This window comes from Paramormyrops kingsleyae, chromosome 7, assembly GCF_048594095.1.
Source record: "Paramormyrops kingsleyae isolate MSU_618 chromosome 7, PKINGS_0.4, whole genome shotgun sequence".
NCBI classification, from domain to species: domain Eukaryota; kingdom Metazoa; phylum Chordata; class Actinopteri; order Osteoglossiformes; family Mormyridae; genus Paramormyrops; species Paramormyrops kingsleyae.
The window spans coordinates 9,761,213-9,833,301 of NC_132803.1; the positions used below are offsets into that span (position 1 = coordinate 9,761,213).

The 72,089-nt window shown below is 46.1% G+C and overlaps 2 protein-coding genes across 5 annotated transcripts; one reads left to right on the forward strand and one right to left on the reverse strand.

Annotated features, from left to right (window-relative positions):
- The first annotated feature begins 2,903 nt into the window (after positions 1–2,903).
- LOC111842136 (sialate:O-sulfotransferase 2-like) lies at positions 2,904–50,108 on the forward strand. The gene is made up of 9 exons (XM_023808458.2): positions 2,904–3,449; positions 27,247–28,148; positions 34,806–34,920; positions 35,653–35,837; positions 38,851–38,972; positions 41,134–41,308; positions 42,260–42,424; positions 43,205–43,405; positions 45,229–50,108. The coding sequence occupies exons 2-9, from the start codon at positions 27,785–27,787 to the stop codon at positions 45,579–45,581; spliced, it is 1,680 nt and encodes a 559-aa protein (XP_023664226.1). The 5' UTR covers positions 2,904–3,449; positions 27,247–27,784; the 3' UTR covers positions 45,582–50,108.
- On the reverse strand, positions 42,564–53,744 carry LOC111842137 (chemerin-like receptor 1). Of its 4 annotated transcripts, none has more exons than XR_002837835.2 (6): positions 53,612–53,744; positions 51,850–53,303; positions 50,254–50,530; positions 44,736–44,786; positions 44,054–44,292; positions 42,564–43,391 (listed from the first exon to the last, which is right to left on the reverse strand). XR_002837835.2 is itself a non-coding variant. In XM_023808460.2 (2 exons), exon 2 carries the CDS (start codon positions 53,265–53,267, stop codon positions 52,236–52,238), a length of 1,032 nt encoding a protein of 343 aa, XP_023664228.2. In that variant the 5' UTR covers positions 53,268–53,303; positions 53,612–53,744; the 3' UTR covers positions 51,758–52,235. The 4 variants fall into 4 exon arrangements, 1 of the variants encoding a protein (XP_023664228.2); XR_002837837.2 differs by having other exon boundaries at positions 51,850–53,229; positions 53,612–53,698; XR_002837836.2 differs by lacking the exon at positions 44,054–44,292.
- Between the last annotated feature and the right edge of the window lie 18,345 nt (positions 53,745–72,089).

Here is a 72,089-nt window from a genome sequence, read left to right on the forward strand (position 1 = left end):
CCCATGCCTCGTGCTCTGGGAAAGGCTGCAGGCCATCCACGACCGGTTGGAGGCGGTTGGAAGGCGTTTTTTTGTCAGCATTTCGGAATCGGGATTCAGTAGCAGTGCAGTGCTGCGACTACCCACAGAGCCCCAAAGGCAGGGCTTGACAGTCAGAGAAAACGACTTCAGAGAGCAGCCGTAACGTCCGTGACTGAAGCTGGAGTCCGCCGCTGGAGCAGCGGCGCGTGAAGGATCTTTTCCGGCGTTGGTGAAAAAACAAGCGACAGCCTCGGGACTAAGGGAGGAAGCAAAATGACTTCGGTGCGGGAAATAAAGACACTGCGGAGCTCCCGCGCAGAATTAAAAACCTGTCCCGTGCCACAGGAGCACTGCATGGAGATCCCCGCTGTGAAGTAAACAGGAGCGAGGCAGCCTCTGCTTAGGGGAGACTCAGGCATCCTGGCATTCAGATTTGCACATCCCACCTACATCACTGAACGCCCTCATTGTCCGGTACCCGGCTTCCCTGCAATCTGATATTTTCTCTATTAATTTAGCAGCAAGAGTAACTGAGATGGGAGACGTGGTTTTTGAGAGGCTGGAGATGCATGTATTCTGCGTCCGCAGAAGGAAAGCCTTAGTTTGTTCACTACTCCAGATGCTGCAAAAAAAAAAAGAAAATGAAATGAGAGAACAGCAGCACAGCCAATAAGCATATAAAGTACACAAATCCACCATAGGTACAGATATAAAAAATAAGTCAAGCCGAGAACTTTGAACGAACATCAAACGCCAAAACAAAACAGCACACATAAAACCCAAACCGTCACCTATACCATCTGTACATATCTGCTTGTAAGGTACAGGGTCACCATGACATTGGAGCCCATCCCAGGGACCTCAGGTCAGGAGGTAGTAGACACCCCCCCCCCCCCCATCTCATTAACCTTTCCTGGAATCCATTAAGTCTTCAGGCTCGTCCACCTGTTTGTTAAACCCAAAAACCGAAGTACACATCCCATCCGCTGGAGATGTGCCGTCTTAAGGTGGTTTGCACTTTGTAGCTGGGCTGCTAATGCTGTCGAGCTGTTATTGCTGCCCCATCCCTCACGTGGGTCCATTCCCACCGAAGACGGATTCGCGACGAGGAAGGAACACGAGCTTCGTATGAACAGAAAGATATCTGGGTGACACCCAAAGCTCAGGCGAAGCCGACGGGAGAGATAAGTGAACTACAGCATTCTCGGCACAAACATGCAGGGCGCCTCCACGCCGTAAACCTGTCCCGGCAGCGGGAGAGAGAGACGGAATGATGATTAAAGGGATAGATGAAACCCTCTGGGGGCAGAGGTGGGGGGGCTTTGCTGATGGAGCTGGCACCTGGATCCTTATCGCTGGCCCTGCTTGCCATCGGCCCCCGTAGCCGGCGTCAGGAGCCGAGGCCGATAGCGTTCCCTGGAGATTGGGGCTAGATAACGGGCAGAGAGGCCCGGATGGCAAGGTGGGAATCAGAGACACAGGGCCACACAGAGGTTCTGCACGATCAATGTCTGTCGGGTCCTGCTGGTGTCAGACAGGGGGGCGGGAATCTTCCAGGATGAAAATAAAGGTCTTTTTCAAAAAGATCTCCCTCCTGCTGCTCTGGTGACACGGAAAGTGTTCGGTGTGGTGCTCACAATCAGGGCTGCAGCAGGTGCATTGGTGAAGGCTGCAGCCTTGAAGGCTGTGAGCTCATATCCCGAGAATGCCCCCTCAGCGGCATAATCAATCCACTTAACGTGACTCCCTTCTGTGAGTGAAGCATAACTGAAATGTGCTGGTGAGTGATATTTGTAATGAGCTGAGACCTTCGGCCACTGGACTGTTCCCTGTGGTCACAACAATTCCCTCACAGAGATTTCTGAGCAGGTAGCTGTTCTTTCATACACACGTATCTCTGCATTATTGACCTTGTGTTATATGTTGAATCCCTCTGTGTAAAACCCAAAGTGCTGGACAGTATCCCTGCCTTGTCACTTTAGCAGAGTGTTTGCCTCTCACCGGCTACATATACATAGGTTTGTCTGAGGTGGCTGAGGCTGTTTTTAGAAAGGAAATACACAATGGCTCAGTGGGTACAGCAGAGGCCTCTCACCTATGAGCTTGTGGGTTTGATTCCCACCACTAGGTGTCTGTCTGTCTGTCTATTTTGCTGATTCTCCTGCGCAGGTTTACAGTTATATGAATTGGCTTCGCTAAACTGCCCATAGTGTGTGATTGTGAGCTTGTGAGCCCCATACTTGGCTTAGCCTGCCTTGTACTGTCAGGTTTCTGCTACAGGCTTCACCCTGTAATGGATAAGCAATACGGCGGATGTACGGAAATGTTCCGGTCTTATTACTTGACGGATATTACGACAGGAACATGTTTCTTCAGCATCTGCCCAAAACTGAGAACAAGCCAGCAGTAGGTACCATATCCAGCCTCCGATGGTAACGCTTCATGCTGACAGTTCCGATATTTATTTTTTAAGCAACAAAGCTGGAAACATCAACGGGCCGAAATACTGTACGGTACTTCTGGTGTTCAAAACACCAGGCAGCTGCGAACAGACACCAAGCAGAAACACAACAGAAGTCAGACACACTTATGGGTGCGTTGTTATAAAACGGCACACTATATTGTAATCACATTAATTCATGGTCAGATGTGTGGCCATTCATTCATATGAGATAATATATGAACATGCAAAGATAAATATGAATATATAACTGTATCATATGTGTATGTTTATATACAGTTCTGTATTTTAATTAATAATGACCAATAATTAATGGAATTTTTGGAATGAACAGGCATGGCGCCGATTCCCACGCTGTCTCTTTAAATACTGTAGGCAGCGGTGTAGGCAAACGTGTAGCTCACCGTGCGCCAATTTCCCCCGTCTCCGCGGTCACGGCGCTCCGTGCCGAACGCGGGGCTCTGTGACAGGCGGTGCGAGCGCGGACGGGAGGGATCGCCCTGCGCCGCGGCCAGCTACATCACCGCTGACAGCTGCATTTGACCCGCCTCGGATAGTGGGCGCACCAGATCCTCTGCGTACTAAGATCGCAGCCGCCAGCCCTCCTGAAATGATTTCGCCTACTGTGGCTTTTTGATGGACGCGCTTGGCCCATGCTGATGTAGCCTGCGGGGTTTCTGCAGTATCCCGTTGGTCCACGGAGCCGGACCGGGAAGAAAGTACCGAGTGGAAATATTCGGCTGGATCGCGCCTCGGCGACGGGGATCGCAAAGTCTTAACGCCAGTCTGTGGCAGCAACGTGATGCGGACAATTAATAGTGATGCGTCTCGTTCGCAAACCACGAGTAAATTGCACTAGCCGTGTTTGATGGCTGCCGCTGACATTAGTTAAAATTCCCTAGATTGGAGGAGCTGATGTTTAACAGATACGGTCCGTCCTGGAGGAACCCCCCCACTCTTGCGAAAGGTAGGAGTTCGGCAATCACCACTCATCGCGCATTATTGAGTGCTGCGATAAAGCGTGATGTCCCGTGTCGGGAAGAAGATCCAGCAGCCGCTAAGAAAGTGTCGATCCCGCATACTAGCCTTTGGGAAACGATTGGATCGGAGCCATAACGTGTTACGTGTTACGATCATGTGAAATAAAAATGATAAGTGAGCAGCTGTATGACTGAGACAGCCCACCAAAGCGGCGGTGGCATCTTTATTGAACGGCTTGAATTTAAATACGTCATGCATTAATCGATTATATGATAACCGATAATCGATAACTGAGAATTGCTTTGCAATGCAATGTGACAAAAGGTGCCAATCTTCTGGTAACTCCTGAGAAGAGGTGACAGCATTCAAATGACCGAACGATTCATACGTGCTTGTATAACATTTATGCAAATATGCCTTTTTAGGCAACTTTGTCAGGTGCAAATGCGATGCGAAGTGCATATATTATGAATGTAATTGATCATCCCAAATTTTGAGCAGTTGTGATTATTTTGTACAGTCCCATGCATTTGAGCACACACATTGCGCTAGGCCTATTTGTATATATTTACTAACACTGACATTTGAATCGGCAAATTGTAGATATTGTAGATAAAAGCGCTCTGTAGTTTAAATTGGCGAATTTGCCCGCATTATTTTTTAGCTTTAACAAACTGGAAATGTATAGCAATGTCCGAGTTACACCTTTGCTGCCAGTTGGGTTGCATAACTTTGTTTCATTTGAGGCATGAACTATTTGTTTTCACCCTAAGACGTAGCATTAAACCTGCAGTATTTAAGTCGTAATTAACACACGCCTAATAGAAAGCAGGCATATATATATATGCATATATATATATGTGTGTGTGTGTGTGTGTGTGTATATATATATATAGTCTTTAAAACGTGCGCACAATTAATGAGACAACTTAGAAGATTTTAATGAGCATGCTTTCAATTACGCTAAATTTCTTACATTTCAAAGCTATGATAAGGGTAATATAATAACATTATAATAACGTGAAATATCTGCAGATAATTTTGTCGGGATCTTATTCCTGGGTCTCGTATTTTCTGGAATCATATGTTAATACATTCAGTTCTGTGATTCCAGTGCTGCAGGCCACATTGCTACGTTTCTAGAAGAATCTCAAAATGTCAGAATATCAATCTAATCAGCACTTCCTCTTAATGTCAATGGGCTTTTATCGGAAATGGCACTCCTCCACAACACCATAATCTAACATAATTTGTATTTTTTAAAACTGCTTAAAGTTAAAGTCTGAACTTTTAATTCATCTTGTGTTTTGCTCTGTTTGGTTTTTCATACTGTGACCATTTGGTTTTCCGAATTTCCATACTGTGAATGAGTTGTGTCTCATGCAAACCCTGAGCGCACGGCATGTTTCTGATGGGCGGTTCATTCCAAAGGAATATGTAGGTAGATTATCTGAGATGGCCATGTGACCTTTTTCTGAGCCCGATCCTCCACAAAACTCCCCATAACAGGGTCCCCTTTGTTCTCATCTGCAGAATAATGTGTAACTGAAAACAAACCCCCCCCCCACCCCCTGACCCAGCGGAGTGCTGTTGTGATTTCCATGCCCGCTCAGTGCCCCTTTAATGGAAGCAATCTTGTAAATTAGTCTCCGGCAGGCAGGCCAAGGAAAGGTGTTCTGGGAGATGAAACCCCCAAGTAACCCAGCTTTGAATTCAGGAAGGGGGGGGGGGGTGTGTTCTTTACAGCCAGGGGTGTCACCCAACATGGCACTCGGATGTGGAGAGGATAGCATGTGTAGCTTAAAGATATAATGCCTCCCAATGGACGGAGGGGCACCCGTGCTTTGCAGAATGTCACCCCGTGCAACACCGTCGTGGCATGTTTTCAGAATGTCAGTCTGGCAAGAAGCTGCACGATCAGCCCAGAGAGCTGAAACTGGCCTGCAGGCTCACTCTAATCTACAGTTACCCAGAATTCCCGGAGACGGGAACATGCTGGGACTTCGAGTGCATGCACACAGGTCGATTTTGCATATTCCTCAAATTCCCCAATTTCCCCCACACCCTTTGAAAAAAAGAAGTGAAATCAAACTGTAAAACAACATAACACACTGTCTAGCACCCATTGCACATGCCACCAGTATCCTGAACTGGCTAGGGCTGGGTCACATGATCGCCCAGTGACGGCATGCAAAGGGAATAATGCGGTCAGTCGCAGGTTAATGTTTGCTTCATTGAATCACGGAGGGGGGAGCTGAGGACAGGCGGCTCGCACTAACTGTCACTGGCTTTGATGAATCGCACCATTACACCGCCGATGACTGTCGTGTGTGATATTCCCCCCCCCCCCCCCCATAATGCAGGGGCTGATTCTCCTTTCAAGAACTGGGAGGGAGGCACTCCTAGGTGACTATGTATTTCAAAACCTCAGTGCTGGCCCATAATCTGCATTATCAGTCATGTGGGGGTAAAATGTATCTGTTTGACCCAGCACAGATAAAGGCAGACCTCTGAACAGACTCAGGACCATGGGGCACGAGGAAACACGAAACATTTTTTGACTAAATCAGTGCTCTGCAGATGCCCCCCCCCCAAGTGTTTCCTGGGTAACTGATCTCAGATCTTTGGTGATTGGTGTCCCAAGTCTGATTCAGCTTTCTGGTTGCTTGGGATGCTTGCCCTGATAGGTAACCCACCACCCCCCTCCCCCCATTAAGACATTTGTGAATATTAAGCTGACCAAGGACCAGATGTGGTTTCCCAAGAAACATACAGGGTTTACAGAGAATTCTGGAATCCCAGACCGTTGACCTTTTAATTTGCCTGTCAGAAGACCTGGATTTATATCTAGATTGGAACCAGCCTTGTATTGACCCCATACCAGGAAAGGCACATTCTTGTCATGGTTCTTATGGTACATTTGAAGCACACAGGTCGGCTGCTTAATTTAACCTAACATTTGGCCCCATTTTGTAAATTGGGAATGAGTCCAATGTTTCAGGATCCAGCGTTTCCCTCCCTCTGAGCTGTCAGTGCAGCACATGGCCCTTGGAATTACTTTGCCGATTTTCTGCAAGTCATTACGCTAAGAGTGTTATGTGGGGGGTGCCCTTTTCATAGACTCCGAGTCTGAACACTTCTGAGGTATGATGGGGGGTAATGGACGACAGGGAAATCTGGTCCAACAGGCTGATTGAATTTTGCTTTCTGTGGAGCAGCCATGAGGGAACCTGCAGGTAATTTTGACAATTTTCTTCACATAAGGAGCAGGACTGTCATGACAACAAGCCCACTGAAGGCCTTCACTGTGAGGTGAAGATGAACATCCACATAGACGGGGAGCATATGTTTAATCAGTTCTATTCTTCCAGTTGGTGGCTCACCACCAACTCGTTGACTAAGAGGGGCTCAAACACAATAGAACAATATTTTCCTGTACAGGCTCGTTGGTAGTAGACTATGTGTGTGGAAGCTGCTTGTTGGCATGGTGTTAGTCAGGGGCCTGTTGGCTGGCAGAGTGCTGGTCAGCGGCCTGCTGGTGGGCAAGGTGTTGGTCAGTGGCCAATTAGTTTTCAGCATTTTGGTCAGTGGTATGTTGATTGGCAAAGTAATGTTCAGTGACCTGTTAGCTGAAAAAGTGTTAGACAGTGGCCTGTTAGCTGGCAGGGTGTTGGTCAGTGGCCTGTTACTTGTAAGGGTGTTGGTCAGTTGCCTGTTATTTATAAGGGTGTTAGTGGCCTGTTACTTGTAAGGGTGTTAGTCAGTGGCCTGTTACTTGTAAGGGTGTTAGTCAGTGGCCTGTTATTTATAAGGGTGTTAGTCAGTGGCCTGTTACTTGTAAGGGTGTTGGTCAGTGGCCTGTTACTTGTAAGGGTGTTGGTCAGTGGCCTGTTACTTGTAAGGGTGTTGGTCAGTGGCCTGTTACTTGTAAGGGTGTTGGTCAGTGGCCTGTTACTTGTAAGGGTGTTGGTCAGTGGCCTGTTACTTGTAAGGGTGTTGGTCAGTGGCCTGTTACTTGTAAGGGTGTTGGTCAGTGGCCTGCTGGTTGGTCAGCTTGATACTGAAAATGCAAAAAACGGCTTCTACATAACACCTGCCATTTTGTTCAGATCCACTCAGATCTGATGTTGTTCGACTTGTCTGTTACCCATCAGAAGCTGTTTAAATTAGCCAGTGTGTGCGGTTTGCCTACTTCCAAGAATTAATGACTGTGACATTTGCGTACGATGGTACATTTCCATATTTGATATCCTAGGAAGGCTCTGCCCAGCAAACCAAATGCCAGTGATGCTTGTTTTTGTGAGGTTAGCCATAGATAACTATAAGCTCTATACCCTTACAGTAGCCCTTACATTTTTGGTGCCACAATGGTTAGTACTGTCGCCACACACTGCAGTCGTGTGTGTGGAGTTTGCATGTTCTCCTTGTGTGTGTGTGTGTGTGTGTGTGTGTGTGTGTGTGCATATTTATGCTGGATCCTCCTGTTTCCTCCCACAGTCCAAAAACATGCAACTTAACTGAACTGGAGTGCCCGAAATTGACTGCATACAGACACCCCACCTCTCCCAGAAGTTCTGGGAGTCTCCCGCAAATTGACAGCAGCTCCCTGACACCTGCAAATGATGCGCAATGTCTTGGAAATCTGTCGTTCCACTATTCAGCAGTGCTAAAATTAGCTAGCAAGAAGTCTTACTGCTACAACCGTGCCCCAAATTTTGCTTGCCCACCCACACCCATATATATATACGGTATTGTTGTAGTACCAGCCAAGCACTGGCCAGCACCCCTGCCCTCCAAGATGTCTCTCATCTGCCTCCCTGAAATCAATATCTCTAAGGTGGGATGTCTGTGTGTATGTGAGTGTGAGTGTGAGTGTGAGTGTGCACCCTGCAATTTGCTTGCGCCCCATCCGAGGTTAGTTCCTGCCTTGCGCCAATTGCAATATATAATGTATAAATTTTATATATGTATATATATAGTTTATACAGGATTACTCAATTCATCATCAAATTTATCAGTAGATTACTTGATTATGAATATAATAGTTGGAATAGTTATCTGTTATTTATGACAGTCCTCTTGCACTGGACTCAAGGAAAACTACCAAGCGAAGACCTTAAACAGAATCAAATCGAAGTGTGATTAAAAACAGTATAATAGTGGCCAGCTCCTTTCATGCTTTCATTTTTGAGGACCAGGAGTTGTGGTCGAAGTGAAGCACTTGGTGGGTCATTTACCAAAGAATATGAGTAACTGGATTGGATGTGAAAATAGCTATTTCACCTCCAGGAGACATACAGTCCTTTCATCCTCCACCCTGGGTTGATCCTGGGGTTTAGTATTTGCAATAGGTGCGCATGAGCAACTTTGTCGTCTCTTAATTTGCTTTTCCTGCATGCTGCCACTGGATGTTTGAATGTGTGAAGATCACAGGCTTCATCTGCTCCATGCAGGTATTAGAAGAGCCAAAAGCCAAGCCTTGAATTGCCTCGTGTAGACGAGTCAAAGATCAAAGCATCCGGGTAGCCTGTAACTATCAACAGTTATTTTCAACAGCTACCCAAGAACTTGCTTGGTACATTGGCTAATATTGCAGAAGGGAAACCTTAACCTCAAAAAAAGCAACTGATAATTCTGCCGATTTATATAGCGGGATATTTTATTTGGGCAAACCCAGCTAAGCATCTTTCTCAGAGGTAAAACAGCTGGGATCTTTTGGGAACTTTCCAGCATTTCCTTCAGTGATGGGTGATGTTATTACCTGCTGTGCAATGTGCCGCAAAGCTAGACAGCAGCATCCTCGTGGCTGGTAGCGGAAAACGGTGGCTGCAAGTGTGAAGGTGGTTCCCGTCCACAGTGGTGGTGAAGCCAGAGTCACCAGGGAGCACTTGGGTGCTAATGCACCATGAGCAACATGATGCTAATCGGCTGTGTGAACTCACCTTGCTTATATAACCATTGTGAAGCAGGTGCATCATGCCATGTAGCTGCAGTTTGTGGGAGAACCATTGGCTCTGGATAAGAAATGGTGTTGATTGCCTAAGTGAGGATTAAGCATTTTGTTTTAACGAACCTGTAATGTCTTCAGCCTGCCGTGCAGAAGGATGCATACCCTCTCTATGTTCCCCGAAGGTGGTTTCCGGAAAGCATCTCCTGTACGAAACTTTAGAGGCTTGCTAAGAAAAGTAGGGCCTGGTGTTTTGCCACACAGGCAGCTAGAGCAGCAAGACACAGGACCTTGGCTTGGCCGTTTGCCGTGCTGAAGCTAGCAGAAGGTGTGGGATAGGATTCTCGCTTCACCCCTGTAATCAGGATTAGCTTCAGGGGCAAGCTGACTCTGAGGAGGAATTCTGTTTATCTTAAAAGGGCTTCTGACACTGTCTTTAGGGTACTGAAGGAGAAAAAAAAACACTTTCTGCAGTATGTTTTGGAGATACAGCACATGGGTCCTCCTACAAATTCAAAGGGCTTCTGTGTAAAAAAGCAGCATATGTTATCAAAGCGTTTTGGAACCTATTTAAGATTCCACAGCACATTGCTTTAATGTGCTGCTCTAGTTCCACACCCTTTGCATTTGAATGTTTCTCATAATGCTTCTTTAAATTTCTTTGAATTTTTCAATGTCAAAATGAAATTAGAGGCCAGTCGACTCTAATCCGTTCTATGAGACTGTCACTAGTGGCAATGCATCCGCATGCTAGACTTCAGCTGTCTTAAAATAGCACTATGCAGTCATGTCTCGTTAATGTTGAAGGACCAAGCTTCCAATGCGTAGGACGTTATCAGATTAATGCGTAGGACGTTATCAGGTTCTTACGTCAGGGCAAATGTCATTGCGGCCACATTGTGTAATCTGAGTAGCCTGTGTATTTGCAGTAACCATACATTATACGCATGTATTTGGTGACTTAACCAGTTGTGTACCATATCTGGCTAATCGATACCTCGCTGACTTATTTAACTAATTAAATAATTAATGAAATGAGCTGGTGGTGACATTTGACATATATGTGGAAGGGCTGTGGTGCCCGTGAGGAGGGGTTTGGGACCCAAAGCGATGTTCCTCTAGACATACATCAAAATATCAGTAACTATTTTAGAGAACAGAAGTAGTTCTGTTAGCTAGTTTGTGTTACTGTTAATTTGCATTTGTTCCAATATTAAACTGTGTTTTTTTTCTAAGAAAATATACACTTATTCCCCAAATAAATAGCTTTAAGCACTTTCTTGGACTGTTTAGAGTACTTCCACGCTGTACTATACATTCGCCAAGTGGTTCAGCCTTAGACTGAGCAGGCTGAACAATAGTACACGATGAATGAGAACGGGGTATTTTTATCATTGTGGGCTTCTTTAATGGGACATAGTATCTAATTATTGTGTAACGCATTCATCAATGCATTCTCTTACATAGCCATGCCATACGTATGCTATATAAACTGAAATCAGAGACTTGTTGCAGGTGGAACTCCCAAATAATAAAACCCAAACAGAAGCATCATCTATAGCCAATTTCTGGTCAAAAAGGAAAAGCATCTTGTTATATATACACACAGACAAACGTACCACATGTTTTTTTCTTGCAGCCTAAATACATACTTTATATACAACCATGTCTCAGCAGTGCAATTAAATCACTGCAAAACACTAGCCATGGAAAACACAGAGAATATTTTATTACAGTTGTCCGCCAGATCCTGCAGTTTCACGGATCAGCAGAGGAGGGGGTGCCTGTAAGGGAGGCTTTCGTGTAAAACTAAGCGCAGAGCAACAGAATTACGAAACTGGCATAATATCTTTCACTTTGTGAAGGATGTGCAATCAGTCCGAGTATGCTGGCTGTCTCGGGACGTGACAGTTAATCTATACTGTCTGCAGTGTTGGAGAAGTTACTCACAAAAGTAATCCATCACAAACAGCTCAGGTCCATGAAGTTCAAATCCAGACCAAGGATTTGTTTCAACCGACCAGATGAGTACTCTGTGACTGTGACTCTGTATATTCAACTGGTAGGTTGAAACAAAACCTTGGTCTGGATTTGTACTTTCTGGACCTGAACTGTGTGTAATACATTACTTTTGTGAGTAACTTCCCCTTCACTGCAGACTGTCACTGGCCAATTTGCATGCATGCTGCTTCTTAGGAAGGTACCTTGGTGTCTGATGGGAGGAAAATGGAGCCAACTGTAGCTCAGAATAAAAAGTGTCTGGGGTTGCCCCATCCCTGAAAGGCCGGCCACCTCAGCTGCACTGGGTGGGTCCAATGGCGACACTGATGGCTCTTAGCCAGGGGGACCAGCTTTTACTGCTGCCAGTCCCCCCACTATCCCCCGAACAGGCACCCTCTTTAGATTGAGCGGAAACAAGAGCTATGTCTGCACTTCATATTTTATTCATTCGGTGAGCTCCCAGTACATCCCTGTCTCAGGCTTTCAATTTGGTGCAGTCACAACAGCTGTCAGGTAGAATTATTTACACATATGTCTGTATGTGTGAGCATGTGCACACATCAGAAACCTCAAACATACCTGCCAAATATCATGGAGGTTCCTCTCGTTCCACCAAATCAGCTCTGACCCATTGAGGCATGGGCGCCACAAGACCTCTGAAGGTCTCCTGTGGTATCTGGCACCAAGATGTTAGCAGCAGATACTTTAAGTCCTGTAAGCTGCAAGGTGGGGCCTCTGTGGATTGAACCTGGTGCCATTTCTTCCGCAGCCATCGGCACCATGTAACAGAAAACGTGACTCATCAGACCAAGCAACCTTCTTCCTTTGCTCCACGGTTCAGTTCTTAAACTCATGTGCCCATTGTAAGGGCTTTAATCGATGGCCGAGAGTCGGCATAGGCACTATGCACTGTGTGTTCTGACATCATAGCCAACATAACCTTTTTCAGCAATTCGTGATAAAGTAGCTCACCTGCTGTTTGGGAGATGCACTGATCCAGTCGTCTAGCCATCACAATTTGGCCCTTGTCAAATTCACTTAGATTCTTACGCTTGCCCATTTTTCCTGCTTCCAACACATCAACTTCAGCAACTTACTATTCACATCCCTAATATATACTGGCAGACGGCATTGAAACAAGATGGTTGATACTGTCCACTTCACCTGTCAGTGGTTTCAATGTTATGGCTGATCAGTGTATATATGCTAACAACAACATCTCAGCCCCTTTCTGAGTTTCCTCAAGAATGACTTTGTTCTCTGTAGCCCCTTCTCCTTTCATCATGTTGTGGAAATTTTTAGATTTTTTTTTTGGTGTTGGGGGAGGGGGGAGGTCCACGAACTTTAGCTGATCAGACATTCTCAGTGACACCAGGGGGCTCCGGGGGATGAACCGCCATGCACGTTTCACCGTCATCGAAAAAGAAAACTTACCCAAGTCTCCATTCCTGATGCTGTCGCAGAGCTTGAGGAAGACACTTGCTTTCATTATTTGCTCTGCTCTTAGGCTGGCTGCTTAATAAGACTCGGGGAATAACTGCAGTCTGTCTAGATTCCATAATGAATCTTTTTTTACAATGTGTTAAAAGTATAAGTCAAACTCAGCCTCAATCCACACTGAAATCCTCAGAAGGTATGTAGGAGTTTCAAATGCTAATCAGCATCAGGAGGCTGACATAGTACGTGAGGGTGCAGGAACAACTGACCTGCAGCTGCAACATTCACGGTGACACTTGTTCATTACCATATTTTCTGGAATAGTGGGTATACATGTGATTATGCGCTGGCTGGGTGGTTCGGTGGGAAGCACTGCAGGCTCACGCTTTAGGGTTCCGAGTTAGAGCCCTGCCCTTGACTCTTCATGTGTGCATTTTGCGTGCTCTATCCAGGTCCACCAGGATTTCCCCTTAAAGCAAAAAAAAAAACAAAAAACGAGAACTTAAGGTGACCTGGAAAACGAGAACTTAAGGTGGCCTGGCTTCTCCGAATCACCTGCAGGGCACGATTGTGCTTCCTCCACTTCCTGGGCTGGGCTCCAGGCTCACGCTGGATAAGCAGTTATGAAAAAAAATGGATGGATAGATGGAGGGGTATGCAGACTTATCTCTTAATATTTTAGGAAAATAAATCCTCTTAAAATCCTTTAGGTTATGCGTAACTTGGCAAAGCCTCGTCCTGTTGGATTTTACCTTAGGAGCAGCTGGTGTTGGTGACAAGGGCGGGCATTGTTCAGGCCTTAGTGCTCAAGACCGCAGACAGTCGTTGGGAGTGAGGGGCACTTCGCACACTTCTGACAAGGCAGTTGTGTTCTCAGATAACTAAGATCAGGCCATTTTACTTTACTGTTGCAAGAATGAAAATATAAGACTTTGGGGCAGGATGGTCGAAGAGGGGCTTTATCTGGATTTTGGGGGGATATAAAAATGGTGGGAAGAGAAATAAACATGAAGGACAGTTATTTCAGCTTTAGAAATGGGGAATAACATGCAGGCAAAACAGAGGGGGCCTGTAGCTGGGACAGGCAGCCGCGTGTGTGGTCCGCTCCGTCTGAAAAGAGAAGGTGACAGGTGAATGAAAGGCCGTGTCACCTGGCTCCCTCGCACCATATGATGCGCATACCTTCCCCCCAAGTAATGCAGCATTAGCACATGGAGGAAGATGAGTAACTCATGGAAAACCGTCCTCGCCAAACTGCTCACTGACAACGCACTCCGTCTACACCAGGACACGGTGAATCCAGGTGGGGACGCCTCACGGAGAACGCAGATTATAGCTCAATCTCTCCATTTACTCTGCATTTTAATGGAGTCCCCTAGAGCCCCCTGCAGCTGCCAGAAGGGGGGGGGGGTCTCTCACCTCGCATATGGCTGCTCTTTGGGGGAAAACAGGTGACAAAGGATCTCGCGCTGTCTCTCGACCCTGCATCCCATCCCTCTGCACCTCTCTGTTCTTCATCCCACAAAGTACCGCTGACAGGCGTTTCAAGTTGCTTGCGTGCGGGAACCCAGGCGAGCAATATGAGCATGGTGTCTTCAATAATTCATTTACTCATCACATTTTCTGGGGCTGAGAGCTCAGTCTTAAACGAGGTAAGACGGCACAGGTGAAGTAAATGGACGGGCCCATCATCTGTCTGCACCTGGACCCGGGGCATACGACCCCCCTCCGTCTTTAAAAAAACATTTTCAAGACCCCCTACATTCCTTCTCTAGGCTTTTGTTTTATTCCCACCTTGGAAAGAAAACTGAAGAAGTAGGTTAAGCCTCCAGCAACGTGGAACGGACTGTCTGTACCTACAGAAGCCGGCGAAACTGGGTTACACGACTCAGAAACAACCGCGTGGGTCTGTTGACTGAAAGGAAATTGACAGGCTGAGAAAGAAAAAGAGCCAATTTCATCATATCCCAGAGAAAGTGAACAGAGGCCGCTCCCCAGCGGGTGTTGTGGCACACCTGGGTTTGCAGAATGCTGGATGTGTGGCCTTTTGTGAGACCTGCGTGAGAGACAGGAAACCATTTCAGCACCCAGCTGGGTGGAAAGATGAGGCGACTGAAAGTGCAGAACAAACATGGACTCAACCCAGTGCTACTGATTATTGCGAGTGGCGGCAACTTAGGAAAGTAACCTTGGGGTGTCTTAGGCGTGTATGACTCCGTCCGTGGAACAGGGTACAGAACGTTACTCTCTCCATGACAATAGTGACCAGCAGGGAAGATTCAGGCCTTCACAGGCCCCTTCTGCCAGGCGCCTGGTGTTCTGCCAGAACAGGGTACACTACATGTAAGGCCCCAAGTCTCCCACTACTTGCAGAACAATACAGAGATACATCCAGAAGATCCCAGGATCACAATGGTTAGGCTTGAGGTATGTTCAAGTGAGCAAAGTCCAGGAGGTCAGAAAGCAACATCACACAGAAAGTGTGGAATAACGGTTAAGTAGCCAGTCTGAGAAAACTCTTGAGCCAAGTGTAAGTAGATGCTAGATGTAGTAAACTGCTTTGTTTCACCTCACAGGCCTTGATCTTATGCCTTATGCAGAGTATTTGCTTCTGTCTACTGTTGCTCTTTAATACTGAGAACTTCACCTATTCCTCCCCTGGGCTGACGTTACCTTGGAAACGCCTCCTTGTGCCACATTAGCACATATTGATATTGGCAGAGAAGCTTAGCAAATGTGCTAAAACAATGCAAATATATCATTATATATTTCATTATCATTTATAGTTCCATTTTCATACTCAGTTTTACTGGCAACTGTAAATTTGGCATGTATTTCATTTCGTCTGAAATCTTATGACACTGCTAGCTAATTAGTATATTAATATGTACTTCTTGCTTACTGTCGTTTTGGGACTGTGTTTGAAACCAAGTGGCATTTGTCCTCCTGATTTTTTGATCGATCTGTGAGGTCATTCTAACCTCCTGGGTGCACGCAATCTGTATCTCCACAACTGCCTCGCTGTCAGAGATTGGGGGGGGGGGGGGATGGGGGACGGACGTCTGCTCCATGCAGGATCTTAGTGCTAACACATAATCCCTTCTTCTTTCAGCACTCCGGCTCTGAAACCCAGGGGATTTATGGAGGAGTTCTTGGCAGAAATAGGAAATTATATTTCATTGGCAGCCGACCGCTGGAGCTGAAAGCCAGGATGAACAACATATTGATTTTGCACAGAGCACTAGGTAGTGTCCTGGTTAAAGACCTGCATTGTGGAACTCTCTATTGGTACCCTGTAATTATATACGTATCGTAGGTAGTTAACCCAAAGGGCTTCAGTAATATTAAGTTGCAGAATAGAGCTTGATGCTGCTTACTGTGAGGCTTGGTGAACAGCAGTACATTGTTCTTTCCTGACGGTTTGGGTTTGAACCCGACTCTCTGTCTGTAGTTTGCAGGTTTACACCTTATCGCATGTGCTTCATTTTGAAAGCATCCAGTTGGGCGATACGTCTCTATACAGCTTCCCAGGATCGGCGTACTGGTAGCCAGTACTGGTAAAAGGGTTAGAAATGGGTGGGTTAGGTGCCGCGACTTCTTTCAGTCCAAGGTGTTTCGTGAGAAACAATTTCATGAAACTGAGAAAGACACACTTTACTGGGTTACCAGGGGACATCACTGTGACAAACTCTGACCAATGTTTTGATCAAAATGCAATTTTTCCACAGATATGATGTTTAAAAACAACCTGCATAGTAGTGGTGGGCGATTATTTCTAGACTTCAAAGCTCCGGTTTTATTTAAAGTTCCCTCACCTTTACGCAAAATGAAATCTAATTTTAATAAATAAATCATATAAAAATGAACCTTTTGTCGTACAGCGTAAGAAAATGCGGGCAGTACGGTTTTTTGCAGGGTTTTTTCTCTGACTGCCTCACTGTTCGTTCAATGGGACGGGTTTGACATGACGTTTTGCTGGTCGTCCCCCGTCCCATAATGAAAAAAAAAAATGCTGTGTCCTGTTTTTAACTAATATTGGAAGTGATTTGTTGAAAGTGGAAACCCAAATTGCTGATGTTTGTGACTGTAGACAATTGCATTCTGTTCGTTGTATTGGATGGCAATGCTTGGCGTAGTGTAATAAGTTCGCATTATTTCCATTTTCAGTTGGCACGAGCTTTCAGCTGTTTACAACACAGCACCAGTCTGTTGCATGTCGGATATTAAACTGCAAAATGTACCACCACGCCATGCAATGATGCCTTTTTACCTTGTTTTGCTGTGTTCCATTTACCTCATAAGTCAGAGTTTGGAATGACTTCACACCCCAATTAACTTCATTCTATTAGAACAAGTCAGAAAGCTATTTAGCAATGCCGACTCTAGCCAGGTTCATTGTTAGCCATTGTTAACAGTACCAGTTCATGACAATGCATTATGCAGTGTTTTGCGCATACAAACACCGTAGCAACAAGTACACAGATAGCGGCTGCACAGTACTGTGTCTACGACCGATTTAATGTGACATAAATAAGACACAAGTGCTAATAAACAGTATATGAGTACAGCTTTCACTTGTGTTGATGAAGAGCGCAGCCAACTTGAATTCTGAGGTTGGGGTTCCGAGTCGGAATGCTGACTTCAGTGAGCATTCCAGTTGAAATTTCCGACCCTCCCGTTGGAATGCACCATTTATCAACAATATATCTTTTTTAATAAGATATTGCGGCTGCTGAGTCATCGTTCACTTCACCGATGCTTGAGCTTTCTTTTGAGGGCTCACTTATCTCTTCCACGATATTACGATATAACAGTAGCATGTGGCGCACGCCGCTAACTCAATTAACCCTGCTCTGTGTTTGTTGGGCACAGAGCGTCCCTACTGAAAAGACTGCCATGTGATTGGTTGGTATTGTGTTCGATTCTGAGAGGTGATAGGCTGATATGTGCTGTCAAGCAATATTCCTTATCAACAGTTTATGAAACTTTCTCATTTTCATATTGGTTAAATTTTGCATGATGATAAATCGATATATCATTTATATGGTCCAGTCCTACTAGAAAAATTTTTCTCAGTGAAAACATTTTGCCATGGACATAGATGAGTCTTGGCGTGGGCATGTTTGTCCATGTATGGAGAAACTGATGATCCCTGCCAATTACATTAAAAATAACAGTACTTTGAAAAATGGTAAGAAAGTGCAACTTTAAAAGTGTAAAAAAATAGATGAAAATAATAACTGCTGATAAAAGTGATTAGATGAGTCTTGCTTCCCCAGTGTTTCTAAAGTTGGCTGCTGCAAAAGATAATATTCTCACATCCAAATGGTGTATTAGTTGAAATAAGCTGACTCTTGACTCGCCGTCTTGCAAGGGGCTACAATATGAACCACCATGTTAAAACCAGAACGGGATCAGAATTTAATTAGTGTGAAGCTTTAGCAGCAAATGGCATCAGACTCAGATACATTTCTCTTTTTAGAATGTCAACAGTTTGCACAGAGGACGTGTGATAAGATTCAAGGGCTGTCATGCCAAGCAAAGTGAGTTTTCAGAACCCCAGTTGTACTCATCATGCAATGGGAGCGTTGTTCTCTTTGTCCAATGGGAGCGTTGTTCTCTTTGTCCAATGGGAGCGTTGTTCTCTTTGTCCAATGGGAGCGTTCTTCTCTTTGTCTAGTGGGAGCATTGTTGCCTTTGTCCAATGGGAACATTGTCCTTTTTGGTCAATGGCAGCAGTCTTCTGATGATGTAAACAACTGACATTGAGGGATGACAGCAGTTCAGTACAGGCTGAATGAACAACCAAACCCTATTTTTAAACTGCCTTTTATTTTGTATATGGCAAAGGGGGAACATGAATTCATTACAAATTGATAGCGTGTGGAATTGTGTATTTGACCATGAATCAAAGACTGGGAAAATACACAGTGACATAACCTATGTTCCGTAATGATTTTAGTGTTGATGCTAATAAGGATTTAAGCAGAACAGCATGAGATATGAAAAGCTCCTCATTTAGGGTTCATTAATACATATGTGTAATAAACTTGACTGCCTCTGCTTTGGGCAGTTAAATTGCAAATTTCACCCGGTTAAGCCCATATATCAGCATATTTGAGTTTGGTTTAACTTGTTAGTCTTGATACCCTTGACATATTTCTTACATAATATGGGAAATCCATCCATCAGGTTTCCATAGTGACTTACCTACCCAGGAAGCACAGGCTATAGTGGCTTATGTAGCACAGGGTCGCGGTGAGCACAGGCCATGAGGCAAAACTGAAAAATATGCCATCCGCAGAAATGAAATGCACAGTCACTACCCTACAAATGAATCTATCCACTTGGCCATCCTGATGTGGGAAATATAGAGAGTAGGTGAAATGAACTCTTTCAAGTGATTGTGCACCTTAATACATTAGTGAAGTCCTGTCGATACTTAGAAATATGTTAGAAATGCAGTGAGAGGCAGGGAGCAGGTGGCCGTCATTCAGAGACTCGCGTCTCCTCCTTTGAACTGATCCGATCCTTTCAAAATGGCCACCTGTAACCTTTCTGCTTTGCCTTGTAATGAAAAGGAGTCTCTCCCTCTGTCTTCTTCTTGGCTGTGTTTATCCGAGCGGTGTTAGGCAGGCTACCAAACGCCGAAACTGACTGCTGGAGACTTTAATTGGTTTTCTCTTTAAACGAGGGAGCCTTTGAGATGCTTTTCACAGCTAATATCGAGTGGGTGAGGAACAAAGAGGGGTGGCGGAGTCAGGCTTTATTTCGAAAGGGAAGCGATGGCAGATCCCTTGTAAGCACGGGGTTTTAGGACTGTGTGCTGGAGACAGGAGAATCCATCAGACTTTCTATCCCAGGCTTGTTTTGATTTATATTTTATATCCCTGCCTCATGCCCTAAAAACACTGGGATGTTGCCGATAACCTTAATGGAATCTGAAATGCCCTGTAATATTTTTATGAAATATTTTAAACAGTAAGAAGGTTAATCTGCCTCACAGATTACGGAAGGGTTTAATTTTGTAATCTCACATTTCTGGGATTGTGCAATTCAATATTTCCAATGAATTTTGAACTTGGCTGTCAGTGATTGGACGACAATGGGCCATCAGACTTTGGCCTTCAGATTCCTGGGAGATACAGGAGACTGCCCGCATGTGTTCTTCCCATTCTATACAGTTTTTGTCGTTCATTTCAACCAGTTTTTTTTTCCGAGATCGATCCAGGAAGATGACCCCTGAACTCACTGTAGGTCTGTCTCATGCATGCCCATCCATCACCATGCTGATCTGTGTTAGAGAGCTTGGCAGCACTCCAGGGATACTTTATGTCACGGATTCGGGAGGTTCTGGCACGAAGGCGGAGCACGGTGCAGGCAGGAACAGAATATGACCGACCTTCTGGCAGCTCACAGGAACACGGGGGTTTATTAAGCAAAACTGAACACACCAAGAACACTACAAAGTAAATAGACCGCAAAGGGTCAAAACAAAAAGGGGAAAGACAAAGACTAATTTCAAAAGGTTGGGGCAACAAGGAGCAACAAGGGCAGGCAGGCAGGCAAATAACAAAACATTCAACATCAATGACTCCAGGGGGGTATTCCATGAAAGTAGCTAAAAAAAGGCAGACTTTCCCAAAAAAGTCAGACTCAACCTACCTCCATCTCTAAACTTAGCCTCACGTCGTTCCACGAATGCAGTTCAGTGTTAATCAATCAAGGTTCATTCAAGACAGACTTGCATAGTCTCACTTAGTGCGCACACCCGCGATATTTAAGAAGCCCAAATGAATGGATGAACGATAGATCGACCAAATGAGTCGGAAAGCCCGTAAGAGAGATCGGTGTTTCTTTCTGCTGCAGAATAAATGCTGCTGATGGAGCTGTATGAAAAATACAAAGCTGTAATCGTTAAAAAAGGCAATACTGTGGTCATAAACACAGCTAGGGAGTTGGCTTGGCAATGAATTGCAGACAGACTAAATGCATGTTACGTAAATGTTACAAGCGCTTAGTACGGTGGCATGGTAGTACAGTGGTTTATGCTGTCGCCTTATAATGCGAAAATTGCTGGTTCGATCCCCATAGCCAACGGGAAACCGTCTGGGTTGATTTCACCTGTCTTTATTACTGTATAATGTTATTTAATCTCCGTAAAATACTTTAAATCACATCCATGTGAAATGTTCTGCACAAATAACTGTACAGTATGTTGTCTTTGCTATTTTAGTAGTAAACAGTGACTAAAACAAAGTAGACGGTGACTAAAAATATAAAGATACAGTATCTTCCTGTTCATATTATTTTAACGGATTTTTTTTTCCAATTACAGTTATTGCATTTCATGTTTCACCTTTGTAATATGCGTACACTTTCATTTTACTGTAAAATACCATTACAGACCTGGCACAACAGTCCGTTACATCCAGAGTTGCTGTATGCCCAGAACACAACTACAGGACACCATTTACTCATGCCACACCTCAGCAGACACACTTGTGGTATAGATTATTATATTGTACATGTAGTAATCCAACTTTACCTGACCAGAGATGCGTTAATAATCCCGACTACGTACGTATCTGCGCTGGATATCACCGGCACGCCACACGCCTTGTAGGCGGAGCCTGTATGTCCGTTATAGCCGAACAAAACTACAGCTAAAAGCGGCCCTGCATGGGGACCAAATTGTTTGTCCATCATAAGCGAAATTCCGTTATATGCCAGTCCGCTATATCCTATGCTTTTTCTGCATGTACTTAAAGGCGCGCGGCTGGGACCTCGTCCGTTATAGACGATATTTCGTTATAAGCGAGTCCACTATAACGGGATTTTACTGTAATTATTTTGGAATTAATTGGAATGCTAAGACGTGATTTTATAGGCTTTATTATATTGATTATGTAGCAATCTCAGCTCTGTTCTCCATATTATGGAAGTATCACGCAGAGCTTTACTTCAGAAAAGATGGTTTTTATTCTCTGCTTTCTCGTCTTGACACGTTGATGGAACGGAACTCTCACTTAAGTAAGACTGACTAAGTCAGACTTTCCCTTAAGCCTGCTTCATGGAATACCCCCCAGGAGGAACAGAACAGGATCAGAAACTTAAATACAAAAGGTTAACAAAGTTACTACAGGACAGGTGAAAACAATTAACCAGTCAGGGAGGGTGCAGGAAAACGAGCAATCAGGGTAGACACACACAAGGACAGGCAACAGGTGAAACTAATAATCAACTCAGGGAACTAGGGAATCAAACAGGTTCCGGGCTCGTGTTTGTTTTAGGAGTAACGCCCTGCCAGTGGGGCTGGAGGCAGTGGTGGGCGGGATTTTGGGGCAGAAGTGGCCAGCGACTGTTACATGACACCTTTCATGTACATCTGAAACTGCAGTAATATCTGTCACAGATACGACATGCCTTGACTTTCTGCGCCGAATGTTATTTGCTGCTCCACCGGACAGCACATACTTCATGCTTTGTGCATTTCACAGCATCATGATGTAATTTCTTTGAGGTGAGCTTTTAATCCAGGGAATATGGTATCATGCTTAACAAGGGTTCTGCTGATAGGATTTGACAACATTTCACTGGAAACTAAAAAAAAACTGATAGTGAGTTTTCTCATTGTTATAACAACTATTTTTAGAATCACAGTGATTTATGAACTTTTCATAAGCAACAGGGGAGTAATAAGTAAATATTTGACACAATATCATGCCTAAACAAATGTGACCAACATCTTTAGCAAATATTTATGAAGAAACCAGTGTACAATGTTATTTATTTCATACAGCTCATCAACACTGATATTTTGATGGGATTTTATGGGAGAAGCTTTCGGCTTGTTTCTCATGTCCACAAATGCACTGGTCCTGTATCTGGAGTTGTTTTGCACTCGCGTCCAGAATACACAAAAAAGCCCAACTCACTGTGCAGGGAGACCAATCAGACAGCAAGCAGATTTTCCCAGGGGCCAATCGGCTCGATGGTCGCCAGCCAGGTCAACCTGCCAAGGAATTAGGATGCGACACAGTAATTAATCGTCCCTGGCACCGGACCATCTGCGGAGCTTGCAGAAACCACACAGTTCTCTAATTAAACCGGCTGGAGTGAGGGCACAAATCCTGCCGCATGGAACATGGCCTCCAGTGGCAGGTGTAGGGAGGAGCGCCCCTCCCTCACCGGCAGGGGCTCACAGATTATCCCGGGGGGGCCCGAGAGATAGGGAGGGCTTTCTGGGGCTAAGCATCGCCATCTGCAACAGCTTCTTTACCAGAGGATAAATGGAGGGGGGGCCAGACCTACGGGCCCCAGAGGGAGCGGACGCCGCTGTGGAACAGTGTGGAGCTCCAATCGGATGTGCTTGGGCTACAGTTTGTCAGTCACCCCCCCCCCCTCCCCGAAATGACACCCCTTACACTTTTGATGATCCACAGCGACATTTTGGAGCTGTTGGAGAAGATACTGAAAATAGAGATGCATAAACTCTTCCAGATTATCTGGGCAGGACAATAGCTTGGCAAAAACTGTCCTTCATTAAGAATAGAGCCAGGAGTCTACAATCAATTCCCAGCTCCTGTTGCTCAAGTGAGTGTTTGGGCCACGTCTTTTATTTGGGATGTGGCATGTAGGTCCCCTGCTGGGATTTGAAGGCCACATCACCCCAGTCACCACATCCTGCTGTAAGATTTAAATGTGTAAAATGTGAAATTTGACTGGTCGAAATACATGGAGATACCGGATGCAGATGGATGATCTGAAGGCAAAAAAGGCATATTCTATATATTATTCATTATTAGTGGTATTGTACATATTGATGCATTCCCAATAACTCGGACCTTGAAAATTTCCAACCTCTTACTTAAAAACGTACTACAGAACGGCAGAACAGGATGGATTCTTAATACAAATTTACACAAGCTAATGCTGATTCCGCTAGCATTTCCTGCTAACCTAACACAGCGCTTCTCACAGATGTGCTAGCGGAAATTAGCACATACTAAATCGCGATGTACACAGTGTGAACAGTAAACAAGCGTCTCTTCGGCTTTACGTCACTGTCGCTCTCCAGACCTGGCAGCGCCCTTACCGAGCTGACCCTTCTGTGGCGGAAAACCGAAGCGAGCTCGGAAGCGTGCTGTGCTTAGCAGTACGGCTCGGGTAGGGCTCCGTTCTTGGTGGCAGTGGAAACGGACCATTTATTACCTTTGAGAAAGGTGCCTAAATTGCTCCAGTGATGCATCCAGCTGTAGAAACTCAGCCGCTCTGGATAAAGGCGCCAGCTAAGTGAGGTGAAGGAGACGCTCGAGCCATAGAAGACGGCAGTGCCAGCTGAGCTTCCTCCCGGTAGATACAGCATATTTATTGCAGTGCCATCTGCAGTTGGGTGCTTTCCAGTGGCAGTTAGATGTCATCCCTCAGTGGTCTTTGATTAAACATCAGAGGAAGTGGATGTGAATTAAAGGTAAGTGTGTGATGTTTGCCCCCACTCTCATGGCCCAACCATGACTCAGCTGGCATTAACACTTCAAAAGCATGATAATGCCGCCATTTAAGGGTTGCGGTTTTCCCGGGAGAGGAGAGGGCAGCTTTCCTGCCAGCGTATTCCACAGGTACTTCCAGGTGAAGTCACCCCATCCCATTTGTATTTCACAAATATTTTACCTCTGGAGGCTTCAGCTGAATGATCAAATCGCAGGGATTTTGTCTGCTTAGTTTCTCAAACTGCAGGGGCAGCTACACATTTCTGTCTCACTCTTTTAAAGTATTAAAAGGGCGTTTTAGTCATTCTACTGAGTCTCTCGAGAACTCTCTCGACAGATCGCAAGTTGTGATGGGTTAGACGGAAACGTCTGCACTATGTAGACTGAGTCAGCGGCAGTGTGTTTCCGCAGGTCCCCTTGTGTCAAAGGCATCTTCTCTGCTGTCCTGGGGACTTTGCACTGATCTGCACATGTGAGCTGCTCTGCCGCTGCCCTGCCACTGCTCTGTCCCTGCTCTGCTGCTGCTCTGTCCCTGCTCTGCTGCTGCTCTGTCCCTGCTCTGCCACTGCTCTGCTGCTTCTCTGTCCCTGCTCTGCCACTGCCCTGCCCTGCCCCTGCTCTGCCTGTGCCTGACCTCAAAGCCGGGACTCTAGTTTACAGCAGCTCCTGGCTTCAGAGTCATAACAAGGAATGGCCCAGAGCGATCGTGCCATCTGTGCCCATGTAGCCTTGTACACAGATGTAAATATTTCGGTCACACTGCTGTTTGAGCACCTGGGAACACTGAGTACCTGCTCTGGAGGGCGACATATACGTTTAGTTTCCAACTTTGAGTGGTGGAACTGTATGCAAGAGCAAGGTGTTTTCAGGACACTGAAATTGTTTAGTTATTATCCTAAGGTCTGCAAATGTACGGGTAATGTATTGTTCCAGAATATGCATGTAATGTAACATTCTACAATGTTCATGTTATGTAATAATCTAGGACAGAGACATAATCTATTGTTCTAGAAAGTAACTGGATTGTAATGATATAGAATTTCCATGCAAGCTAATCCTCTAGATTGTTCTAGGAAGCACGTGATGTGATATTCTAAAATGTATAAGCAATGAAAAATGCTAGAATATATCAAACTGTCCATATTATTATAGGTTTTCTTATGTAAAAAAATTGAAGAGAGCTGTACATCGCTGTCTGCATCAGGCTGATCCACTGACTCCCACTACCCAGTTTGAGCGGACAAAGAAGGTTATTGAGCCCCTTCTCAAAATGAATGACAAAATATTTGCAGCTGCTCACTCATTTCCAAGTGGGAATCCTCATTTCTGCCATCTATTGCATACGGGCAAAGATGGACACATGTGCATCCGCTGTGTATCACATCCATTTGTGTCGGAATGTGGCCTGGATGGGCGGCACAGTGAGGTGCCGTGAGGCCTGTGGGTCTGGTGACCATGGGCATTTCCGCAGCTGCGCCAGACCTGCCAGTCTGATGTCCTGCAGCAAAGAGAACCATTCCCAGTGGTTCCTGAAGGACTTTTTCAAGGTTGAAAGACTGAATGACAGAACCACCACGTTCAAACCCACTTCAGACCCACCACTTATAAAGAACATCAGCTCAAAGCGTGTGGCTGGTACAGTCATACTAATAAAACACATGTATTTTTGATGGAGATTTTAAAACCGACAATTTTTGAAGTACCAAGGCCAGAGCGCAGGGAACAAGAGAGCATAAAGACATTTTCTCTAACAGAACAATAAACAGGTTGAAACTAAAAAATAAGCCAAAAATGAAACCTTTAGTGGATTAATACATGAGAACATGTCCTGGCCTGTCTTTTGGTCTGCCTTTCCCAGCCTGAGATTGTTAATTTGATTTGATTGCTCCAGGCTACCGAGACCCAATACTGGGCAAGCAGAGGATCGATGGACAGACGGATGTTGTAGTCTGTATATGAATCAATTTGTTTTATTTCTAAGGTTGTATAATGTGTGATTGTTATATGGGAATATTGCTTTAAATGGAAAGATCTGAATGGATGTAAAGGGACTGGAGTAATAGATAACATTTACAGCGAATGCGGTGTTAAAATGATGAATTTACTGAAACTGGATCAGGTGCTTTTGCTTGGGAGTCAGACAGCGAGACGTCTTTCTGGAAATTAATGAGATCTGGCAGAGTCCTCGCAAAACCTGAGTGAGACTGACGGCACTTACCTCACCGTTTCCACTCCCACCTGACGTCCGACATAACCGAGACCGATGACTTCATTTTTTTCGTTGTCGTTTACGCTCGTGTGCTCCCGTGTGTTCGGATCGCCCTTTTCGGGCACCGCGTGAAACGCGGCCTGCATAAGAAGTCCATCTTGTGGCCGGGCGCTTTGCGATCTGTTTTTGAAACGCCTTTTCCTTTTCGTGTCTTCATAAGTAGCCACACAGAACAAGCCTTTGTTCGCCGCTTGATCAAAGGAGATGACTTGCGGCGTGATCTTCGATGCTCTCTTGCTGAAACAAACTAGTACAAAAGGCTGAATGAAGATGATTATGGTTTCACGTGCCAGGCAATGATAGCCCAACTGTGGCCCCTGGGGACCTCAATGTAATGACAAGGGGCTCGCACGAAATTAGCCTCTTTTCAATCCAGGCCTCCTATCCTTCTGGGATGTCTGCCACAGGTAATTACAGAATTGTTTCTGGACTTTTTCTTATTAATTACCTCCTATGACATGCTGCGCCCCGAACAGTGCGATTGAAGGCGGATATCCCCTGGCCAAGCCCTCTTTGGCCGTTCCTCCTGTCCGCTGTGCTAAATCATTAGGCCTAACAACCTCGTTTGTTTACATGCACGACCAGTGAGGTAGCTGCTAAATTAATGCCCACTGTCTGTCCTTTCTTTTCTTTTCAGGTGGTGGAGAAGCTCTCTAGATCCAGGGCTGGGCGGGGAGGGCCCATCCTACAGCCTGAAGTGGGACGTCATGCCACTTAAAGCCCACAGCAGCCTACTGGTCCTGGGACAGGGATAGGGGCAGGGTCAAGCCGGCAGCCATCAGCCCATCGAAGGACGCCCATTGTTCACGCTATGAGGGCGTCTGTGGCTCGTTTGTCCGGGAAATCAAACTGGCTGTAACCAGTGCAGCGTGTTCACTTGTATTAGCCTGGGTATGTGGGTGGGGCCTGTGCTGACATAAGAGACTAGAAATTTTCAGCCAGTTGGAAAACGTACCATGCCAGCCAGTGCCGGAAAATTTGGAACGTCCATTTTTTTTTTGATGCTTTCTGAAAGCTGTGACTTCCTGTGAGATCCCGGCTCTCCTCTAACGTTCCTCCTCCCCTCTTGGTGGCGCTGCTGTGTCTCTTGCTGCCTGGTGGTTTGGAGCACAGGCTTAGCCCCGGAGGTCAGCGGGAGCTGGCTTCACCGTATCTGAGCGGCACGGCGGCGAGGGATGGCGCGCACCCTGCTGAGGCTCCGCCGCTATGTCCGCCGCAGACCTCTGCGCTTTCTCTCCTTCGTCCTCCTCTACCTCACGGCCGGCGGCAGCCTGGTCTTCCTGCGTGCCGGCGAGACAGCCTCGGGTGCTCAGGGGTCCGGGCCAGAGATGGGCCGGGGGGGCCCGGAGGGCCGGGGCCTTGGGCTGATCAGTAGGGTCTTCAGAGAGGGCCGTCGACCTCCGCGAAGGTACAACCCACCCTGGCTGAAACAGGACTCCCAGGATCTGTCCGCGAGGGGAGGGCGAGATGGAGACCACACTGGGGGGTGGAGCCGTGCCCTAAAGGGGCGGAGCATGAAAGACTCAGAGGAGGGGCGAGGTGAGTGGCTCTCCACATTCTGGATTATTCTATTTCCCAGCATTAAATCCTTTAAATTCTTCTTTAAATACAGTCAAACCTTGGATTGCGAGTAAGTTGGTCTGTGAGTGTTTTGCAAGACGAGCAAAATTTTTAAATAAATTTTAACTTGATAAACAAGCGAGGTCTTGCAATACGAGTATTATTTATACACTTTGTCTGCCTAGCGTCACGTGATTACAGAGCCGATGGTTCTTCTCTATCTCTCTCTATCTCGCTGCGGGATTGTGGGTAATCGTCTCCCATGCTCGGTCTCAGTTGGCGTGCCTCACTCGTATAGTCAAAATTTAGTAGAAAAGCACCACCCAAATAAGGGCGTAGCAGTACGAGCGATGAATCTGTTTAACGACAATGCAATGTCCACATTTCCGCGAAATCGAAAAGGAGGCAAAAGCGGCTGTCATTGGATAGGTTCCTTGCCAAAGTCGCACAAAAAGAAAAAGATTCCAGTCAGATTCCGTTAGTTATAGTCCTACAAAATAACTCTCCTCTTCTCCTCTTTCTCGTCTCCCTCACACCATCCACAATTCTTTTCAAAGGTAAAGTGCAGGTTAATTTGTTTTATGTATTTTTACTTTATATTTCATATTAATCATTTTTTATAAATATTTTTCGGTTGTGGAACGAATCATCGAGTTTCCATTATTTCTAATGGGAAAATTTGCTTTGATATACAAGTGCTTTGGATTACGAGCACGTTTCCGGAACGAATTATGCTCACAATCCGAGGTTTTACTGTATAATGTTTGGGTTGGGTGTTTTGACTATTCCCACCCACCATCTCCATTTTAGCCTTGTATTTTTATCATATTATCCATCCATCACCATCTTTGTGTCACTGAAAACTGGCTGTCCCCAACGTCAGATATTTCTGATATTTCTGCTACCACACTCATCCCTGAAATCACCTTTTTCAGTGGCTCTGTACCTCTGTTTGCTGCCTTCCCGCTCTGTTTCTTCCCCCCCAACCCCCCACTCTCCCATGCTAATGCGAGGTCACATCTCATGTAGCAGCACGACAGCACATTGCGCCGTGGACCATGTGGGACTAGTGACTGGTTTCCAGGAAGGTTTATCTGAAATAAATGAGAGACACAGGCAACCGCTGAGAAACGGAAGGTGAGCGTGTCCTGGGCATGGTTACAGCCCCCGGAGGGACTCTGCTGCTTTACCCATGAGCGAAGTGTTTAACCTGAATCACTGCTGTGTAATACATACTCGTGTAAATGGGTGAAAAAAGAAGCAGCTTTGGATAAAAATGTGGGCTAAGCGAACGGACTTCTTGGGGAACCTGCTGTGGGTTGTGTGAATTTGGCTGCATGCCATGCGGCCGCTGAGCGAGAATGCGCCCCTAGAACTGTATTAAGATTGGGGGGGGGGGGGGTCTGCGTTTCATTTGTGGCACATAAACGGCAAGTTCAGATACTGTACAGTCTGGTCACCAAACGTTTCATTATTATGCAACTAGCATTTAAATGATTTGCTGTATTTCTTGCTGCCCTTTCAATTTTTTAGCATTTTTTTCAACAAAGGATAAGGTTACTCGCATAGATTCCCTTACTTTGTTTTGTTGCAATACAGTTATTCATGTCTATGCCATGAGCTCCCAAGATCGAGCCACGGAAAAAGCTGACCGCCATAGCCCCTTTTTTGTTGCAAAATCGGGGAGCATATGGAAAATCGATGTGGGAACACAGCACCTCAGCAGTAGCCTCAGAGACAAAAGCCTTGAGTAGAGAAGATGCGATGTTCCTGATCACAGTGCATGATAAATGCATATTTATGATGCGTTGTGGTGCGTTGCGGTAATTGAAGTGAAGTCTGACGGATGCGAGTTATCAGATTCCATTGCTCCCAGGCTTTTGGGTGTGTGTATATGTGTGCCTTTGCATGCTTATGTGATTGCCTGTCTGTCTCGGTGTTGATTTCCCATGCATATTAATGCATAATGCAAAATTCTGCACTTGACAAAATTTGGTTCTGAAACTAGCAACCCAGACAGCTTCTAACTCCAGAAAAAAAAGCCCTAACAGGCGTAAGAGAACAAATGCTAGCAGAGCTTAGCCTGTCACAACGGCTATGAGCAAACCCATAGCGACAAGTATTAACTAACAAACTGCTTTGATACTGGGCTACCACATCTGTGTTACTCCTTCCCTGATTAGCTCCAGGTTTTGCATATGAAAGCTTTTTTACTTAATATCAGAGGCTACGCACAGCTGTCTTGTCCCATGTGTTTCAAAACGTATTAATCTAAATCACTCGGAAATAAACCGTAACATTGATGTAAACTACCTCTCGGATTCTGCAGCTACTAGTCTCTGAGAAACTACTTTCTCACTTAGCTCCAGCTAGCTAAAATGTTTGGGTTTTAGTTTTATTTTTGTAGTGTAGAATGAGGCAAAAAAAAGAATTCTTAAACAGTCGCCAGAGATCCAGCAACTAATTTTACTCAAGTTCTGTTTATGGTCTCCGGGTCTGCGGAGAGGTTTAAATCTTGTGCCCGGAGATCGCACACTATCCACCGGAAAAGGTGGGGGGATAAAGAGGCTCGTTTAAAGATCGTATCACTCACAACTCATTAGGCTAATCCAGTGCAGCGTTCATGGGGTTTTGAGCAGATGGCCTGACGGCCGGTGGAAAACGGCGCTGGGTACTCGCTTTATTCCCAGCCATATGCGACACATCCACTGTAATTAACTCCTGGAAAAATCGCCTCGTCCACTGAGTGACGGAGGGCTTGCGGCCTCTCTGCTGGCTAGATATTGGAGGTTGTCAGGGGTTCCTGCTGGACCTTCTCAGCTACCATCTCACCCATGCTTTTCAGGGAATACTGTCCTGATGAAAAATAGTGATAATTACTGAGAGGCTGGAGCACATTTCGCTTCATTTTCATGACAAACTGATATATCCATACATCCAACCCGCTATCCTGGTTAGAGTCACAGGGGGGCTGGAACCTCTCCCAGAAACCCCAGGGCACATGCTCACACACTGTGAGTAATTCAGAGATGCCAGTTCATCTGTGGCTTTGTTTGGATTGTAAGTGGAAGGGTGGGGTACTTCCTGAATGTGACGTCAGTCTATGAGAGGGCACTGATTCACACACCATGGGCAATTTACAGACATCGGTTCACTTAACTACCTGTCTTAGCACTGGGGAAGGAAAGCATGTGCCCAGAGGAAAACTATGTCTGCATTGTGAGTGTCACGATCGGGAACAGGCGATCTGGGAAGCAAGGGAAAGGAGCCAGGAAGTCGGGTGAACGGGTTTTATTCGGGGTAGAGTCCACAACACGGGGTAGAATGACGGCAAACATTAATGACAAGTCTGGGAAAGACTGACTCAGGCGAGGACTAAATACACAAGACTAGCTGGTATTAACAAGAGACAGGTGAGAGCGATCAGGTAGAAACACGGGGTAATGAGGGGGGCGTGGCACACACGAGGATCGGACGGAGCTGGACGTGACAGTGAGGATCATGCAAAGGACACAGACATGGTTCCAGCACCGCAGCACTGTGCATGTAATGCTGCAGTGATGACTGCTAGCTGACCATGCAGTTGCAGAGAAAGAGGCGTCACTCAAATCACTTCTTTTATGGCATTAAATTATGAAGCTTCAGCTATTTAATAATGTACTGACTGACCTCTTTCCCCTTCCCCATCACCGAATGTCACAATAGAATTTTTTTTGTCTCCATAATTCGACTAGAATGTGTTTTAAAGAGGAAGAGGAGGGTAAGTGTGTCACAGCTATTTGAGAATGAACTATTCTGGAGCTGCAGTTGGCTTGTCAGGGAGCCGTATCGGTTCGGCATCGGACCCGGGAGGGGGGAAGCGACAGGGATAAATAGCCAGCACTAAATACTGTCCCTCATTTTGTCACCAGGGCTAATCCTGGCAGGCTTCCAGGCTCAGACCCCCTTTGGTATGTAGAAGGTGCACGCAGAGCTAGTGAAAAGATCTTCCGGACTCCTGATACCAGCCATCGGGCCTCTATTGCGCCTTCCTTCTTCTCAGAGGATGGCGGATTGACCAGCTGCAGCTGAACGGACATAGGAACCTGCCCATAGGAACCGTATCGGTTTTATTGCCCACAGACAAGCACATCATGTTCGTTTTGCATATTGGTTTATTCCGCAAAATACCCCAGCATTTCCCCACTTTGAACCCATTTGGTTCATCCCTGTGGAATGAACCACGTTTGGCGCGAGTGGGGGACATCTGTAGGTGGTTGGCCGCTTGCTGGCTTACAGCGTCTGCCCCCTCAGCATGTTCCAATCAGAGGATGCGATTTCCTTAGTCTAGCCCTCAAGCTCGATGGCATTTTTTCCCTATGTGTGGCTTCTTGTGGCTGTCAGGGCATTAATTCCTTCATTTGCATTTTCCTTCTCCTTCCCTGAGAGGAGATGTCAAATGCTGATGCTCAATGAACTTATCATGGCAGAGTCTCTCTCTCTCTCTCTCTCTCCATCTTCCCCCTGTCTACACACTCGTTTCTCTCTTTTGGTGGTTTCCGTCTGTGGGGGCTTTCAGAGTCAAGACCGTCCCCTTATGGCCCAAATACTTCCAGCATGCCACATGGCTGCTTTCCACCAGTGGCAAGTCGATCCTGAGCTTGGATCACAAGATGATCCCGAGGTGTGTCAAAGACCTTCACCTCTCCACCCTTCACTATGAGCAAATTATATAAGATGAACAAAAAAGTAAAGGTGACGGTCTGAAGGTCATCTCAATATTGATAGCTGCAGTAATTGGTTTTCAGGGATGTGAGTGGAACCCCCTGGGCAATCAGTTCTGCTCTGGAATCCCAGTCCCCCCCCGAAGTGTGCAGTACTGCCCTCTGCAAGGCCGACATGCCGGGATCTTCAGAGATTCATGTACTTTAGTGGTTTACCTAAAAGTCAGTCAGAGTGCCTCATGGCTGCACCAGGTCGTGATATAATCCTTCACGCCTTCCAGTGTCACATGACTGACTGGCAGGTCATGCCTGGCTGGCAGCCGACCTTGTCAAGTTCACGGATGGATGATCGTGGCCGTTAAACCTTCCTAGCATCTTACTGTCTCTTGGCGTATCTTCAGTCTTCATGATTGTATCACTGCTTCACTCTTCATCATGTTTTTTTTCATTTCTGGAGATGATAGCAGATCCATGTCAGTCTGCATCTCCGGAAAAAAAGAAAGCAGTTGGGACAGATTGCTGCTTGAATGTCCCGCTCTTTTCTCCCATGGGATATTTCTAGGATCACCATGTGTGAAAGCAGATTCCTAAACTAGATATGCATGTAAGATTGCTTATCGGATCCCACCGCAAGCGATTCTCAGTGAGTCCGGCCTTTCTCTGGCAAGACCGCTGAGTGGAAAAACATTTTGAAAGCTGCCCTCCCTGGCCGCAGGATGAGCGGGTGGTGTGATCGCCAACGAGTGCAGCCTATTACCTGAAGGTCCTTGCTTTTGGGACCCTGAGGGAACCTGCGTTTCAGATCCCAGTGAGACTCTTTCCCTGAACTGCAGTGAAGCATCCAGGTTTATAGATAAAAATAGAATAAAATAAATAAAATAAAATTACACATAATGTAAACTCGGGCAATTTTATAGTAATTTAATCTTGTTTTTGAGTGCTTCAGTGATCTGTTTTTCAGCTGCAGTAGAACAGAAAGATATTTAATTACAGAAGTTCCTTTCAATATAAATTAGCAAAAGGGTAAAAATTATATATTCTGAGAAAAAAAGGACCAGCACTCAAATCTCAGAACATGCACAACAGGCACATAAAAGAGGCACATTAAATAAGAACAGAAAGGGGGAAATGAGTAAATAAACTGGTTTTTAGTTTTCAGAAACATTATTTCATCCTCTACATGCGGTCTGCTTTACTTTTTGAATTATTTAATCCGCACAAGATGTTTCATCGACCAGTTATTAAGCCTACAAAGAGCAGACACCTGAAAACAGGCCACTCTAAATCGCCGTTCACGCTATCTGTCATCATTCAGTCGCACTGGGAGCACTGTGGTGAATTACAATCAGGCGGGTAGGAACTGGGAGGGGGGGGGGGTATTTAAGATGCAGGGTGATGTATTAATTAAATTTTAATATTCACTTCTGGCCTCGAAAGTGCCTGCATCAGTGACTGCGGTGATAGTAATGTTTTATTCAAACGTTTTTCAATATAATTTATTTAAAAAACGCTCCAGTGACAAAGTTACTCTATTTGAAAAATCTGCGACGTTGTCCGTGGGATCGATTTCATGCTCAAAAGGTGGCGATAATACCTGATAACAGAGCATCCGCCGAGGTTACGGCCCCGGATTACGGCCCAGGGTTAGAGCTGTGACTGAGGACACTGGCATCCCACATCACTGACAGGCCCCAGACAAAAGACTCCGCAGAGCCGTCAATCATGTGGACTGACAGACCCGAGCTTCACTCACTCTGGAGGTATATTCATGTCTCCATTGAGCCATTGCCGTGATAACCTCCTGGCATTATGGCCTTTGGGGACAGCTACCAGGGGGGTATATGTGCTGTTAAGCGTCGTGCTAGTCCGTACGTGAAGTTGGCACGGTTGGGCACTGCCGACCTAATTCCTCGTCTCTCTCCTGCGTCCACAGCAACGTACCTTGGCTGCTATGCCGACAACACCCACAAGAGGGCCCTGCGTGGGGCATCCTTCTTTGACTACAAGAAAATGACGGTCTTCCGTTGCCAGGACAACTGCGCCGAGAGGTACCGTAACGTTCTCCTGGAATGCGAAGGCGCCTCCCACGAACTGCAGTTTTCTTTGAAGCGTTTTTTGCGTGTCCTCTGATAGCTCCGCCATCGGTAGGTGGCGGCATCGTCGGCAGCCCAATGGTAACACCTGAAAGATGATCCTGTCCGCTCTGGGTTTGCCAAATCACACATGCCGAAAAGCGGCTGGTTAGGCATGTAGGAAGTCAACGAAAATTCCGGTCATGTACTGTAGGGGCGTTCAATAAATGCTTGTTTTTATGGAAGAAAATTCTGGAAAACTGCAGAAATGGTGGTATTGATAAAAGTCCTAGGGTCTGCCTTGACAGGTCAGGTTTTCTTTGAGGGTGGACATTTAATTGGGCTGGGACAGTTTCCCCCCTCCCTGGTCCAAAATAAACGGCTGGTGGAGGTACTTAGGAGGTGGAAAGCAGCGAGGCAGGAATGATTGATTCAGGCACCCTGTAAACATCGATTTACAGTCAAAGCTTCGGTTATGAAAACATTAAGGGCCGTGGGCCGCGGCAGATAGCTCGTCCATAATGAGCGGCGGCCCTGCAGGGGGCGCTAGGGCGCAGCATAGAGAGGAGTAATGGGTTAGTGTTAGAATGGACCATTACAGGCCACAGGGAGGCGTCTTTGGGCCTGAAGTGTCTGCTCCTCTTGGTTTGGTTCCACTTCCCTCTGTGCCCCCTCCTCACCCCCCCCGCCCTCCCCATTCTCGCGCAGGGGCTACCTGTATGCGGGACTGGAGTTCGGTGCTGAGTGTTACTGCGGCCACAAGATCCAGGCGGCCAATGCTTCGGAGGGCGACTGCAACATGGAATGCAAAGGCGAGAGGGGAAGGAACTGTGGCGGAGCCAACCGGCTCACCATCTACCGGCTGGAGCTGAGCCAGGACTCGGCCCGCCGCTGTGAGTCCACACGTGTGCACTCACACACACACACACACACACACACACACATGGACACACACACACGGACACAGACACACCCAGACACACACACCCACACACACACACACATACACAGACACAGACACACACACACACACTCAGACACACACACACACACAGACACACACACACAGACACACACACACACACACACACACAGACACACACACACAGACACACACACACACGGACACAGACACATACACGGACACAGACACACACAGACACCCAGACACACACACACACAGGCAGAGACACACACACACACAGACACCCACACACACACAGACACACACAGGCACACACAGACACACACAGACACACATGACTGTCGTGCCATTAGGTAAATGCATCTTGTACAAATTTGATTTTTTTAAAGTACAATGGCTCCTTGTCTGAAGAGAGCAGACCATGCTGACCAGGATTATTAAGCAAATGGCCACTTTAGCTTGATATTTACAGTATATTGTATGCAGTTTTTCACTCTTAATGCAGTTACACTTGAACATGAAATACCCATGACAGTAATAAAATGAATCAGGGTATGTGTATTTATATGTTTTTTTGGTATTAGGTTACTTACAAATGCCAGGTTAGCTCAGCTAACTGGCATGATTTGTTGACATTCTGGGCGTTTGGCCCTCGATCTGGGAGGAATGTGTGCTGCACTTCCAGCCTCTTATGTCCCTAACAGGACCTTTGCTGCAGTGGGTACTTGTCCTACTGCGCACAACACAGGTCCACATAACGGAAACTAAACTGCATAACGATGACTGAGCTGTAATAAAATGTAGTTTGTGGGGGGTAAATTAATTTGTGATTGATTGTTATTGTTTCGGTTTGATTAGATTCTCGTCCTTTGAAGTGTTAAATGGCTCATTACCCACGTAACCCTAATGAAGATGAAGGAGAGAACTTCATCAACCTCTTTCAGATGTAATAAAAATTGTAATTTTAATGCTGCCTTACCCGGACCCCCCCTCTTTTTATGACATATGGCACATTCCGCCACTTCAAGTGTAGGGTATCTAGTTAGCTAACCGCAGCAGCCTCACACCCACCACGAGGGATACGGCTCCTGAGACTCCAGAGCCGGAGGTAGAGCGTTGCCATGACCAGCAGACGTCCCTGCACCTCTGTCAGCAGAACAGATCTCACTCGCCTCTCACACATTACCGAGGATGCAAGTCAGCGCAGTTTTTTTGAGCAGCTTATCATCCGCCACAAAGGGATCGGTGTCAGACTCGCCCCAGGCAAGACGGCGGGCAGAATCATGTGACGCGGGGATAGGAAGAAGCTGGAGAGTCTCTATTTGGGGACGGTAGTGAAGATGTGTTATAAAAAAAGAGGGGAAGAAGCAAAACGGGAATGACAGCAGAAAGAGAGAATAGACGAGCTTGTCACATGACTTCGCCCCGCTCTACAACATCCATGCCCCTCCCTGTCATATACAATGTTAGGGTTGCCATTACCGTCGTTACATCACTTAACCGTTGGACTGTGGCACTGGCTAAAGCGGGATATCGTGCTACTCGTCGTTAGGCCAAATGACTGCACCAAACACGCCCTGCGGTGACAGTTACCCAGGAGACCTTGCAGCCTCTCCCCTGCTTTGACACTGGGGACTGATAAAGTGGATGGTCACCATGGTAACGTCGTTAAAGGCACCCTATTCACTGGGTCCCCTGGGATTCCCCTGCCTGTCCTCGGCTCGTTGATGGGGCATGTGTTGGGTAAACGGCAGCGTCGGGCGACCGCGGCCAGGGCCCACTTACAGTGCAGGTCCCTGTACCCGAACCACGAGGAGGAGCCACCGGCCACCGTGGGTGAAGGCGTCTCCTGTCCGTATCAGCATTAATGCAGCCTGGCAGCTCACAACATTTGCGGGACTTTGCGTCCAGATCGAAATTGAATAAATTCCCTTTACTGTTGAATTTTTAAATGGAGGCTGTCCACGTGTTTAATTGGAATAAGATGGCATGTGGACATTCCGATTCGTATGCGCCGATGGCTCTACGGTGATCAGCACGTAGTCATATACTCATCCTCAGGTCTTTTGTAAGAACGTCAAGCCTCATTGCAGAAGCCTGTTGTCCAGGAATGCGTGATGATGTTCTGCTGGTAAGGTTTGACTTGCCCCAGGTAACGTCCAGCTTCACGAACGAGGTGCGAGTCGGACTCCTGGCCGAGAGGGTCTGTCTCGGCAAAGACGCCCAGCTAAGGCTGACGAGCACTGCCACAGCTGTCTACCTGTTATCTAGTCTGCTTCTAACGCAAGACCAAAAATAAGAGGCACGGCTGATTCCAGCAGCTCCCGACATCCCATATGACCCGCTTCTTATACTCAAAGCCAATTTTTTCTTTTTGCAGAGAAACAAAAATATGCGAGTCCCTCTCACAGCTTGTGGTCTAGCTATCGTCCACCTGCGGGATCTGGAAGAGTGACCAGACTTTTAAAGAAGTGGTTCTGATGGAGATCTCTGAAACCAAAGTGGCCGTAGATGTTTACAGTGGCAAGTTCTAAACGGTTGATTTCTTGGCATTATAACAAAACAGTCTATCTTTCCACAAATTGTCAGATTATTAGCCTTTGATAGCTATGAGTTTGGCAGCTCCTGCTGGAAATACAACATTTCTGCTGTAATGAAATGAGGCGGAAACTTTCAAATTTAAACCGAATAGGGGAAAGTGGCCTTGACGACTGAAGCGGGGCGATATTTTCAAACAAAGCTAAGCAAAAAAAAAGGATGACAGCAGAAAAAGCACAAGGAAGTAAAATTTCACAAGAATGCTGGCTGCTCTACATGGTGGGATATGAATCAGCTGACCAGGCATGGAAACAGTTTGACCTTCCTAAATTTACTAGTGTTTGCTGAGCCAGAGGTTACATTCAAGGTTATCTGGGGCCACTTAATTCAGTATCAAACACAAACCTTGAACCGTTTTATCGTACTTGTGTGTGTGTTTGTAGACGGGAGCGCCGTCTTCAAAGGGTGCTTCAAGAAACCTGAAAACGTGACTCTGGCCCTCCCCATCGCGGCGGTATTCCTCAACATGTCTGTCGACAAGTGCGTGGACCTCTGCACAGAGAAGGTGAGATTTCTGGATCTCCTCACTGCTACCCAGCCCGGTCGGTTGTGTTTACAACAAGGGGTCGGTCCCAGCCGGAGATATGTGCTTTAAAGTCTGGAAAGGTAATGGGAAGTGAGTAAACTCTCTGACACTGTCAGTAAAGCGTGAAAAGAAAAATACATGTAGGAATTTGGCATGGAGCCTCTAATCGCGATGGAAAATGAAACTGTTGCAGATCAGTTCAAAGCTCAGGACATCAGAAAGGCTTAATTCTGCTAACTGTTGCCCAGCTATCTGTCCCCCTGCTATCTGTCCCCCTTCTGTCTGTCCCTCTGCTATCTGTCCCCCTTCTGTCTGTCCCTCTGCTATCTGTCCCCCTGCTATCTGTCCCCCTGCTATCTGTCCCCCTGCTGCATGTCCCTCTGCTATCTGTCCCCCTGCTGCATGTCCCTCTGCTATCTGTCCCCCTGCTATCTGTCCCCCTTCTGTCTGTCCCCCTGCTATCTGTCCCCCTGCTGCATGTCCCTCTGCTATCTGTCCCCCTTCTGTCTGTCCCTCTGCTATCTGTCCCCCTTCTGTCTGTCCCTATGCTATCTGTCCCCCTTCTGTCTCTCCCTTTGCTATCTGTCCCCCTGCTATCTGTCCCTCTGCTATCTGTCCCCCTTCTGTCTGTTCCTCTGCTATCTGTCCCCCTGCTATCTGTCCCCCTGCTATCTGTCCCTCTGCTATCTGTCCCCCTTCTGTCTGTCCCTCTGCTATCTGTCCCCCTGCTATCTGTCCCCCTGCTGCATGTCCCTCTGCTATCTGTCCCCCTGCTGCATGTCCCTCTGCTATCTGTCCCCCTTCTGTCTGTCCCTCTGCTATCTGTCCCCCTGCTATCTGTCCCCCTTCTGTCTGTCCCCCTGCTATCTGTCCCCCTGCTGCATGCCCCTCTGCTATCTGTCCCCCTGCTGCATGTCCCTCTGCTATCTGTCCCCCTGCTGCATGTCCCCCTGCTATCTGTCCCCCTTCTGTCTGTCCCTCTGCTATCTGTCCCTCTGCTATCTGTCCCCCTTCTGTCTCTCCCTTTGCTATCTGTCCCCCTGCTATCTGTCCCTCTGCTATCTGTCCCCCTGCTATCTGTCCCCCTGCAGCCTGTCCCCTTCTGTCTGTCCCCAAGCCATCCTTCATTCTCTTTCTTCCCTGAAACTCCCACGCTGGATCTCTCTGTCCTAACCGCACTCCCCATGGCCTTGATCCTGCGCTTCTTTATATTCCTCTTCCATTTTGGACAAAGTGTCTCTGATAGGCAGCATCCTCTGGAGTGCTTGGGGTGAGAAAGCAGAGTTATACGCGGTGCTGCTTCTCCGTGCCCAGAGAATTAACTCTGACTGCCTCGGCAGTCTGAGAGCTTGATGAGAATAGTAACCTTTTAAAACAGATGCCCAATGGAATCAGCCTGCTTAGCTGGCGGTAAATGTATGGTGTTATTATTCATGGGCAAACATTATGAGGAGTTTTTCTAAAGGAATGGAGAAAAGGGTTTAGGGATACATGGATGTGTCTCTGTTAGTTTGTTCCCCGAGGAGGGAAATGCATTTTGGCATGATGTCTATTTAGTAGGGTTGCAAAGGGCTGGAAAATTTCTGGAAATTTTCCTGAAACTTTCCGTTCCATGGGAAGTTAAGCTGGGGAATTTTGGAAATATTCCACATTAGAAACTTTCCATGGGAATTAACGGGAAAGTATGGGAATTAACAAGAATATTCCTAGAATTTTGCAACCCTACTATTTAGCAGATGTGCCTGTCCAAGGTGACATATGAGTGAGGGTCAGAGAGCAGGATCAGATCAGCCAGAGTCACCGGAGCAGTTTGGGTTAAGCGCCTCACTCAAGGGCTCAAAAGTAATCTGACTGGCTGCGGAATCTGAACGCACAAACTTCCAGACACCTGCACAGACCCCTAATGCACTGAACTCAAAGTGCTTAAGGTGTGTTTAGATTTAGTTGAGTTCTGAAAGTAAGTTACAAAGGCCAGTTCTGAAGGTCGGTTTTAAAGGATGGGGCTGAAGATTCATTTTGTCGGGGTTAAAGATTGCAAAAAAAACTTTAGGTTGGTTTCTAAGGGCTGGTTATACGGAAGATTTTGTGTGGAGGTTCCGAAGTTCCTGCCATGAACCGGGCCCGGCTCTCTGGCCCTCAGGAGTTCCCGCTGGCCGTCCTGGGGGGGGCCGTCTGCAGATGCGGCTTCCCCACGGCACAGTTCTCGCTGCACGAGCGGGAGGATGAGGAGATGTGCCAGCGGTATTGCCCTGGCGACGAGGCGGAGAATTGCGGCACGGATGACTACTTCCTGGTGTACCAGACGCAGGTGCAAGGTGCGTATGCTCCTCGTACGCACCGTCACGGTGTCACAAGGGCCACAGAGATGGCACCTCCCTCACTAGCAGCTGCCCAGGGCAGGCTGAGTGCCCACTGTGTGAACAGTGTGTCCTCACACAGCCCCTTCTATGTGTAGCGCCATCAGCAGTCTTAGCAACCCTCCCGACAGCTGTGGAAACCGGGAACACAAGGGCTTTTACTCTGACTTCCCAGAATGCATTGCAGCACTGACTCACGAGCACATCTCACAGGAGTGAGATATCGCAGATATTACTGGATGACAAATGCTTCTGTGTGTCTCCCACTGTTTATTACAAGGAATTTCCCCGCACAGGTTTTTATCGAGAGGCGTCGTCCATGTTTATTACGCCACGATACGCAGATTGTGTCGCCGCTGTGTTTTAAGCTCTCTGCAGATCCTCTGTAGGCTGCTGTTTCAGCTCTGCAAGGGTTCCAGACCCTAAGAGTTTAAAGGAGCTGAAATCCTCAAAGTGCCTGTTATTACACAGATTTCACCAGGTCACACTGTCCAGTAGTGACACCCAGGGCATTAATATATCCAGAGTAATGACACGGTAGAAGGAACTCACCCGAATCCCACATAAATAAACATAATGTTCCTATGAAATTTATGGAGGAAAAAAACTAAACACAAGATCTGCTCCAAACCATGAATATAAGTATATATGGTGTTATCCAATGTTTAAATATTTCATATGTTTTATATTACATTAAATTTGTATACTATTCTAAATTATATGCAATATAAAATCTTGTGTTTAGACGTATATCTTTCTGCAAGCAATGTGACATTTTGCTTTATACAGGTCTGTTGTTTCCAGTATTGTATGAGACTGTGTCATTAGAATGATCGGTCATCCTGAATATTATGATCCCAGACTCTGTTCCCAACCTGACCGCCCACCTCGTCTCTGTCCTCCGCCCAGACAAACGCTGCATGGATCGCCACTTCCTGTTGTCACGAACGAAGCGCCTGACAGCACTGGCCAGCTTTCCTGGGGCGGGAAACACGTGGGCGCGGCATCTGATCGAGCTGGCCACGGGCATCTATACGGGCAGCTACTACTTTGACGGCTCGCTCTACAACAAAGGTCTGCGGAATAGGGTTCAAGGGGCCAGCCGGGGCTGATCGGGGCGCCAACCACGCCCGTGTAGGGCATGGGGGCAATGCTTTCTGAGCTGATAAGCCATTAATTTTCAGTACTTTAAAATAATTAAATTCTTCGTATATTAGAATGTGGTAACAATTTTTAATAATGCCATGTCTTCCATGAACACATAACACATTACAATGCATTCATAAAGCATTATAAGCATGGCTATTAATATTTATCAAAAGACATAAATTATGACCATGTTTATGTTTATTATGCCTTATGAATGCTTTATGAACGTCTCATCTATAATTCACTATAGATACCTTCTTAATGCAGCACAAAGCATCCTTAATGCTTATACAAACCATTTTAATGCTATATCATGGTATCTATAGTGCATTATAGATGAGAGCTTCACTGGAGCTTATGAAGTATTATAATCAACACTATTATGCTTTATGACTGTCAATAGAAGATGCCGTAATGCTTTATTATTTCTTGAACCGGCCACTATAATGCATTATGAATGTATTTATAGTGCATTATAGATGAGAGCAATGTTACCACATATTATTATAGGTTGGTAATGCATTGTTTTTTCTTAGTATTACTGTGTCTTTTAATCAAAAGATACAAAAAAGATACAAAGTTCTTGTAGCTCAATTGTAATGTAGGAGAGTAGAGCCTGGTAAACAGTCACAAAGCGACAGATTCTGGCAGATTCTGCTTTGGCAGAGGCTCATGGGAGAACTGCTGTTCTTCATACCTTCCTAGGCTTCAAAGGAGAGCGAGATCACTGGAGGAGTGCCAGGACCATCTGCATCAAGACACACGAGAGTGGCAGGAAGGAGATCGAGGCCTTTGATGCCGCCGTCCTCATCATCCGTAACCCCTACAAGGCCTTGATGGCGGAGTTCAACCGCAAGTACGGCGGCCATGTTGGATTCGCCTCACAGACCCACTGGAAAGGGAAAGGTAAGGGCTCATCACTAATCAGCACTTGGGCAAGTCACTAAAGCACTACCTTCTTAGGGTTAATCTCATTGGATTTCTTGGTCAGTTTTCCATATAAATCAGCAGTCGCTCCCTGCAATGAATGCTGAAGCAGATAAGCTCATTCTTCCACAAACCTCCCATGAGAGGAACTGATCGTGTAATTTTGCACTGTAACAGTGCACTAAAACAGGCCCCACCCTTTGTGCCTTTTCAAACTCTGTGTCACACATAGTTGTGTAATCTGTGAATGGGGTACAGGATGTTCGTGCAATATCCGGCACATTGGGCAATAAAAAAACTAATAGAAACAGGGTTTTTAAGTCTGATTTACTTTTGAAGGTCCCTGACTGTACAGCCTTGCAGCCGCGTCTCTTACAGCCCTTGGCTCACAATTGAGCACCATTTTACCCCCCCTGCCATTTAATTTACCCCCATTCTGGCTGGCATGCCTCCTTTCCTCCTGTCATCTTACGGGTCTTGTGACTTTCCTGGCTGTTGTGGTAACTATGGCAACCAACCTCAGATTTCCCCCCCCCCCAACCCCCACTGCCTCCGCTTTTCGTGGAATTGACTTCAGCTCTGCAAGACGTCCGGAGCATCGGAGCGTCGCCGGATTCTCGCACGTACTCGCAGTTGGCGTGGGGGGGAAGGTAGGGGGGTGACGGCAATGTTTCCGGGAATCGCCTCTCATCTCGCCCCCGCCTGGCCTCGTCTGGCCCCCCCGGGATGTCGGAACGCGGTCGTCGCTTTGGCCACGACCGGGGGGGCTCCCCTCTGCCTGGGAGCAAAAGCCGGAAAAAAAGCCCCTGGCAGGTGGACACCCCCCCAGCCCCCGCCGTGCATGCCGCTGTCAATCTGCGCTCCTCCTAACCCGGAAAACGCAATGGAAGGTTAAGCGGCTGATCATTTCGGGAGAACAGTGGCTAGCAGAGGAGGTCAGCTACAGATAGCCCCCCAACTTTGCTTTGCCCCCCCTCAAGTCCTGCAGTAAATACTGTATATAACCAGCCAGAATCCCAGAGTCTCTTAAAAAGAATGAAACTGGCTTTGTTCCACACGGTTAATTTAATCTCTCTGGGGGTGGCTCAGCACAGAAGCTTTATGAGCTGTGATTACCTGAAGCGAAATGCATCAGATCTGTTTAACTAAGTGCCCTCAGACCCCAGGTGGGGGGGTCGGGTATGCGTGTGACAGGACCCCCCATGTTTCTGCTTGGGTGTCTCGACCACAGTCTTATGCAGTCAGAGTCCCCCTTCGATTCTTGTGCCCCTGCTGGTTTATCTTTTTTGTTGTGATATTACTCTCTTACCCCAATAGGCCCAGCAATCACTTGTGGAAAGGCTTTGGATTCAGGCATGACCTGAGGATGACAGAGAGGGAAAAAAATTTAAATGGAGGCTGGCATAGTCAAAGTACCGCCTAGATTATGGGGGCTGAGGAGAGAGGGAGAGAGACAGAGAGAGAGAGAGAGAGAGAGAGAGTGTATGGTGTCTACAAAGGTATCTTGTAACCCAGATACAATCGGTACTTCCTCTTCCTGTTTGTTAGCTCTGGAAATGTGGGCAAAAGCGGCACTTTAATTATGGAAATACGTCCAGTTCTTGGAAAAACTGGGACAGGATGTGTATTCGCAGCCGAGGCTGACAGGTGAAATCCCAGAGCTCACACATTGCTACTGTTATCTTTTAAGGCGCTGGACTCGCTGCATGTGACTGGCAGACACATCCTGTGTAATCCCGGATTACAGTATCGGCTAAAGCGCCATAACTCTCCTCGTGTATTGTTATTTTGCCCCTATGCAGACTGGCCAGAGTTTGTGAGGAACTACGCCCCCTGGTGGGCATCCCACACCCTGGACTGGCTTCGCTACGGGAAGAACGTGCACGTAGTCCACTTCGAAGACCTGAAGAGGGAGCTTTTCGGCCAGCTGAAGAAAATGGTGGTCTTCCTGGGCCTGGGGGTGTCTGAGGACCGCCTGCTGTGTGTGGAGGGCCAAAAGGACGGCAACTTCAAGCGCTCCGGCCTTCGCAAGCTGGAGTACGACCCGTACAGCCCCGAGATGCGGGCCACCATCGACGACCTCATAAGGGTGGTGGACAAGGCCCTGAGGGAGAGGAGACTGCCAGGGGTTCCAGAGGAATACAGTCCAAGATAATGGTCATGCTTCCCAGCCATTTTCTCTCTGCACATCTCCATCCTTAATTAGTTTTGGTTGTAAAACAATGTAAAAAAAACTAACTAGTCTCAAAATGCAGAGGCCCTCAAAGGAAGTCTGTTGCTTGGAAGGACCTGTCCTGATGGGGGAGTGGGGGGGGGGGGGGATTGTAAAACTATTACATGGATTTTGCGCATCAGTCATAGCTGACAATCACGGGTCTCCCTTCCACGCATGTGCGTCCGCTGGGTTTCGCCTTGACGACAGGAAAGCCAGTAGCTGGTGTATTTATAGTCAGATCCAATTAATTTCCATTCGTTTTTTTCCCCGGAATTTTAACAAAGAAGGTTGTGCTGCTATTCCTAAACCCTAAACGAAAAAGTCTCCTTTTATAGACTTCAAATATACAAATATCAAATAATAGTGTTATTTTTGAGATGAAACACAAAAAAAAAACAGCAACCGGCATTTTTTATAGTCTGTGGGACCGTCGCATGTGATGTGTATAGAAGTGAGTTTTTTTGGGGGGGAAATGGGGTTTTGACAAAAATATAAATATATTTTTTAAAAATCCATCTCTGACGATATAAACACTTTTCTTTGTTTGAAAAGCTAAAGGACAAGTGTGGAATGTAGAAGTAAACAAGACAGGTCGACGATTTAGAAGAATGTATGACACATATGGCTAAATCCTGGCAGAGCAACATTGTTAGTCCAAAAAGCAGTATAAGAACGGTAACAGAAACTTTCCCGAAGCTTTCTTAACGCTACGTCATTCGTAAGTTCTGTCTTTTAACGTAGAACTTACGAACGACATAGAGTTAAGGCTTCGGGAACAAGTTCTCTCTGCTACATCCTCAGTCATTTGCTTATAGTAACTCACAGTAACTCAATAACCAAATAAATCACAGTGCAATCAGTCTAGGTGGCAACTGCAAATGTGGCAACCAAACCAAAACTAACACACACACAGCACTTTCATAATGGTGTAACAAAATTCCTGGCCATCTGTTGTACACCTGCTTGGTACTAATAGCTACTAATAATTTTACCTTTTAGCTAAGGTGAAATTTCCTTTGCACTTTGAGCATCTACCTAATCATCCAGCTGTTGGGGGGTTCTTAGCAATATTTTTCTGATTCTATGTTCGACAAACACGCCACTCTTCAGAAATTATACTTCAGTGGTAATTTAAAGTTAGTCTGTCTGTCTGACACAGAGCTATCGGTCTCCTAGATTATTTCTGCCAAGGCTGATTCTCGATGCTGGTTTGAATCAGACCGGACACCTGCCTTTGATGTCTCCATAACTGAACATTTCCCACGGGTATTCTGGGTAACGGACGACCTTCACTTCATCATAGGGGAAATTTCTCAACACACAACAAAGACTCCTTTCTCGTAGAGCATATAAGAATACTGAAACTACAATATTACTAACACACTGTATGACAATAAACAAATGTGGGTTCCTGCAGGCACCAAGCTTGATAGACGTAAATACATAAAAATATGTATATGTATATTGAGGAAACAAATTCTATTTTCCCTATTTTTTGCGGAAGCAAAGCCTAATAGCTTAATGCAGGTCATCAGTTGTTGATAATGAGTTCAAAACATTCAGTGAATTTTTAGTGTTTATGTGTTCCTTGGAAAGGTACATTTAAAATGACAAACCTAAAAATATTGATATGCATTTATATCTATTAGCAACTGAATGATTGATTATTCTTTAGAAATATTGACATTCTTTAGATGCACAAATTATTCTTATTGAGTCTCATTTCTGCCCTTACTAGCACCTTAGACGAAGCGATCTGTAAAATCACAGGGTCCTCGCTGAATTCCTATGATTGGCTGGAAACATGAAAAAGGCCCAATAAGCGTGAGGATGGGACCTTATTGGATGCTTTGGTGGCCTGGTAATCTGCCCCTTACATCTCCCCAGAAATCCTTATATTATACTACGATTCTCCCAAGCAGCTTCATTTGTTACCCCATAAAATAATTCATATTAATTCATTCATCACCTTGGTTTTGTGTTTCCTACTTATTCAATGTTTCTCAAATTACTTACATTATTATTAAATAATTGACATTCTTTATTTTTCTAATTCAATTTTTCCTACTTTTATCCAAAACTTTAATGACGAACAGACATACAGATAACCCCACTACCTTTAATTAAATGAATTTTAACAGATACCATCTGTAAACAAACCAAATGATATTGAATCATTTTTCTGGAAAATATAAATAATTAAAAATGAAATTACTCTGGTGTGCAGGCCCAATATGAGATCCTGATATGATTGTCTGTCCAGATGCACAGTATGCCAGTATTAATCAAATGTTTCGAACAGCTTATTTTGATTTGCTTGGCATACATCTGATTGCTCATTAAAGATTTCCCTGCAATTAATTATTAAATTGTAAGGATAAGGCTGTTTCTTGTTCATATGCTTACCGTTTGCGGAACGTAGTTGAAAAACAGCTGAAATATATCAAGCCATAAATGAATTCTTATTTCCCCAATTGGCGATGTCAACGTGCTCCAGAAAGCCACAGCGCTGGGTGTCACCAGGAAAGTCTGCGGCGTGTCGTGCTGCTTCTGTCAGCGTGCCCATCCCGAGGCTCAGCAGCGCCGGCGACCAGGCGAGGCTGCCCTCATGCAGAAAATGCGACAAGGTGCAAAAGCCACACGCGCCGCAGTATGAGCTGCATAAATTGGACAGGCTGTGATGTGAGCATGTGGGGAAAACAGCAATGGTGTTTTTCTAGTAATGTTAATAATAATAATAGTTATGGTGTGGCATGGCACAGGCAGGAAAATATGACGAATATGAAATATGACGTACAGCAACAAGACAAAGATGCTTCATTAAAGAAAAACAGGACATAAAGGTGACTTGCGGGAGGAGGGTCAAAAATAAGACTAACCTAAAGAAACCACAAGTAACACAACTAAAGAACTGGGAAAACTGGGGAGCAGAACTAGAAAACCAAGCAGAGTTTACAGTGAGCACGAGCACAAGCACGATAGACTGGGGAAATGAACAAAGGCAGACACTTAATTACTCAGGTAATGAGGACTAACAAAGGGCAGGTGTGAATCATCAGAAACATTACCCAACAATGCTATGGAACTAGGCAGAGGTGAAACAATTGCAATTAACGAAGAGCAAGAACCATGAAATGTAACAAACAGTAAGGGGTAACAGCTCTAGGGACGACTGGGAACATAAGGTTATGCAAACAGAAAACCAGGTACGACAGGGTAAATCAAAAGTAAGGACAAAGAGCAAAGGCAAAGATACACAATACCAAATACAGGAAAAAGCGATAATACTTAAATAACAGATGAGGCTGACCTCGGGTCAGTAACACCTGCTGGCCAAGCGGGGAAGACATGAAGGACAGGGATGGATGGGCACTGACAGGGCGAGTTTCTAGCTATTGAAAAGATCAAGGGCTTGACCTTTTGTTTTTTTTTGAAGAGAGATTGGCAATTGGGGCTAAAATACTCGGGGCTAGACTGCTTGGGGCTGTAGCCCCCAGTGCATTGACCCTGACAAGTAATAATAATAATAATAATAATAATAATTATTATTATTATTATTATTATTAAGACAATAATAATTATTGTTATTATCATTGTCGTTATTGTTATCTATTATTATCATTATTATATATGAATATTATAATAATGCACATTTTATTAGACTCTTTGGAGTTATCAGTGATTCCAGCAGTAAAAATCAAGCTGGGTCAGTTTTGGATGGATGGATTTTGTGGGCAGTGTATGTTGGGTTAGTCCTTCCATTCTCTGTTTAAGTCCGTAAAACCGTGGCATCTGGTTCTGCATGGGGGAGTGCATTTTTTTATTCGTAAAATACAAACGTGGATTGTAGGAGAATGGGGATTCCCTGTGGTATCGCACTTTGAAGAGAAAGGGGATTCCCGGCGGTATCGCACTTTACTGAGGTACGCTCAGACTGTACCCATTTAATGTCTCCTCATTTCCTGATTTTCAGCACCACTGTGAGGTTAACAGATTGCTTTCATGCTCAAACTTTATTAATTTTGACCCCAAATACAAATGTATGTTTATATTTTCCCAAGTGATTCTGTATATAAAATGTATCTAACTTTTGCTGATGTCCTCCTTTCCACGTTGCCCAAAAATCAAGGTTTTAAACTCCCACAGATTTTTACCACCCAAAATCACTCTAACTTTTTAGCATGAATGGTAACTGAATACTGTGTTTAAAAGGAGTTGCTACAGATGTGGAGTTTGGTATCTCGCACTCCTAAACGGGGCCTTGTGATGTAGACGCTGGTGGTCAGCCGTTTCCAGCATGTTTTTGACATCAAATGCTTTGGCATCTGAGGCAAACTGGTTCATTTTGGATTTTAATTGCTGTTATAATTGTGCATTTCTGGGATTCCACATTGCTTGTAACCAGAAGAAACTGTGGGGTTTTTTTTAATACATGCTGCATTTTTCACAATAAATCCTGACAATGTGTTTCTTTGGTGTTTGTGGCTGGATATAGCCTGCTGCTGTCTAGTTGACCCTTCCCAGAACAGCTGATGGATGATGGCAAACGAGCACTCCTGAAAGCACAGAATGTGGTCGCAGTTTCCTGCAGATCTCTGCAGCAGCATCTTACCAACTATGTGACACCATGTCCCGTCAGCAGAAGCGGATGAGAGGGCGTACTTCAGCACTCTGATCCAGGGCATGATGGGTAATGGCTGCCTGATACCTCCTTGTTACAGGGACGCGGTGGGTCAGTCTGCTCCTGGTGGCCCCCCTGTACAATGTGGGTAGGATGGTCGGGGGTTGGGGGAAGGGCGGCTCTCTCGGGCCGCCGCAGAGAGCTGGTGTTGGTGGACCAAGTGTGTTGTTGTCGACGTTCAGAGGTAGGTTGTTGTTCTGGCACCAGTCTGAAAGAAGAACAGAGACATAGAAAAAAGAAGTTTCCTCATCTGTCTTGTTCTATTCGCATAGATGTACATGGGTCTGTAACTCCGCCTCCAAACCACAGGCATGCGGAGGAGGAAGTGAGTACAGCGCCTTTGGTCCAGCGTTCGATGTCCATTTCCAAAATGCAAACCCACTCAATACCGGAGTGAGGCGACGTTGAGGGCTGCGCTACATTTACAGCAAAAATTAACTCTGCTGGCTGCAAAAACATGTTACTTTAACTGCCGGTTAATGATTACGAAGATGGAAGATCAATTATACTGTTGCATGGAACTTCATAACAATGCTGGTTTGTTCCCCCTTTAAAAGCTCATTTCCACAATGTGTGTTTAAAGGACCGCAAACCAGCTTTTATTGGTGTGGATATGGAACTGAAATAGTTTACATGTATTAACACCCCCCCCCCCCCCCCCAGATTAAGATCTCTTACTGCAGTAAAAACCAAGGTAACGAGATCGACCATTCAGGCAGCATGTCTGGCTGCAAATAAGGGCAGTGAATCGCGCGGCCCTTTAAATGGACCGTCCCAGCATGCTCGGCGGCGGCCCGGCATTCACATCAGGCAGCCCGTATCCCCGTCCCCCTTAAATATGAGTCATCCCGCTGGCCGAGACACCGAGCCCAACCCCTCTCTGCACGAGCGGTCGACAAGGGAGGCAGGCACTGGCAGGGAGGCAAATGTGACATTCGAAGGCACAAATGCAATTACACGGTCCAGAGCCGTGGGGCACCGGCAACATGTCGCAGTGATGTTAACATCGCCAGTGCGTTATTAGGGACACATTCTGTGGCACCTCCGTGTGCCCCTGTAAGTGTGCGCGTGCCTTTCCAGTAACATTTTCAGCTGCGTTTTCAGTTGTGGTCTGATGGGCTCAGAAATGGTTAACTGCATCAATATGACGGTCAGGGAGAGGTCCCCACAAAGCCATGTGTCTGTGCGAGTCTGTGCATATCCACCATGTGTGTCTGATGCCATTTCCATCTTTTGCTGAGCTGTGTTGGGTTGAGGTTAGGACTTCCCACAAAAACAGAACGGAAAATGTCCGTGTGTCTTTAAGGAATAACTACACATATATCACATATAAGTGATAATGCCACTCTCAGATACCTTACCCTTACTTGATTTGAAAAATGAAGCATATTAATAATACATTCTTTTGCCCATTGAGAAGTAAAAAAGAACATCGTTTCATCCATTTTTCTTTTAATGATAAAACTTCTTTACTACAATTTTGCCAATGAGCAAATGCTGAAATCACATAGGTGCAAATTGTCTTACCAGTTTTATTTTGGCAAATGCAAGATAAAGCGAAGGGATCTGCCTGTCGAATGATGAACAGAGTTTGGTGTCTCATGTTTTTTTGTTTATCCTTATGCACATAATCCACTCAAAAGTACAATAAGACATGTAACTTTCAAGTGCAATTATTTTGCAAATGTTTACTTTGAAAAACAAATAAAAACGTTTTTAAAAAGTGCAATAAAAATGAGTGATAAGAATCAGAAGACTTCAGAAGTGTTGCTCTGAGGATGAAGACCAAGCTTTGCTGCCAGAATGACTTCCATGGATCATGAGGTAGTTATCTTGATATCTTGGGATATTTGATATCACAGTAGCAGTACGACAAAAATATGCCACAAGCTTAACTCTCAACAGAACCTGTCTCAGATGACCCTAGCTTGGCCCTCTGGCACCGAGATGCGCCTTGAAAGAGTTCGGCTATGAGTCTGGCTCTCTTCTCTGACCGCGTCCTCCATCTGCAGGAGAAGGGAGCTCTTGAGCTTCTTTCGGAAGTCGTGTCCCACAAGTACATAGAGAACGGGGTTGAGGAAGCTGTTGGCGGAGGCTATGGTGCTTCCCACCATCAGGCCCGTTTTGATGACCCTGTAGCTGAAGATGCCATGGTTCAGCTGGAGAAGCACAAAGACGTGGTAGGGGAACCAGCAGAGGAAAAATGCCACGATGAGCGCCGACATGACCCGGAAGGGTTTGGAAGACTTTGTCGCCCGTTTGCTCCAGAGCTTCTTGATTATGAAGGAGTAGCAGGTGATGATGACCAGAAATGGCACGACGAAGCCACAGAGGAAGCGACTCAGGGCTATGATACCTTGGCTGTCACCATAATCAGTGTAACACACCATGACACTCCCATTCGCTTTCACCTGACGGAAGGCCAGAGCCGGAATGCTCAGGGCTGCCGAGGTGACCCAAGCCACGAGGACAGAGATGGAAGCTTTCCTCAGGGTACGGTGGTTGAGGGACCAGACCGGGAAGGCCACCATCAGGCAGCGGTCAACGCTGACCAGGACCAGAAGGAAGATGCTGCTGAACATGTTGAGGAGAAGAACCAGAGATGCGAGCTTACACATGAGAAGCCCGAAGGGCCAGCCAACGTCGGCCATGGTGGTGATGTTGAAGGGAAGGAAGGAGCAGTAAATAAAATCGGACACCGCCAGACTGAGGTACCAGGTGGTGTTGACAGTCCTCTTCATCCTGAACCCGGATATCCAAATGACCAGGCCGTTTCCACAGAGCCCCAGCAGGCAGATGCCGACGTTGATGGTCATGAGGGCTTCTGAGAGACCGGAGGGGAGGCCCACGGAATCCAGGGGCAGCGACTCTGGCTCCAGGGGACCGTCCTCTGTCTCATTGCTCACTCTGTAGTCGTCATAGAAACTACTGTCAATGAACTCCATGGTAGCTGAGAATTAATTTTTTCCTTTTTGCTACTGCTGTGAAGAGAATAAAGACTGAAAATTATTAAATGTTCCTCAATGGCATTTGAAGAGTAATTTGACATAAAATGACACATTTCCATAATTCCTTCCATTTGGGTGAAGGTCGGGGTCCGTGTATATTTTAAATGCCAAGTTGCCTTTTGAGGTTTTTCTGTTGGCGGTTACAATTTTGCAACATTGCATTGCTGGTTTCCTGCATGTACGCATCATGTCGACTATTTACCTCAGAAAATAAGAAGGCCAGATGTTCAAAGGTAAGGAAATACAATATAGCACAGGATTCCCAGCTGGTAGAGCCTTACCTCTAAGGTCAGGGAGGTGTCATGGAAGACAAAAGTCCCCAGCGCCTCCTTTGATCCTCCTTGAAGTGAATTTGCCTGGACACTTCCCCTTTCTTCCAGTATGTAAGCGTGACTCACGAAGATGACCGTGGTCTCACTGCTGATCCAGCCAATCACAGCATCCTGTTCTGTGAAAGTAGTTCCCTGTGAATATGGAGTTTCACAGCTGCAAGTGATAATGCCACTTTCAAATATCTTACACCGATCTTAAAAAGTTTAATGTGTTAATAATACATTATTTTAAATGTCACGAAGGGGGAAAATAACAGGATTTCATTATTACCAGGAAATTCAGGTGAAGGTACGTTTAACACAATTGGGCGGGAAAAACGACGGCAAGTGACATATTTTTGCCCAATGTCTGTTTATACCACATGCTGAATTTCGTAGAGAACAAAAAAAAAACGTCGTTGCAGATGTTGGTGCAGCTTGCTTCTGCCAGACCTGCTTGTTGAATAGGACATGATTTCTCCTGAAGAACTGGGACGGCTGCTTTTAAGCATCTGCGCTGGTTCAGTATGATAACAACACGTTTTGGTGAGACTTTGGAGTCCTGGCCTGAAATGATACTCGCTATGTAAAACCTCAAAACCTATTTTTGGGTATTAATGATGTAACCTTACCTTAAACAGGCAATACTGGTGGAAGAAAACAAGCGGATTGTATTCAACGCTTTAGTTAATGGAAACTTTTATGTTATATATTAAGTTATTAGTGAAAACTTATTTATTAAAAGGTACCTGCTATAGAAGCCTTTGCCTGCAAAGTGTACAGGGTCTCATGTATGACAGCAGTTTTTGCTTTTAAGAAATCCCAGTTCCTCATATGTGCTTGGTTCATATCACTTTCAATGTTTCCCAGTGGTAGTTCTAGCTTGTATGGCGCCCTGGGCCAACCAGGGAGGTTTTAACGCTTCCCCCCCCCCCCACCCCAAACAAAACTGTTATTTTTATTAAAACAATTAGAACAATATAAATAAATAAATATAAAATGTAATTTATTGTATTTTATTAATTGGATTGGTACTGCACAAAGTTGGATGTGCACGATTGGATCGATTCCTCTGCTCCCCCCTACCTCGGGCTTCCAGTGGGGTGACCTGAGCCCCCCCCCCCCCCCCCGAGGAAGCAGTTGCACAGATCAAGCAGGATCTGAAGGCCTGTCCCTGGAGGTTATAGTGCTGGCCAGTGAACCACTCCAGTACTGGAAGGAATATGGCCAACAGCTTAGCTAATACATCATGGACGTCTGTCAGAAGCAGGCTCGTCATTCCAGAGATTTCAGGAGCACAAGTCACAGATGCAGATGTGATGGAAATGACTGACCACTAGGGGGTGCAGCACCATTCAACTGCTTAGATTCGGGGGGGGACACCAGATCTCCTGCGGAGGAGGCCTTGAGTGGGATGAACCATCCAACGCCACATCTCATCACGCATACCTGAGTATGCAGCTGTAATTAAATGCATTTCAACAAAAGACAGAGCTGCCTCCCTTAGTGACAAGCGACTGGCGCTGTCTTACAAACATCTGATTGATTTTTATAAATAGCTGTCTCCTTTCATCCAAATAAACACAGTTCCCTCGCCGCGACCAGTCATTTGCGCTCCGGTCTGCCGCCGATTGCCGATTTCGGCTGCACGCCGAGGATGGGGAACAGGGACGCCACGGCAAAATAAGCCGTAATTCTCGCCAGGATAAGAGGCTTACGTTGCAGGATAGAAAGCCAACTTAACAAATCTCATGCAGGCAGAGGTTGCTGGTGCGGCGTAGAGATGAAATGTGTTTCATGATTGTATGTGTGGGGAGGGCGAGGTCATCACAGATACCCGTCGTCCATTAAGGAAGACTATGGATCCATATTTGCGTACCAAAGGTGTTTTAGATGATTCGTTCAACAGCTCGAGGCTAAGACACGTCCCTGCTGATCTGGAAAGGATATTATATGCCCTACTGGGGAGGGAGGGTCCTCGAGCAACGCTTACAGAGGCAATCCATTAAAAAACAAGATCTGCTGGCAAACAAAATGAAATTAGGTATCATTTACGAAATTATGCTCCAGGAATTGGCCAAGAATGCAATTCCATTGAAACCAAAGGTGTCTAAGAACAAACGACGAGTCCCCTGAATTTAACCTTTCCATACATTTCAAGGTTACGTGCATTACCCTAAAAACAATCTCCCAGAAAAACCCTAAAAAAAGACACAGATAAAGGACTCTGACTTGCCGCTTGCGGCAGCCTTTGGTGGCACAGGGCGCTGGCTGATGTTACTCTTTATGGGACATAAAGCTTCTCTGCTTCATTTATTCTCAGTCCCTGTGCCGTAAATCTCCGCAACAGTAAAACAGAATCAGGTTTTTTTTTCTGACCGAAAAGGACACTTAAGCTATAAGTTTAATGACTAATAACGAACTGATCACTTGCAGCTAGTTTAAGTGGTTAGCTTTGCATGACATTAACCGAAGGTGGATAGTTAAAGGCCAGAAAGTAAAAATCCAGACCATGATTTTGTTTCAACCAGCCAATTCAGCATAAAGAGTCACAGTCACAGAGTACTCAGCTGGTTGGTTGAAACAAAATCTTGGTCCGGACTGTAATTCTGGACCTGTACTATCCACTTCTGGAATTAACAGACTCTGCATCATGACTGGCTTTATCTTTTCAGGGCTGTACTTGGGAGGCCCCCCTTCCAAGAAAATTGATCCTCTGCAATGCAGGTAATGTGGGGGGGGGGGGGGGGGGCTTGGCAGCTGCCACTAGCACTGCTTTGCATACTGGGACTGGAGTCCGTGGCTTCAGGGATCACCTCACCCCAAACTGTAACACTGTCTCCAGACCATCCAAATACGGACATGTGGCATAAACACCGTCCAACACAGGATCCATTAGCATTTATCTCAACACCATGTGCCCTGCAGACTGGACAACTGGGCCAAAGCCTGTCCTGGTAATTTGCAGAGTCGTTTACATCTCTCCATTAACATACTACAGTGCCTGTTATTTGCAGAAGGCTCAGCAAGTGGAAAATCCTTCTGAGAATGTAAACAGGAACGTTTTTACAATCTGCTGATGCTGGAGTCAAGTAAAATAATGGCATTTGTATATTTAAGAAGTGGCTGTCACAAGGTCAGAGCTGCCGAACAGGAAACAGACCATTGCTGTTTACCACCGAAACTGACCCCTGGCCAAATTATGGTTTCATTTGACATAAAATCACTTTACACAAATGATCATTTCTGTCTTGGGTGCAAATTTGATCTGAATCCAACCAGATGGACTCATCTACAGCTATGTCATCCCATTCTTCTGTATGTTACATAGTCCTCTTTCCCCACCCCTAACCTTCCAACCACATCCCCCCTATGTGCAATGAATCCATTAGCAATGCTACCTGTGAATCTCTGTAAGCATCATCTTCACCATGCCAGACAGGCTGGGTGAGGTTAATTAATCTATACAAATTAAACCAATGAGTCATTTTATTATACACTCTCCGGCCAAAAAGAAAGTTGCCATTTGAATCTATATCAGCAAATATTTAGGAGCCAATGACTGGATCATTATTACAGCTCCGCTACGTTATGCAGCAATAAAGTGAAGTCAGCTGAGTACCTGAATCTACTGAATGGCCAGGTTACACCTCCATCCATCATAAATGGATTGTTTTCTTCCCTGTTGGCATGGGCATATTCCAGGACAAGAACGCCAAGATTCATTGGGTTCGAATTGTCAGAGAGTGGTTCAGGGAGCATGAGGAATCATTTTCACACATGATTTGGTCACCACAGAGTTGTGACCTTAACCTCATTGAAGGTCTTTGGGATCTGCTGAAGGAGGCTTTATGGAGTGGTTCAACTCGCTTGTCAATACAAGATCTCTGTGAGAAATTAATGCAAATATGGATGAAAATAAATGTTGAGGTGTTGCATAAGCACGTAGGAACAATGCCGTGACAAATGTGTGCCATAATCAAAGGCGGTCCAATGAAAAATACAAAAGCCGACTTTTTTTTTTTGGCCGGGCAGTGTATGTACACAAGAAACATCTAGCTGCTTAGATGGTTTCAGAAATGCATCGGCAACATGCCAGGTCACTGTTAGTGGAGTGGCTAAGGGCACAGCCGTAGCCCTGGGGATTTGACCCAAAAACCTTTGAGCATCAATTCAAAGGTTGTTGGGTCAAATGCCCTGAGGTACGAATTTACCAAGAACCTAACCTCAATGTAGATGAAATTGTCAGTTGCAGCTAGAGGATTACACTATAGCATGCTTCCTTATTCAAGTTTGGATTCATCATTTGAGGGGTCTGCCTGGCCAACACAATGTCTATCCTGCCAGCAAAGCGCATCAAAACAGCCAAACACACAAAAGTTAAACATTTGAGGCTTTGGGCACAGCCAGTCTGATTAGAAGCATTTCCTCAGGAGGAATCAGAAAAGACAGATACGACAGGAAGATGAAAGAGTAGGTGACCACTGGCAAGGAACAGAGCCGGCAGATAAAAAACTCCACCCGTCCAATCGGGCAGTTATGATTCCTGGAAATTCTGTACATTGTTCCTCGGCCTTGTTTCATTTCCCATTCCCATTTATCAATATTTCTGCAGTGGAAAAGCAGAGAGAGAGAGAAAAACATGCTGTCTGATCCAGACTGGTGAATAATTCAGAGGCTTTTCTGCTGAGAGTATGAAACAACGGACAGCTCTGGCACCATGAGGCTCTAAGAACTGCGAGTGGGAAGAGCTCCTCAGCAAGCCATAAGGAGCCGGGTGTTTTTAAGAGGTCACTCTAGCTGCGCATTTCTATACTTTGGTGATTTTTGTTTTTCTGCTTGGCAGCTCTGGCGATGATCTATGCAAAATGCAAATGTATAATCACCATGGAGATGAATACATGTCCAACTTTTAAGGTGCAAGAAGCAGAGGCAAGACTTAAAAAAATAACAGTAGCAAATGTATACTGATTGGTTTCAGTTTGAATGATGGTAAAACTATACAATCCATTTATAACAGGGGTGGGGAACCTGATCCATGGAGGGCCAGTGTGGGTGCTGGTTTTTGGGATGGCCTCTCAATCAACCAATAATAAAGCAGCGGTTCTCAGCTCCAGTCCTGGGGACCCTCTGTTATTGGCTGACTGAGAGGTCATCCCAAAGACCCGCACCCACACTGGCCCTCTATGGAACAGGTTCCCCACCCCTAAGCTATAACTACAAATTGTAATGCATGGTCGTGCAGCAGGCAGGAGATACATTCCATCCCAGATGAGATACCAGCAGGGGCACTGCGGGGGAGGCTGGGAGACCCAAAAGTACCCTAATGGCACCACTGGATACCAGTTCATCACATGGCACATCCTATGGCCGATTTAGTAGAGATGCCAGTAGAGATGTCACCTAAAGTGCAGTGCATCTACATTGCGAGAGTAAAGACTTTATAAACTATTTCATTTGCAAATTCGCAAAAAAATACAGAAACTGTCTGCAACATGAAGGTTGTAAGTGCTGCAAAATCTCAAGGGGGAAAGGAAGACTTTTCATGTGAATAATGAGTTCAGTGACAAACGTAAAGGTGAAGGTGGTTCAGGGGAAGAGCGGCAGCGTCCTGCGGAGTGACAGCAGGGTGCACTGAGGAGTGACAGCAGGGTGCACTGCGGAGTGACAGCAGGGTGCACTGCGGAGTGACAGCAGGGTGCACTGAGGAGTGACAGCAGGGTGCACTGCGGAGTGACAGCAGGGTGCACTGCGGAGTGACAGCAGGGTGCACTGAGGCCTGTGTAAATATTTAATTGGGAGTCGGCGACTCTGCCTTGCCCCCTGGTCCTGGTTGACACACTTGCGTTCGCTCTAGTAAAAGTCACCTTGCACTCCATGCCACGGCCCTCTGGAGACTCCGACCACCACGCGGAATAAGGGGGGGAGGGGTTGTTTAAATTACACACGGCTGCGCTTTTAGTGGAGAAGCATTTATACGCCTTTTACGCCGTGCAGATTTCCCTTTCATCTTGTATTTCTATAATTAAATTCTGCAAATCATCCATTTTATACCCATTCATGTTTTTTCCACTTGTGTAATCTATTTTCGAGCATATTCTACATGCATACTTACGCAGGATAAAAACATTAAAAATAATGGGTGCCCAGGGTGGGACTCGTAAATGTCCCGACCTTTTTAAAGCTTTATAATCAGTAACATTAGATGCAATTGATTAACCACAGATGTTCTTAAAAGTTGGTGTTTCCCATGTTCTTGCAATTAGACAAATAAGTACTTGTCTGTACTATGTACCATGTACTATGTCTGTCCATAATTATTGCCCGGTTCTGTGATACCTTGTGACGTATTTATATGATTCATCCTCACTGTTTTACAATTAATTTCTTTCTCTGGCTGCTTATTTTGTGTTAGACGGCTGCCTGAAATGGGAGGCTAGCAGTGTAAAACAATTAGATGAAGACAAAGTCTGGATGTCAGTAGGGTGACAAGCAGAAAGGTTTATGTGCGAGGAGTAAGGCAGCTTTGGGGGGGGGGGGGGGAATAGGAGAGATACGGAGATGCTACAGTCTCACAGGGATCGGTAGTATATCGCGTTCAACAAATAAAGTGCTTAAGCCTTAAGTGTCGCACGTCATTGTCCATCACCTCCGAACAATCAGGACTTTGTGATGGAATATCTGAAAACAGTAGGATCTTTGCCCGCAACCCTGAATAGGACAAGCAGTTTCAGAAGATGGATGGATGGATGGATGGATGGATAGCATCCTCAACAGAATAGCATGCGACTGTCAATTAATTTGCAGGGCTTGTCCTCAGCCACCTACGCTCTCCCCTTTTCACCCCTTCTGAAGCCTTTTTCCTTGACAGATGTATGTATCCCAGAAGCCTCTCCTGCCGACTGTCTCGGCAGCTACAGCGTCTATGACGCTGGCTGTTTCCAGCACAGGGCTTAGCCTCCGGGGATATTTTGTCTCCCGAATGCAATCCGCCTCAGCTTCAGACATAATGGCATTAAATACTCTGATAGATTTTTCCCCCTGCCATGTTTATGCTCGAGGAGGGGGGATTGGGGGTGTTTGGCAGAAGGGGGTCTCAAGGGTCTTTACCTACCTATTTATTTAAAGCACAACACAGCTGTCACCCTCTCTAAAGGAGCTGATTGGCTGATGAATTATCAGCATTGTTGAGATGCTTCATTTAACAAAGACAGCACATGACCCTGTGGGGGGTGTGCCGGTAGGGGGGGGGGGGAGTACTGTTTTCCCTACTTCAGGGATACTCCTGGATGTAATGAATCATGGACAGTCACATATTGCCAAGTAGCCACCAGACCTGACCATGCAATGCAAATGCAAATGCAATATCGAGCGACACAGATAGGCTACAGTGAGACTCCCGTAATGTTCCTCCATGTATGCAGGTCTGGTCGCTCGTCCAAAGGCCTTTCCTTCACTCCTCCATGCTGAGCCGGTCGCTGAGGCTGCCAGCATCGCTCTGCACCTGTGTGTGGATGAAGAACCTTCCCCAGGTGTTCGTCCGCCTGCCTTTGTCAGGTACGAGCTCGCAGCCGAGAGACGAAGCCTCCAGTCGCCGGCGTGGCGCAGAACCGGGCCTCCTCCCCACGGGGCTCTGTCAGCTCTGCAGGCTGCTTCAGAACAGCTCCACCGTCCTGCTCCCTTCTCAGGAGAACCACAGCCATCCAGACAAAGTGGAAAAAAGCCACATTTCCATTTGCATCTGCGACTTCCCGCCAGCGACTGCACAGTCTTAACTAAGTGACAGGAGAAGCAGATCAACCAGCTGGCACGTGAGCTGCACATGCCACTAACTAATTACCAATCAGTGCCTGCAGGTGGTACTCAGCCCCCCCTGTCTGCTCGTCGGCACGGCGACGCAGGAAGCGCAGGATTCTGATTGGCTGATATAGGACAGATAGCACATAGCTATCGCTCCTTAAGAGCTGGAGGCTGTGCCGTTTTACTCTGCTTCATATGAAAACCTCAGTTCTTAATGGCTTTATTTAAGTTCCACATCTGATACTCAGCCCCAGCGGGTGGCATTTTGGATGGTAATTATGACAAATTCCCCAAAACCACTGATTGTACACAAAGTGTGATGTTGGAACCTCAGAGGGCAGCTAGCCAGCCATCCTTAACCAGCATGGCCCTGTTGCCGTTAGCATCTGACCCACGACCTCCTGCTAGCGACTCTTCCTCAATATTTATCATCCTGGACCCGTGGTCCTCGTGCGATTAAGGCTTGCGCAATGTAGAATAGATTAAAACGATTTGTCCTGCATGAAGCTCCTCTGGGAAGCTTCTGCTGACCGCTGATAAATGCTTTGCCTGTTTTCTTCGCTCTTCTCTGTGCCCCGTCCGCAGATGCACGCTGCCGCTGCATCTCACGATGGACTGAGCCATTTACCCACAACAGACTCCAACGTTACCGTGGGTGACCAGGGTTGCCAGTTCTCACACATCTGGTGTGACACTCATGCTTTCTGACTCTCACGCTCACGCGAGGAATCTTAGAGCAAATCTAGCTATATCATTCCATTATAAACCTAAAATTAGCTGCATCAAAAGCATTGGTGCAGTTTGCAAACCGTACAGATTATTTACAAGGTAATAACACTGGTACATACATGTAAATGCATGTGCATGTGTGTGCAGACTTGTGGCGGATTGCAAAGCTCACACCAGCCAGCTGACCAAAGCTGGCAACCCTGGGTGACTAATGTGTCACCTTTGAATTCCCAGCCACCTTCCGTTACATGAAAGAGGCCTTTAGCTGAGTGGCTGTGGGGGGGCACTGAAGAATCGCACCTGCAGGGCATGGCTTTGCCAGGATGAAAACTCCACCCTGGAGCATCTTTCGTGATACGATAACAGATTTCGTCGAGCTGATGGAACGTCCCCCCACGATTGCCACCCCACAAACCCACTGGCCAACAGGGGCGATGCCCAGATGACCAGTGTGTGTGTGTGCAGTGTGTGTGTGAGCAGGTATACCTATCCTTAAGCGGACACAATATCCCCATAACGTGATTAATATCCATTTTTTCCTTATGGTTATGGTTATGGTTAGGGCTGGGTAGAGGTTAAGGTTGTCATAGTAGCATTAGCATTTTTCCCATAGAAGTGAATGAGCGGTCCTCATAAGGATAGGTATACTCGACTGTGTGTGTGTGTGTGTGGTGTGTGTTCAGGTTTCTTCCTCCGTAATGATTCCCATCCCCTGTCCACCCACGCAGCAACACCAGAGAATGTTCTCGGAGCATTCGGATTGCTTTGCCGGGAATTTAATTAGCTCAGGTTACCTGCCTGTATGGAAGAAACGCTCCGTTTGGATCTCAGACAGCCCCATAAGCGCAGCCGTGTCACAGCGGTAATTGGTTAGCTTTGCTTAGCGTCACTAAGGCAGCGTCTTTTGTGAGTCATTGAAAATGTTCAGCAAGTCATGTGATCACCACATGCCACCTCCCTGCAGAGAATTTCTACGCTTCAAAATTAAATCCTTGTTTTAATTATTAAACTTCACTGAAATTCAGTGTTACCTATTATCTATCAACTCAGTTGTATCGAAGTGTATATAAACATTATTATTTCCATACCATGTCCAAGAACTCTGCAAAGCAATTTTAGCTACATTTACTCTATGGGATGCTATTGTAATATCCATCTATTTTCTTTATCTAATTTAACTTATCCAGTGCAGGTTTAGAGCCAACACAGGGGTCATCCAGGGGGAGTGAGGGACCTGAACACACAGCCCTGGGGTAGGACACTTCAGTGACACCCCCTCAAAGACGGTGGCATAGATGAGACCCCCCAGCACTCTAATTAAGCACCAGATACTCTCCCAAAGCGTTCCTCCATAACCCAAGGCCATTTTCCAAATTTCAGTGTTTTGCTTGAAAATCCTTCCATGTTTAAAAATGTTTGAGATTTTATGTACTTAAGTTTAAGCTTGGTCTTCTATACTATGTGAATAACCCTAATTACAGGCACTACAGGTTTAGCTTAGATATATTGTAGGATAATGATGAGGTTTCATTGTAGATTAAATTCTTTTTCTACTTGCTTTATTTATCTCCTTTATCTTCACGGCTTAAGAAAAACAGTTAAAAATGTATGTAGTGTAATATACACTAGATAACGTATCCCCCTATCTTGCAAAACTCATTTTCTTGAGGTTCACAATCTCCTTTGTTCCATCTGCCTGATATCTTTAACGTGTGACTTGTTTTTGTTTTTTGAATGAGTGCATCGAATGAAGAACTAAATGATAATAGTTTCTCACGGGAAATGCAAAACATGTGATCACAGAGGCTCTGCTGACACTAACGGTTTGACGCATAATGAAATCCTCTCCCTCCTGCATCCTGACGAGCTAGGGGACAGCATTTTCGTCCCATCGTTACCACTTTGATGCTGAAAGCAGTGAAGAATTAAATATTTTACATGCATCACAGGACAGCATGAAAAAAATGGCTTATTGAGCGAGAAAAAAAAGAAAAGAAAACCATTAATGGACCCACACAAAAGCATTTATGCCTCATTAACAGGTAAAGGCGAAAATGGCGCCAATATAGGGGTTGTTTGTCCGTGACTCATTGCTATATGAGCAATTTGGAGGGTCAGTCCCCAGCAGGTGGCACTGTTGTGCAAAGCCATGCCCTTGTTAGTTACACTGGCCCAGAGATGAAGAAGGTGAGCGATGGGGCTACGGTTACATCCCAGTGGGGGGGAAACAGATGAAAAAACAGGCCTTCAACCTCAAATCATGGGTGGGATTTAATCACATACCTTATCACTGCGATCTAACACGGATGCCTGAGGGCAGCTGTGATTTCTGGGCTCTTTAATGAGGACTAATCATTTCTTTTCTGTATGGAGTAATTGCACAGAGTATTTCAAGAGCAGACGAGTACGTCAAACAGCTGATGGGGTAAACAGAGAATGGGAGACGGGAGCCCGCACCAAAGCGAAGCCGGGCTCCGTTTCTGTGGCGTGGTCATTATTTCCAGCATAGGACGGGACCACCTTCATCCTCAGAGCAAAGAGAGATGCCTTAAAACATTTACACAGCTGAGTTGTGAAAAAAAACTACTGGGCAAAGAAAAGGTCCATCAAAACCCTTTGGTAAGATGGAGACCTGCTTCGAATGAGATCTACTTCCTTTTGCATCCTTTCATTATCTTTTCCTTATCTATTAACTCAGTTGTATTAAAGCAGGGCCCTTCAAATCTGACCCACGATTGCAAATCCAGACCTTGTTTTCAGTTCTCCCAGGTAGTTAGTTTAATAATTACTGATCCCGATTGGCCACAGAGGCTTCACCCCTGGCTCATGGGTAAAGGAAGGCTGGAGAATCAGCAGAACTCAGACCTTGAGGACCGTGATTTGAATTGCACTGTATTAAACATAATTTTCATACCACACCCAAAATTTACTCTATGGGTTGCCATTGTAATATCCAACCATTTCCTATAACTGCTTATCCAGTGCAGGTTCAGAACCAACACAGGGGTCAACCATGAGGTGTGGGACCTCAATACACAGCCTTTGGGGGGGCGGGGGGGGCATTTCAGTGCCACCCCCTCAAATATTGTGATACAGATCAGACCCCTCCAGCACCCTAATTAACTGTCAGATACTCTCGCAAAGATACTCTGCAAACTAAGACCATCTTCCAAATGCCAGTCAAGGCCAGGAAACTCCAGTTTCTACGTCACAATGACTCAATTACTCAAATCCCTCTTTGACCCGTTTCGCACATAGTTTCACACTAATCGCTTATGAAATTGAAATACAGTATTTTACTTTCCCTTCATCTGGCAGACTTTGAGCCTCAGTGGCCGTCAGCTGGAGCAAAGTAAATTTGCCCGTGGCTGGAGATGCCATGTCACAGGTTCGAGCGTTTCACCATTATTACAGCGCGGTTCATTTCGGTGGGCAAACACAGGCTGAGCAAACAGTGCCGTGCCGAGTGAGAGCACAGCCGCCTGGCATGCTGGTATGTTTGCCCTGGGCTCCCTGGATCCAGCCACCTGCCCACACACACACACACACACACACACAGGTTTGTCTTTGTGGGGACTCTCCATTCATTTCTATGGGTAAACTTCTAATCACAACATAATGACCTTAACCCCTACCCAGCCCTAACCTTAAACATAAGTAACCAAACAAAATACATTTTTACTTTTTTGATTATATTCACAGATCATTTTGGGTACCTGAAAAAGGTCCCCACAATGTACCTGTACCTGGATTCAAATAACATTCTGAGGGATAGCCAACAAGGATTTAGAAGAGGTAGGTACTGTTTAACTAATCTATTTGAGTTCTTTGAGGAAGTTACAAGAGAAATTGATCACAAAAAGGCCTACGATGTGATCTACTTAGATTTCCAGAAGGCCTCTGATGTTGTCCCCCACGAACGGCTCTTGCTTAAGCTCAAAGTTGCAGGGATTTTAGGAACTGTAGCAGCTTGGATCAAAAATTGGTTAACAGACAGGAAACAGCGGGTATTTATTAGAGTCACAATATCACAGTGGGCCTGTGTTCATAGTGGGGTGTCACACTCGCAAGCTGGTGAGCCGGGAAGCAGGCGAACGGAGCCGAACTTACAGGCAAACGGGGTTTAATCTGGGCAGAATGGAGACAAACATCCAACATGACATTACACCACAATGACTGATCTGGGGAAGACTGACTGAGACTCGGACTAAATACACAAGATTAGGCAAAAGGAACAGGCAACAGGTGAGTACAATCAGGGATTAACACGAGGTAACGAGGTGGGCATGGCATGGATCGGACGGAGCTGGGCATGACAGAACGACGGACGAGACGAGGGAACCAAACCTGGAAAACAAAAGCAAAACATTAACGGGACACTGGAAACAGAACAGACACGCAGAACAAGCAGAGGGGTAGAAACCAAGACAAAACCTGACAATGGACCCTGACAAAGGACCCACAGGAGGAGGAGGAGCAGAGACAGGAGGGAGAAAGGCAAAGGGAGGAGGAACCAGGGGAGCCCGAAGGAACCCAGATGGGCGACGGGCAGTGGCCGGAGGGGCCGCAGGCGAGAGGGAGGAGGGAGCAGGAGGGGACCACACAGAGGCCAAGGGAACGGGTCAAGGGAGTGACGGAGGAGACACGGAGGGAGCAGGAGGGAACACCGGCTGAGGCAGGCAGGAGGGGGAAGCCGCGGCAGGCGAAGGCGCAGCCGGAGCCGGGGAAGGCGCCGTCCGACGGCAAGCCGAAGCAGGGGGGCCCGGAGGTGGCCGACACGGAGCCGGAGGCGGGACCGAAGACCGGCACGGAGGAACCAGGGGGGGACCCGGAGGAGACCGCCGACCCTGAGCCGGAAGGCAACAGATTATACAATTCCTTGGTAAGACCCCACTTAGAATGTTGTGTGCAGGTTTGGTCACCATACTTTAAAAAGGACATTGCTGCCTTGGAAAGGGTGTAACGTAGGGCTACGAGAATGATTCCTGGTCTTAGAGGAATGTCTTATGAGGAGAGGTTAGCTGAGCTGGATCTGTTCAGCCTCAAGTAAAGGAGACTAAGGGGGGACATGATCCAGGTATATAAGATTCTAACAGGTCTGGATGCTGTTCAGCCAAATGGCTATTTCAATATTAGTTTAAATATTACAACTTGTGGCCATAAGTACGGTGTCCCCCCTGCCTCATGCCCTGTGATAGACTGGCATCCCATCCAGGGTGTCCCCCCTGCCTCGTGCCCTGTGATAGACTGGCATCCCATCCAGGGTGTCCCCCCTGCCTCGTGCCCTGTGATAGACTGGCATCCCATCCAGGGTGTCCCCCCTGCCTCGTGCCCTGTGATAGACTGGCATCCCATCCAGGGTGTCCCCCCTGCCTCGTGCCCTGTGATAGACTGGCATCCCATCCAGGGTGTCCCCCCTGCCTCGTTCCCTGTGATAGACTGGCATCCCATCCAGGGTGTCCCCCTTGCCTTGTGCCCTGTGATAGACTGGCATCCCATCCAGGGTGTCCCCCCTGCCTCGTGCCCTGTGATAGACTGGCATCCCATCCAGGGTGTCCCCCCTGCCTCGTGCCCTGTGATAGACTGGCATCCCATCCAGGGTGTCCCCCCTGCCTCGTGCCCTGTGATAGACTGGCATCCCATCCAGGGTGTCCCCCCTGCCTCGTGCCCTGTGATAGACTGGCATCCCATCCAGGGTGTCCCCCCTGCCTCGTGCCCTGTGATAGACTGGCATCCCATCCAGGGTGTCCCCCCTGCCTCGTGCCCTGTGATAGACTGGCATCCCATCCAGGGTGTCCCCCCTGCCTCGTGCCCTGTGATAGACTGGCATCCCATCCAGGGTGTCCCCCTTGCCTCGTGCCCTGTGATAGACTGGCATCCCATCCAGGGTGTCCCCTGCCTCGTGCCCTGTGATAGACTGGCATTCCATCCACGGTGTCCCCCCTGCCTCGTGCCCTGTGATAGACTGGCATCTCATCCAGGGTGTCCCCCCTGCCTCGTGCCCTGTGATAGGCAAAGTAGAAACTAGAACCTAAGACCTTGCTAATGCAACCAGTGGTTTCCTCAAGCCCAACCCAAGGAAAAAACCTAAAGTCTTCCCTCCTCTCACCTTTGCAAAAGGCATGGCAACACAGCTACTGATGGGATGCCACCCCCCCTAGAAAATATGGGAGATCCACTAGCAGTTTGTTTCAAAGTAAAATACTTTAATGCTTTCGCCTCCTCACCTAACATGACGGAAGGGTAAGCTTCAGCACACAAGTCGATGTCATGGCGCTCTCAATGCCTGGTACGTCATCCGTTACTCCAGGGTAACCTTCAGAAGAAAGATTAATATCGGTGTCCCGCCTCATTTCTCCCTAATTCACGTGTCCTGAAATAAACGGGCCAGGCACCCGACACTAATACCATGCTTTGGGGCAATAACGTCACCGTGATTCAAGGCAAGCTCCTTCATGAGACCAGCAACTGGGCAATGCTGCCGATTTTCTGGGGAGTAATTTCAGAAAAATGTGTCCGAGTTGATGCATTTTGCTCTTACAGATTTGCCCCAAAGCAATGTTTGTCAACCCAGTCCTGGGAGACCCCTAGACGGCCCACATTTTTGCTCCCTCCCAGCTCCCTGCCACAAAAACTTTGAGTGTCTGGAGGTCCCCGAAGACCAGGTTCAGAAACACTGCTCCAGAGACCTCAAATTTGTTCTTACTGATGTTTTTCTGAATGATTTGAAATTTCCTGATCTCAAAGCTTGAAGTTTTTAAAAGGTAACACGATCAAAAACAGATTTAAGGCTTGGGGTAAATCTGACTTTGCTACAGGTTTGATTAAATGGTTTAGGTGAATGTTGACCACACACCATTAAACATGCGGGAGAATATTAAATTAAATAAAGAGGCCACAGTCCGTGCTGGCAGTCCTGTTACAGTGAGATCCTGGACAACTGAAGGTAAAACAGCTGAACTAAGAAGCTGAAATTTGCTGATTCAAGTCACAGGATGTTCAGTGGTGCTGTACCTTTAAGTAAGACACCCTGAATTACTCCTGATCTGTGAATTGGTTAAAAACAGCAACTTAACACTAGCCAAGCAATTAAATTTAATATCATCTTAATGATATAAATGATCACAGTCACTGTTCCCTGAGGTGACAGAACTTGCAGTGTCGCCAGAGGCCACATCTCAGCTGCCACATCCGGGCTGCCTCCTGGGGACGACATGATGGGTTCAAGAGCCCACCCTGAAATTCAATTAACTTTTCATGCAGTGCCCTTCACTGCGTTTTGCCCCAGTGTAACAGGACGGACAGCTTTTAGAAGGATCTCGCTGTAGCTGTGGTGCACCTACATCCTATATCTTAATGATCCTACAAACCGAGCAGCTGCTGCTAGCTAATTGTCTGTAAGGCGCCTGGTGTGAGTGTCCATGACGATTGCCTGGGAGGCTGATTAGGGTACTTTATGTAACTGGGGAGTTGGGGGGAGTAGAGATGAAAGGCTTTTATTTAACTGTTGCAAGGGTTAAATCTGAAAGGTTCCTGTGCTTGTCTAAATCGTTTGGTTTGTTTCCCTGATAGAAGGACTCATTCAACTGTTTCTCATTAACATTAGTGACACATCCATGATTATAGGAGTCTGGCCAATCGGCACACAGAAAGAACTCAGCACTTAAGTGAAATCCAGGTCCTTTTAATTGAAATGGTTGAAGTGTTACAAACTGGGTGTATATAGATATTTTGTTTTTGTCTAAGAAAAGTGTGATCAGTATGGAAGATGTTATAAGGATTGACGATAGTGATAATGATTATGTTCCTCCAGAATGATCTGTCTCCTGTCTGAATCTTCTGGCCTCCTGTTGGCATATTCAGGATTAACGGAGCTCAGCATTAAAACTCAAGGCAGGCAATAGCTGGTTCAGAAAGAAGGAGATAAGACAGAACAGCACCCCCAGAGACCTGACTTGCCACTGCAGGTGGGTTTGAAGGTCCTGAACATGAGGGGGATCCAAAATGGAGGACACATCCAGATGGTTCTTCTCTCACTGGATCACAAATTGGAAGGGGTCTGTCACTTTCACTGTGTCACGCCCTGCTCAGCTGATCCTTCTGTTTCCTTCCTTAGCATGGCCATAATGAACCACGCCTGTTCTGTATTAGTCTTACCTCTCATTCCTGCCCTTCTGTGATTCACTCCAGCTGCCTCTCGTTTGCTTCCTTGTTAGTCCTTGTTATAAGTGCTTCCCAGTCCTGACATTGACGTTGTAGTTATTGTTAGTACTGTTGTTATCTTTCCCGCCGAGATTCCCTGTGACCCTTTTGTTTTCTTGCCTGTTTCCATTAAATAAACCCGTTTTGTTTTGCCCCGACTCCTGGAACACATTGCAACACACTGTCACACTCGGTGAATAGTCCACCCTCACCTCAAGAAAGCAACAGTTAATAACCCCCCCTCTGAACCCACTCTTGGGTCTTGGGTTCCTGACCTGACATCATGACACTGAGCTGACATTGAGCCACCAGGATGGTTTGGTTCATTGGTGTTTCAGGAGAGTATGTGGTCATATGTGTGTGTGTGTGCCCACATTGTGCACTCCACCTTTACTTTGAGGTCTCAGCATTTCTTTGAAAAAGTGAAATAATAAAGGCTAAGGAAGAAAATGGAGAAACATGAGGATGGTTTCCAGGCAACGCTAATGGACACAAGCAGTGAGGGTAGAGCCAGGAACAGCACTCTGCTTCTGTCAGGATCAGTCCATGCAATTTCTGTCATTTCCCCGTTTGGCCAGCAGGCGTCACTGGCCATCTCATCACTTTCTGTGTTTAGTATCTTTCATACTCCCTAGTGTGTTCCCCTGCTCCCCAGGCTTAATGAGCTAGGTGTGTGGCTAAGATCAATAGCTGTTTATCAGTGCATGATTTAAAACAAGTTATAGTTTTCATGAGCAAAAATGGTTCATTATGATTGTATTAATAGAAATATCTCTATTTCTGTTTTTTTTTCATTAACAGTCAGTTTCTGTCAGTTAAGGGTTTAGTAGGATGTGGTCTGCAATGCATTAGAATCTCGTCCAGGTCATTTCCTTGCCTGGGATAGGCTCCAGACCCTTCTATGGTCCTTGACCAAGAGAATCATGATGGACAAATTAAAACAGACTCAGCAGCAATATTAATGGCAGCAGGAGGTTCCCAGTTCACTTTGGATCTACAGCTCATGGAATTCACTGTGATCCTGGAGCCAGTTATTGATGGCTTCCATACACTGTTCAGATTGGGCACACCTGCTGCTGCCCTGCCTGTAGGCACAGCTGCCTGCAAACGCGGCTTTTCTGCAATGAAAGCAATGACTAACCATGAAAAGTGAAAGGCTCAGCCACCTTGGCGTACTAAACAGCCAAGGTCTTACATACTGTACAGGGGAGTTCATCAGGCAGCCAGAGATTGCAGCTGTTTTTCAAGCTAAATCCTAAACATTGTGCTGTATGCATATTAATAAAACAGTGCAAAAGTGTGAACACATATTTGCTCCATTATAATTGATATTGTAGCACTCTACAGAGCAAGGCATTACTGAAACAAGAATGAGACAAAGTAGGTGGAACAGACAGAGGTAGAAATATGGTGTGGATGTAAACAATGGGCCTCATTCACCAACCGTTCTTACGAACAAATTTGTTCTTAAACCCCACGTGCGCACTTTTTTTACAAAGATTCTGACAGTCACCAATGTTTCCTTATCTGAATTTGTTCTTAGCTAAGAACAGAATCTACGCACACTCAAGACCATTCATACGCACATTTGAGTAATGATTGTTCAAAATAATTGGTTATAGCAGTATTGTTCATTCTACAGTTCATAAAATGATAGTATTTTAAGAATTTATAAAAGTAAAATATAAAAAATAATTTTAAAGTGTAAAAATTATTT

Coding starts and splice junctions, on each gene's coding strand:
- LOC111842136 (XM_023808458.2), top strand. CDS start 27,785: ATGGCGCGCACCCTGCTGAGGCTCCGCCGCTATGTCCGCCGCAGACCT. Junction 34,921..35,652: donor CAGGACAACTGCGCCGAGAG/GTACCGTAACGT, acceptor ATTCTCGCGCAG/GGGCTACCTGTATGCGGGAC. Junction 42,425..43,204: donor CGGCTCGCTCTACAACAAAG/GTCTGCGGAATA, acceptor ATACCTTCCTAG/GCTTCAAAGGAGAGCGAGAT.
- LOC111842137 (XM_023808460.2), bottom strand. CDS start 53,267: ATGGAGTTCATTGACAGTAGTTTCTATGACGACTACAGAGTGAGCAAT.